A 72,089-nucleotide genomic window follows, 5' to 3' on the forward strand; every position below is an offset into this window, starting at 1 on the left:
CCCAATAATAAGCTATAGTATCGGGTGTAGTGATAGTTTTCAAACTGCTCAATTGGCGAGTAGCCAGTTGCAAAATAAGAGGTCACAGTGTCGTATCCCGCAATGGGACATCATGATTTTAAAGATACCAAAATTAGCATAATATAAACATATTCTGAGATGTCCTGAATGAACCCAAGATTTCGTGTCATAGAATACTCTTGCATCAGATTAATGAGCGTATAAATTAATATAACATCATTGTAACATGCATAACGCCTTTTTCCATAGACAGGTTATGCAAGAATTTCTTCATACCCCCTTTACATTTATTGTACCGGCCACAGTACCAGACTTCAGGTTCTTACTGAACAGAAAGACCCAACAAAACCACATAATGCAAATAAATTTTATTTTTCGCTTTAATTTATAAGCAAATTGAATTGTTAAATGCGCGCGAGAATGCCGTCACTGTCATCGGCTACGTAAATCCGTTTAGTTTCGACAACACATTCCAGGCTAGAAAATGGTATTTTTAAAGCGAACTATTCGAATCAGTTACATGGAAAAATTGTTACTGCTTTCAGCTATGTCGAATTTTGGAATTCGTATAAAGCATTTAAAGAAAGGATGTCCATAAATATAGGTGTGCGTTTCTATTAGTTACAGTATTTACAATTTACTGTCCGTTTGCCGTTCTTAGCAGCTTCCCTTTTAGGTTTATCAAATTTGTCTTAGTTTTTGTTTTCAGTTAATTTGGTCACGCCTCATTATTTTTTGAAAACTAATTTAGAAAACATGGGGCGTATGTTTTACTAAAATCTAGTTTCCAGAAGGCGGTTGATCATAAAGAAATTTCAGTTAACCTGAAAAACGGTTGCCACTTCACAAAGGTTTGCCGAGACAATAGTACCACTCTAGTGGGGCCGGGCCATTCTGTTGTAGACAAAAACTGACCTACGATATATAGATTTAATTAATAGAAATTAATATGGGGAGACGAAGGTCCGCAGTTTCAAAATTCAAGGCACACACCTCTACCTTTTGTTTTCTCTCTACCTTTTTTTGTGAAGAAACCTTCACGCCTGAGAAATCTTTAGAAAAATTTCTTAGGTATGTGAAGTTTGCTAACCCACACTAGGCCCGCATGGTGGACTAAGGTCTAAACCCTTTTAGCAATAGATGAGACGAACTCAGCAGTAAGCAGCATATTTTTTACATAACCCAATAATACTTATTAGCCACATTGAGACACTAACAGTCTTACTTATAAACTTATAGCGTTAAGAATAGCTTAAATAGCTGTTAAAAACATCACGGGTTCCTACTTTAAACCTTATTAGGAGGCAATAGGGCGGGTTTTGACTTACAGCTGATCGAGTAAATTTGTGTTTTAACTAAGCATAGCTTTGCGAAATTTTTATAACACCGTAAATTTTTAATCTCATAATGCCGTTACTTCGCTGGGTGCGAACCTTAGACCTTAACAGCGCATGCGCACTACTCTAACAGGGTAAGGGACTATCACACCTGCCCAGACGGACTCTGACAAAGACCTACTAAATATGACCTAGTTTTAGATTACACATTTATATATTGTTTACTCAGTTAATTGGGACGTTAGTTTCGTATCGATCAAACAATATAATTAGGGATTACCTTTGGGACCTGATCTGTTAGCTAGACATGTAACACGTAGTAACTGTAGGTTTACTGTAGTTCGTCTGTGGATTTAATGTCTAGAGGGCGTAACGAAGATGCCTTTCTACAATAATTAACGCTAACGTTATGTATGAGAATGACATCGCGATAGACTTATCGCATTGACGTATATGAGTCTTTTGACTGATATTCAAGAAACGTTTATTGCTAGCAATAATTGCTAGTAAGTGAGGCTTAAATCATGAACGGTTATAGTCTTACATTATCATAATGTTATCCATACTTATAAATGCCAATGTAACTGTGTCCGTCTATCTGTTAAATATTCACGAAACCAGTGAAACAATTTCGATTAAATTTGAAATGGAGATAGTTTGAGACCCTGGGAAGGACATAAGGTACTTATCCCAACAAAATAAATAGCACGACTTCTTCCTGGAAAAAGTTTTTCATGCAGGCGAAACCGCCAGCAAAAGCTAGTGGACCTTAAAATCTACAAAATGCCATTTATTTTCTGAAAAACAAAAATTGCCAAACGCCATCTTTGTTTCAAATTCCGTTAGATTGTACCTTCTTGCTCTCCGGTCACCGAGTTGTGTAATTACTATAATTAAATTAATTGTATGCGTAATTAATTAATCATTATTAATTAATAAGCATTAGGAATTATGAGATAGCATTAAATGTTTTACTTTGTTCATATTTTATCAATAGCTTCTGCCCGCGTGGAGGGTTTTCCGGGATAAATTTATTCTCGGGATTGTGCCTTGTGGACGGATGATCTGGTGAGGGTCGCCGGAGGCCTATGTCCAGCAGTGGACGATTCCCGGCTGAAATGAATGAATGAATGAAATGTGCCTAGAGCACTCGGGAGTACCGTAGCTTCCTATTATTGAAAAAGAATTTTACAGTCGGTTTGGTAGTTCCTGAGATTAGCGCGATCAAGTAATTAAAAATGTTTTTAAATAAAACGGAGATAATATTATGTTTAGTATGCACTATGTATAAAGGTTAGCGCACATCGAGACTGGATGCGAAGCGAAATGAAACATTGTCGGATGCTATTTATTCATAATGATTTCTTATGTTTACGGGAATGTTAGATATAGAAAGAAAACTTAGTTATTTAAAATAAAAATAAAGTCTTCGAAACGTAAATAATAATGACAAAATCCGTAAATAGTTTTATTTCAGTGCTGTTTATTCATTAACAGTATTGGGTTTAATATTATTATAATACAAATCCATTTTTTTTTTTAATATTTTGTATATCGACACATATGTTGAAATAAATTTTAGATACTGCAAAATATCTCACCGCAAAACCACTTGCAAGATTTTTTATCCTGGAAAGGCACAATGTCAAAATTTTATTACTAAAACCAGTTCATACACAAAGTATAGTACTTTAGTTTCTGGAAGTATTGTAAATATCAAAATATAGATATGTGCCTACTACTAGCGACATCTCCTGCTAAACTTATGAACGGAATGCTGCCTATGTATTTTATTTTCTTTTGCCTATGGTTTTAATAACTTTGTCTCTTCTTGCTCTCAGCCGAACTACGTTTTTTTTTTTATATACACCAGGAGCCACACAGTGAATACTCGTTTGGTAGGCGATATCGGTGTGCGATAAGTATCACCGGCCACAGAAAAGATATCCGGTTGTTGTAATTTAGAAAGAACGCAACAATGTGCTTTGCAGTTCCTTTGTGCTTTAAAGTCGTTACTTCCTTTTGTAATGGTAGACAATTGAGCAAATCGTAAAACTATTTCAAACTACTATTTTCTTAAAAGTTATTATTATAAAAACCGGTTACATCGACATGAAGGGATCATCTAATATAGACGTTATATCCGATAGTTATTATAAAATACTGTCTATTTTTGATACTTGCATTTGTCGAGACCTTGTCATTTATTCGTAATAATGATGCTTGCTAATAACCGATGTCGATAAACAGTTTTTTGACTTAATCTGCCGGTATGATTTGGTTAGAAGTGCTGTTGCGTGCCGTCTTAGAGTTCAAGACGGATTACGCTACGAAGACTTCAATTTTCCCCCAAAGATGTAATTCATACGCAATTTCTAAAAGGACAAATCTTATACATATAAAATATCTAGAAATGTGTATATATTATCAAATAACACCAAAACTTCTGTCATTTTTTATTGCTAATTGAACCCAAAAATAAATTTTATAAAATTTATACTACTTTAGAAAATAATAAGCTTTTCTATTTCCTAAACTTTTTACATTTTTAGACAAGTGCTCTTTTCGAAATTGCATATACAATTTGAAATCATCTTAACGTTTATAGTTAATATCGAAATAACATAAAAAAACTTTAATCATGAATACCACTACAATTTATATGCAAATATGATGGTAATTATGAAGTATAACGCGTTCGCCCGTACCTTCAAAGGGGCAGGCAGGTGGCTAATTAGTGTCCCGATTCGCAGAGTTAACTTCCGCCCCTACACACATCAAGGGATGAAAATTATCTAGCACAGTACAGGGCGAACTAAACTAGGTCTAGTATAGGGTAATAAGTACTCGATACAACAATTATTAACAAACTAGTTGACCCGACAGACGTTGTCCCGTCTTAACTATGAATTTGCAGCGCGCATTCTGTCAATCGCTGACAGTTATTTCAAACAATTGACACTTATATAAAATTAATATTTTCGCTAAACCTTCTTAATCCTCTAATTTTCTGCGCATTATTTTTTTTTTTCTTTCATAAGAACCTTCTCCTGACAATAACAAACACAACAACAACAAAAAATAGTGAAATCGGTCCAGACGTTCACCCGTGATAACGTAACCAAGGGAAATAGGGATTCATTTATATATATATATAGATAAATAAATGATTATGATTATTACATTTTTTTAAAGCTCAGCCAATAATATTTAAAAAATACACCCCTACAAAGTAAACAAAAAAAGTGTTTAATACGCGCACACACACATAAACATTGACGTGTCCGCCACAAACACATTGATGATATTGATACGTCATGTAAAAGAGATGACGTATTTCAACTAGCACGAACGAAAATACTAATATTTTGAAAGTAGAAAATGAAATAATCCCACACGGAACAATATTACATCCTAGAACTTGGATATATCTATGTGCAACCTGAGGGAATTCACAGAAATGACCCTTAGGTGTAATGAAACCAATTGTTAAGATAAATAATTAATTTCTTTATCTATAGAACATTGCATTAGTATTTTATCTGTTATGGTGTGTGTGTGTTGTATATGTATAAATAAAAAATAAATATCGAGACTGCAGATGGCGCGTTATGGCAAATCTGTCGCTTTATTAGTATACTTTGAGTTTCAATGTGGCCATTATAGTTTGTAACTGAGCTAGGGTTTTATTAAAAAAATATTTTGAAAACGTGAATAGTGAGTGAACACCGGTGAAAGAGGCCTTACTGAGTGACATAGCATGAAGTTACGACCAAGTTCCTTCAATAAAGATAAAAAAATATATAAAACTTTATTTACCGCACTAGATACCATCGTACACTGTAAAAACACCAGTCATACGGCTCATTTGAACAAGTGTTCAACAGTTAGTGTACGGTGAATAAGAACGGCATAATTCTACTGACCGTCAAAGATCTAAACATTTTGATCGTATCTATACTTATAAAGTTTATTTGAACGCGCTGATCTCAGCAACTACTAAACAGATTTTGAAAATTTTCACTTATACGAAGCATGGCGAATGGTGAAATATTCCAAAGAGGAATCCGACAACATATATGTTCTAACATACATGAATGATATATAAACATACTTTTCATTGTCAAACCTGCATATGAAACATCAGATTATACTGGCAATGTTCCTATCACAAACATTTGTAAAAGAAAATTCATGTAACAATGACACGCTAAAATTAAAAAAAATAAGTGGTGGGGTGGCGACGTGGACCGCCCAATGCCTATCCGTGGGGGGCATGAGATTACTGAAGGGTACTCAGCCCCGCTTGTATTGCGAACTGTACTCATTAGGGACTCATTCGCAGCCCTATCATTTAAATTGCTGACCGCGGAGTAAATCGTGAATATGTCTGGAGATTTTGCTGAAATATGTTCTTGACTACTCATTATAATAATAGCTCTTGCTCGCGACTTTGCCCGCGTGAAGGAGTTTTCCGGGATAAAAGTCCCATAATTAATTTCCCGGGTTAGAAAGAAGCCTTCCCAGGGTCTTAAACTATCTCCATACTAAATTTTATAAAGATCCTTTTAGTGGATTTTGAGAAAATCGATAACACACAGACAGACAGAAAAGGAAACTTTGCTTTATAATATGTTATGTATATGAGTAGATAGATAGATATATTTTTATAAAAATAGGGGCCCGAGATAAGTATTTCTATTCTTTAACAATGTCAAATGTATTTAAAGTCTACGTGCATTAGAATTTAAATTAGCGTGACGGGTGCAACACCTAACCCCTAGAAGAAGCCCGTGTCCAGCAGTGGGACAATCAGATTATGTACTAGGTATGAAAGTACGTAGTGTGTTTACTGTTAACGCGAGTTTTGTGGAAAGTTGCCAACCTTGCGCGACACAAACCTGAATCTCATGTGATGCCGGAACACATCAAGATTCAGCTGAGTATGCACAGTAACTGAGTAATTGGGGATACAAATTATCCATAAGCGTAAGTGAGGACTGTTTACTCTTTCTTATTGTTTTGAATGACGAAACGAGCTTACCGTTCGCCTGATGGTAAGCGATACGACGGCCCAAAAACAGTAAAAACACCACCCAACACCTTGGATAACAAAGTACTGTTTGGTATTCCACTGCGCTCGCCATTCTGAGACATGAGGCGTTAAGTCTTATTATGTCGAGTAGTTACACTGGCTACAATGTCCTTTAAACCGAAACACAACAGTGACTAAACACTGCTGATTGGCGGCAGAAATTGACATTTCGGTGGTACCTACCCAGGCGGATTCTCACATATGAGAGACCTACCAACAGTGAACTCTATATCTTCCTCACTGGTATTCGTCTGACTGACGACAGACCGCCACGGTGGCATAGTTGTATTGCGCGCGTGGTACGATCATCGCTCTGAGACTCAGAGTTCGAATCCCAGGTTGGACTGAGTGATATTTTTTACTCAGTACCAGTCCGTAGTCTGGAATATTCCCAATTTTGGCGATAGGCTCGCCCCCTATCACATCATGGCCCAGAATATACATGGTGAAAAGTGACTAACCCTAGGGGATCCTGAACTAATATAAGTTTAATTAATATTTATTTTTTGTATTTGTTTGTAATGGATAAACTCAAAAAATACTAAACCGATATTGATTTAAATTAAATAAAATAGCTTGAGATGACTAGTGGCACGAATGTATGGATGTCTTCAAAATAATTTCCGTATGATTGGTGGTTATATTTGTTGGTTACTAGACTAGCCTAATAAATAGTGTCGCGAGTACAAATTTCAAACGCATTGGCAATACAAGAGGAACAGCACAAATATTTCCGGTTTGATCAATATTTGGCTCCGTGGCAGTTGAACTCGTGGCCTTTAAATTCTTGGTCTTCAACTAAGTAGCCATTGAGATTTTATTAATTTCAAATTTTCAACCATAAGACCTAACAACAGTAAAATCTTGGTTATTTGCACGACAAAATATTTAAACAAGAAATAAAACACGCAAGAGCTGCCCGAAATGCTAAAATGTTTTCTTAACAGTGATAAATAATTAAAAATCTTAGGTTATCCTAACAAAAAAAAAATACCAACTGCTAACTGTCTGGCGCGAGGCAGTCTGTCTGGATAGTTTCCATAGCAACGTCTACACGCCATAAAGTAGTATGAGAACCGTTTGAAGGACATTGCAGCCAGTGTAATTAGTAAGTTTGTTTGGCCCATATTCACAACTTACGTAGCTAAGTACGGAGCATTGCTGATTTCTGTATCTCGGTGCTTTCCGCATAACAGCCTTTGCAATGCATAGACTTATGAGTGCGGTGATGGGTTAATATTGAGATGCTGAGAAGTGTTGAAAATGCTGTTAGATTACCAAAGCTAAACAAAACTAAAGAAAGTTTAAAATTGCCGACGCCTTTCGTCCGGGCGCACTCGCCTCATAACATTGTAAATACAATTTAACATTGGGATGTTACTGTAATCTCGGAGTGGTAAACGCAATGCATTGTCACGCAAAACTTTGTAATTTCATGTTTTAGGCATATATAGTGTTTCTGGATATATAGTGACGCTTTCTCAGCACGTACATCTAAAAAAAAACGCGATCTTAAGTATGTGTACCCATACAAGAGCGACGATAAGCCAGTCGCAATCATATTTGATAGTAGTAGTGATCGAAGCGCGCCACCGGAACAGACTTACGTGTCTTCCCTATAAACACGATGTTTTCCCCCATCTACTATCTATTTTTAGACACGAATTAACATGACGTCGGATAAACTGTCTGGATAATTATGTATTTGTGTCGCGAGGATTAAATGTTTTACGATGAGGTGGTTACTTGGTTGGAGCTGCGCGAAAATTTAAAACTTGCATTTTTGCGACAGTCAACCTTACGCTTTAGAAGTTAAGGACGATCCTTACAGATGGGCTGTTGCATAGAATCCTAAAATTACAGTAGGAAGTGCCATTTGGATCAGGCCATAGAATCTCGTTGGCATTCCAAAATCCTTTGCAGATGTCTGTCTACGTACCACTATTTTTGATTTTAACCGGTCAAGCAGTAGTAATAAATCAGTCAACTCAGAAATATGTAATGCCTACTATCCCGCGCTATCTTAAATTTTAATACCATGAAGTTAGTCACAACTTGGACAGATTATCTAGTCAATATAGACCCTATACATATACAGGGTGGATACTTTTGTAGGTGGTAGGAGCTAAGGGTTCATACTACCATATTCCTGTCGGCTTCCCTTGATGTAGATTTTGTAGAATCGAATCGCAGACCGCATTCACGTTAGTATATTAGTACTTATATGTTGTGTCGGATTTCCTTTTGGAAAATTTCACCTTCCGCCACTAGTAGGTGGGTCATAAAGTCCGGTGTTATGGACAAATTGTCCGAAGCGCGTTACGCTCGTCGATTGTGTTAAGCTAACCCGGGAGCAGTGATTCATTGCACGGAAGTGTTGAAACTGCTACAAATAGACGAGTTGGGGCGAATTTTCGCTAAATCGTCGCAGTACGCTTGCTGCTCCATATTTTGAATTTTTCATTACATATAAATATCAAAGACTTTATAGTTGTGACTTAAAGTTTCTGCCGCGTAAAAGACCTTTGGCAGTATGATAGTGCTACAGCATACTTTTAGAAAGATAAAATGTAGCCTATACTTTACTCTACTTTTTGCTGGTGGTAGGATATATTTTATATCCGCTCTGACAGCGAACGCCGTAAACAAGGTCTTAAAATCCGCCATAACAGCCCCCGTTAGTGTCATTCCGGGATGAGCCTGTGTATATCCGGTTCTAACAGGCCGGCATAATTTTGTCGACTGCCGAGGGTTAATCATCTCTCGTCAGTCGTTAGTCTATTGGACCCTATTACAATGACCATCAAGTGCAATGGAGTCACATTGACGTGCACGTATTTAAAAAAACTAGAATACGATCCGTGTGCCAAATTACATACAACTGTGTCCAGTGCTTACATCGTTTACTTCTACAAATACAAATTATTCACCCCTATAAAAAACATGCCAACCACAGTAAAAAAGCCTATCTGAAACAGAAGTGCAACACCGTCTACATCCATACTCGGCTATTGCTAGGCCATTACTAGGTCACTGGTATAATTTAGTGTCTGGCCTTGCGCCTGAGCTCAAGGCCGTGGCCGATACAAACCTCTATACAGATTTCATAACTTTTTAATAGGAAATCTACCGTCAAATTACTAACTGCTCCAGATATTTTATGTCTAGATAGGAAGTTATTTATCCTGGTTAAAAAATGTTAAAAATATTATATGCAACTCATACTTTTTGGCACTATCAGTTCACTGTCTAATTTACGCTTGAGGCACTCTTAATAAAATAATGACCCATTTCAAAATTGTTAATTTGTGGCAGTCGTCGGAAAACGAATTTTTGTTTGCTCCCTTTTTTTGAAGTTGCTATAACATTGAGCTTATTAAAGACAGGTAAAAAATTAAACATATAGCATGAAAAAAATGTGAAAAACTAAAAGGTCGCAAACAGAAATTGGTTGTTTGACGATTGCCACAAATTGTCAATTTTGTAATGGGTCATTATTTTATTAAGAGTTCGTTGACAATCAGCATAAAATCGATAATGAAATACGTCTTCTTTAAAGATTGTCAGAATAATGTCCTTCACTCTCAGCGCTACACTATTTAACTGGTAGATTCCGGAACGAGCTACTACGCTGAGATATTCACTACTTATACGGGAACTGTCCATCGAGTACCCTCTCAACAAAAGGGGAATTAAAATCATCTATGTCTTCAGTTGAATTCGCAGGCCTTTAGAATTGTAATAACGTAGTGCAAAAAATAGCAAATCATTTATGTGTGGTAAAACACACACACACACATCCTTTTATCTCCAAAGGGGTAGACGGAAGTTCAACCAGGACATCCACTTTTGGCAATATGTGTTACGTCCCATGATGTGATAGGGGGTGAGCCAGTGAGGTCACATCGGCTACAAATTCAACGACTTTAGACTAATACTGAGCAGAAAAGTCATTTCACCCGATCCGAGCTTCGAACCCGGGATCTCAAAGCAGTGTCGTACCGTACATCTTCGCCACAGTCCGTTAAGTATATACCAAACATGAAAAAACGTTAAATGTTTTTCTCGAAATAATTGTATACGCGTAATTTGCTAAGGGTAGGATATATTATTTTGTTATTGTCAAGTTTTGTTATTCCCGGTATTTCCTGATGATTCACGAAGGCGGCCACGCTCCAGTGACCCTGATGTCCCAAGCGACCGTACTGCCTCTCCCAATACTCCGGAATCGTTTACCCATTAATGTCACGAAATGTTAATAAAAAAAGCTTATTTGACGAATAACAAATTTGCTACATGACTTAGGACTTATACAGGTGGTAAAGTTTATAAAAATCCGACGTTAATTCGACGTAAATACGCAAAAAGGATCCGGCCCACAAAATGACGAGATGAGAATGAAATAGTGAACATTGAAGTTTAAATCGTATTTTTGCTCGTTGATATTCTATTTTATATTTTGTTTATAGAAGAAAGGAAGAAAAGAAAGAAAAAAAATATTCACACAATATACTGGGACGTCTATATATCTACGTCCAATTAAGCTGTAGGTTGGCTACTGCGTATCATATAGAAAATAACATTAAGTTACCATCTAGAAAGGATGCGCCATGCCAGGCGCGTCTTCCCGCGAACAAAAATCTATCTTCTTTCTTCTTTCCTGTCAGCCCGTGCTGACTTCTTTATTTACTATATTTTTCATTTATTTTATTTTCAATATAAATTGTCTTTGTCTATATACGCTAATTTAATTAAGTAATGATTAAATATTCTCATGTACCTTGACTTATCATAAGTGCAACTATGTTCGCCTACGTGATGAATAAAATATTATATTTTTTTTCACGTTCAATGTTACTGCTAAACGTAGAAAGTGCAGAAAACATACTATATACCCTTTTTGTGTCCATATGAACACACACATAAATATTAAACACTTCTCTATTCTACGCGCAATACAACAGCTTCGATGTGTGCATGAACAGTTGCTCCAATATTTTGGCAGAAAGGAGATTGTACAAGCCGCGTCATAATATACTGTCTAAGCCGAAAGTATGTATAAACCGGCTATGAGATATTGGTAAAAAACAGCTTAAAATTTACATTTTCAGCAAGCATGTTTTCCTAGAAGAGTTATCTCTAATTTGGCTATCTCTTCCGTCCATACTTGAGTTCCAGATGACGTCACAACACATCCCTTTCTGTTCTTTGGCACTTACCCCTTCCACTAGATTTCAAACGCTTTCAAAAGATTTCAAACTTTGGTATTTGAACGGATATTGACGATTCACTTTTATTTGAATTTAAATGACTTACATATTTTTGATAAAACTATTCAAAAATTAACTAAATAATTATCCTCGTTACGTTTTCCTCCAGTAAGAGCATGAGTGGATACGAATTCGACATAATTCAGTTTATCAACAATTTGAAATTTAAAACACATGGAATGTTTACAACGCACGTACCACGCCAATACTGGCATATAATTAAAAAAAAATATCAAGTATTGTAAGTAAATAGGAGCCGTACGTGGGCATTTTGAGATAGGGTTAAAGAATGTAAATCCTTAGCATCTTATAAGAGATTCCTTGTCTCGTAATCTTGAAGAAACGCGGTTAGTCATAGAGAATTTGAGCCGAGGGCGGTTATCATGTCGTTAAAAATAATTATGTTGACTTGGTACTGTTTGTGCTATTACATTCATTGTAATATTGGTTACAAAAAGTGGCTTTAAAATGATGATCTTGTCCTATAAGATATCGTATTCAGTTATATTAAAAATAAAACCCGTTGAAATAAAGTGAATAAAGTTTTGTCTTAATCGACAAAAAGAAAAATATTCGCAATGTAATTTAGGGAAAAAATATTTGACATTTAAAAATAACTTGCCTACAATTTTATAGCTAAATCGGTTATAAATGTTTGTGTACAATGTTTTATCACTACCTAATGCCCACACAAACACCAGCTATCAGTCGAATGTTGCCAATTTATACGCAAAAATAACTACCAATTTTGTAAATGATTGCAGGCTAAAAAGAAATCCAAGGTCGCGCAACCAACCTTAAAAAGTATGCGGGAAAATGAATAAACATCAATCTTCAATAACACGGCAAAAAGTACGGACGCCATTTTAAAAACCGCAGCTTGTAAATTGGATTTGATCGGATAACTTGGCAGATAATTCTGGAAATCGGTCACTGTACATATTCTATTGCGGAAGATGCAACGTACTTCGCGCACAAATACCGATTTACTACGTTTTCTGTACAAATACTAACACAATTCGCTAAGAATCAATCCACTTCGCTATTACTCAATGTTGTCAGTAGGAAAAACTACCATATCGTGATAAAAAATGCAAATTTTACATAAATTAGCAATACGCTATACAATCGCGCTTGTATATCCCCGAGTGCGAAAGATAATTGGCTGTTGGTAACAAGTAAACAAACACATATAAAGCACAGTACTTATAGGTAAAAATATTGGTATGTAACGTGACGTATCATTCAAACATTCATCACGAAAACGATACATAAAAACAAGCATCTCGTCGAACTAATTACATTCAGCTAGCTACCTACATATTTATTGAGAACGTGCCGTGTGTGCACTGCGCCCACTGCACTCGCGGATGCAGATTATGATTAAACTGTACTTATTGTTATTGATGCCACGCATAGTTTCATCCATTTTCATATAGACACTTTCGATGATCAAAAGAATACTTTCTTTTCTACACTCGAGAGTGTTCCAATTTTAGTGAAGTGCGCGCACCTAGCGTCTGTTGCCATGCGAGTGCCGGGGGCCGTCGCGGTGCCTCCGTGGCCCTCATCACCGATGGAACAGAAAGTCCGTCTGTTTCATCAACAACTGACCACCATACGCGAACTCGCCATACAGATTTTTGCTGCATAATATTTTCAAGGGCATTCGCAAGCGCTCGCGTATGGCGTTCGCTAACGCGACACAAACTTCCCAATCAAATCATGAATGAAACATGTGCCGATGCCATATGGAAAACCACTCATCACCAGCGTTAATAACGTTAAATTAACACAGAAATAAAAGAAAATACTTACAAACTCGTCAGCCGCGATACGTGTTTCATACACATGACGTCACTTGACGCAACACAAGCCCGAAATATTGAGCAAAATGTATAATAAACGAACTGTTAACAACACCGACATGTAAAATACACGATAGTCCATTAAATACAATATCAACGTTATGTCATTAACAACGATTTAGGACATTTTACAATATTTATTTGTTGTCACCGACTCAGAGTTTTGACAAGATGGTCGCGCACCGACTGTTTTGCTTTGGTTGTCAGCTGATACGAATACTGCTGTAATTCAAGCGAAAGCGACTATCCCGCCATCTCATTCTAATGCACCATAATTAGTGCCGCGAGAGTGAGACGGCTTAGGCGTCTCTCGCATTTATGGAGAACTTGAAACACAACAAACGTCATTTTCTTGTTGCATTATTATTGCGAAGGAAAAGTCACAAATAAATCTATTTATTTGTAGTGATGAATTGAAAAGTTACTGTTTGTGAGCGAGAAGATGTTTCTATTTCACGATAACACGTAATCATCCATCAATATACTATATTGGGGTGTGACACATCTTGATATTTGTGAAACTTGTGACTCCATCTCTGAGCGAATAGTAGAGTTATTTCGTGATCTAATTCAAGGTCATATTTGCAAATTCGTATTGTGTGATATTTTTTCATTGTTTGGTAATTGAAGCATCGCTTGTGTAAATATAATACCAATTTTCTCTCTATTGCTTCCAACAATTTGTTCATTTTTAATAAAAAGTACTCCTCTATTGTCAGTTCTAGTACGTAAAATTTGGCATAGATGGCAGCACAAGAATGAAAATTGTCTAAAGAAACTTGTGTTATGTCTTTGTGAGTGTGTATTATTATGTTAATTTTATTTTTATACAAAACAATGATAATTATCAATTATTGTAATTATTACTTTGCGTTGAATCATAACCTTTATATAATATTATGATTCAGTTTAGAATACGATCTAAAATTGTTAAATTTATATACTCTGTACTTATGATATTTTGTAGTTTTGGTAGAACAATAGTACCTATCTATTTGCAGAAGACACAGACATAATAAAGTTATTCTGACAACAGTTTGAACGTCCTTCGCAACTGAACACACCGCATCTGAAACAGACGGCGCAGTGTTTGTGCAATGAGAATGCGAAGTACGAACCTATGTATTATTGTTAGGCATCTTTAAGAAAATAATAATCCAATTCAAGAATCTAATTGGGAAGACTATAATTCATTATATTTAGAAAATTATTCTTTAGTAGAAACTATTCAATGCGTCACATAAACGTATGTAAACATCGTTAAGTAATTCAATTTCATCACGATGCATTCCTGACTTCAAAGCCGGGAACTCAGGTACTTTTAGCTCTAAAGTCTTACACACAGGTGATTGTTGGTTGAGTTGGGAATCATCTTACCTCTCGCTTCACAGAAGTCCGCGTCCAATATATCAATGAGTTAAGCAATGAGGATATACTAATATCTAGTATTCTGTTTATTATTATGTCATCATCTTTAATAAGGAGATGTTAGCACAACGTGTTTAAACATGTTGCCTTTGAAGTATGATGATTCATTACCCCGATTACATTATACGACATACTAATATAGCTAGCAGCTTCCTAATAACTTGGAGGAGTAATCTGCCAACTTCCAAGACATGGGTGTTTCCAGGACATGCACCTCCGGCCAAATGCTGCGTATTGTTGGTAACTATCTTTATTATTTACGGATTATTGCTTGACCCATGGCGAATAAAGCTGAAATAAAACGGTTTTTCGGATTTTATTGCGGTTTTTTATATTATAATTTTCTCTCGACGTTTCAAAAACTGTGTAGGAAAAAAATAATTTTATTTCAATTTCTAACATTTGCGTAATATAAGAAATCATTATGTGAATAAAGATATAAGAAAAGCAGAATTGTTGAAGGCATGTGACATTAAGTAACTGAACGCTTCAGAGCCAAGCTCTCTCGTTAGTATAAGAAAACCATCTTCAGCTCTGGTATCATAATATAAGAAATCCTTGGAAGTCACCGGTGATAAGTACAAAATATTTGATATGTATTTTACGTGGGGCTCTAATTTAATGCACACTACCGACCCGCACCGTTCCGTGTACAAGTCATCAGTAGTGAAGCGTCTATACAATCCCATTACCGGCTTCCCTTTTAGGCTTATTTACGTTTGTGTTAATTTTTGTTTTCTGTTAAATTAGCCGCGACATATCAGATGCTGTACCTTATTGTTTTATCGCATTGAATGTTAATATATTATAATACTAGTGGTGTACCTTATTGTAAGAAATAAATCTGCATTGTATTACTCAAGTTATGAATTAATCCATATTGTTAACATAATTAATCTATCTATATCTTCTTCTATCTATACTTATAATAAATCTGTAGAGAGGTCAATTCTGTACATGAAATATATTTCAAAAATAACTATCAGGGGGTGATTAGGGATCGATACTGATGCCAAAAATGCAATTAGTAAAATTTTTGTCTGTCTGTCTGTCTGTCTGTCTGTATAACCGTTATAGAAACAAAAACTACTCGACGGATTTTAACGAAACTTGGTACAATTATTTGTCATACTCCTGTGCTGGTTATAGTATACTTTTCATCACGCTACAATTAATAGGAGCAGAGCAGTGAAGGAAAATGTTGGGAAAACGGGAGAAGTTATTCCATTTTTTAAGTTTCCGCAGCGTGTGCAACCTTAATGGTTATAGCTACACAGAAATCATGTATGACGGAAATCTTCCCCTTAAAATTATGTAAAAAATATCCCACGACAGCATATGTCTATCTTTTATGGTTGACTCACAATAACACGTGTAACTCCCGATAGCTTAGCAGTTCGAAGCTTTCTCATTATATTTGTCTACTCTTACGTTTATAGCACTCTCAGTCATCCCTAATTAAAAAGTTAACATTATTAATTAAATATTTCATAAAAAAGAATCATAGAAATCGGTATAGAAACACCAATGTTATACATGAAATACGCTAATAATAAGCCATCATGCGTGAATACTGAATCATGCTATAAGGATTATTTTTGTATATATATAAGGTCACAAACGCACACGCAGGCGGCTTGCTTGGCACCTAGAGGCTAGCGAATCACCTAGCGAGTAGCTTTGTAGAACGAACATTCTCGAACGTTCGCGACCGGCCTAGCAGCTAGGCGCCAATAATATTAGAGGAGTTCCTTCGATTTCACCAGGATCCCATCATCAGACCCTGACCGGACAATCGGACTACCTGCATACCACCATACATTAAAAAAACATCCCGACAAATTGAGCACCTCCTCCATTTTTGAAGTCCGAAACCCACGCGTGCGAAGCTGCGGGCGGAAGCTAGTTAACAATAAACATCGTTTTCATAGGTATAAATAAAGAAAAAAAATTGAACTCTAAAACAGTAACAACTATTTTTATAGAACATAACATCAAACGTATACGAGATTTATCACAAAACTTCTTGAATTAACAGGTTTGTGTGAGAGCCTTCAATACTACTTGAAGCCGACATTTACTCCTGTTTCTGTGTAGATGCGTACAGGTTCAGATTTGGAAATTTTGAGGGTCCTTATTTCCACGGCATAGTGTTTAAATTGTATTATGGTTTTGGGTTGTCAATCGACCGCCGGATTAAAATATATATGGCTTGGTGGTCACTGCGCGGCTTAAAATATATGCAGCGGCTGCGGTTAATTGATATAATAGTATTTGACTTTGCTGTTATAAATCAATATCATTGAAAATAGGCACTCATGTGTTGAAAATTTAAGTAAAAACGACGAGGGAATCCAATCATTATACGTCCATATTAATATTTATTTATTTACCACATGTACAATCTCTCTACAAGCATAAACCTAGTACAATTTTGTCCCTATAACTATTCAAGAACACACTACTCAATACTACAATATTTAAACACAAAAAAACATGTTTATACGATTAACACTTCTGTGAAATATTTAACAAAATATGTTGCTAATAAATCACAAAAGAACTTTAGCGATATAATAGAATATATTATTGATAAACAGGTAAATTTCACTACTCAGCACAGCAACAACACACCCAGCCACATTACAATGGTGAAGTTTTGGTCCTGTATCATATTATCTATAAGCACTATCATGGGTGCCGCAAGATTATTTTTAGAGAGGTGCATCTGCATCTGTAAACTATAGTAGGTACTACATAACATCATTTTTTTTTTCAAATGAAAATCGCGTCCGTATTTCGCACTCTTAATAAAATAATGACCTTTTTCAAAATTAAATTTATGTTAGCTATATTTTTTTTGAATTTGCTATAAAATTGAGTTTATTAAAGATAAGTAAAAAATTAAACCTATAGTATGAAAAAAAAGGGAAAAGAAGTAAAAGGTCGCAAACAGAAATTGCTTGTTTGACGATTCCCACAAATTAGCAATTTTGAAATGGATCAATATTTTATTAAGAGTGCGATTTTTATATTTTACTTTACCATTATAAAAACTCTATGGTCGATAGTTTCCATTGTCATTCAGTTATTTTTACTGTGAATTGTTCAAGAGAGGGGGATGCAAGTGCAACCCCTTGCACCCCACTGCCGGCGCCCATGAGCACTGTTATAATCTTTTTCGAAGCTGAAACCGACAATACTTATTATTGAAACCTTAATAGTATAATTTTATACTATTACGAAAAAAATATGAAACGTATCAAAGTATATCAGTCAAACAAACGGTGAACATATCGGTTTGTTTACGATAATGTTGAAAGTTTGGCAGTTACGAGTATCAACTAGAAATAAACAGAAAACTTTTGATTTACAATGTTTGTGGATAGTTTTAGACGTGTTATGTCGTTGTCTTAAGTTTTATCGGTTTTATAGACAGCTTCTAAGTTATGAGAGATTTTGAGATAGGTACCAACTATTTGATCGAGCCAACTTGTAATTAGTTATTCTGAGTTGTAAGATAGGTACCAACAATAATAATATTCGAATCAGCTTCTTGTAGTTAGTTATAATATTTTGAATAGGCTAGGTTAGAAACTAAATTTATGTAAAAATTTGCAACTTCAACCCTCTTTATTACTATTTTATGTTTTCTGAAGTTTCATTTAACATAATAGTCATTGTTTTAATGCTTTCTTCAATTGCTACGTCCCTTGTAGAGTACCTACTTTAGTCTCCGCACTATCCAAAGGATGAATGATAAAGAACGCCTCCAGCCCGGCCTTTTTTAAAGTATATAAAATTTATTAAATAAAATTAATAAATAATAATGATACAAACAATAACTATTTTTTTTTTCTCAAAAATGTTTGTTTCAAAATTGGGTCCCACGCCCTTCTTGCAGTCCGTCACTGCCTTTCAGGGTGCAGTTACACAATACGTGCGAGAAAATTGGTCCAATCAACGCCCGCTCCAATCTGTCAGTTCAATAAAAATTAACAACATCTGTTTAACGTGGAGCTCTTGCTTTTTGTTCCGCCGTTGAACTCACTTCATACGCAGGAGCTCTATCACAACTGGTTGATAGGTTTTTAATTTTAGAATTCATTGTTTGAAAAAGGAAATTCGGGAATGCATTTTGTTGTTGGATTTGGGACTGGTTCATTAATATTGGGCTGCTTGTAAGGGACCAATTATAAGGTAGGTATGGTGTAATCATTTTGCCGTGCCGCATCAAAGGAGATAGATACCAATTAGGAAGGGATATGGCTTTCGCAGGATAGTTATCATTTGGATCTAAAGTAATAGTTGACTAGTACATTATGGGATTGAGTGCTATATCTACTTTTGAGGAAATAGACTTGGTAATGTTCCCAGGTTAGATGTTACTGAACTTGAATACCAAGAACCTACGTTGTACATTGTCCGCCCACTCAAAGCAGACATAACCAGAACAATACATACATTTACACATGAATAATCGCAACCTGAATCTATTTTCGGTATTAATTTAGATTCCTGATGGAATTTCCTTTACACACCCACACATACTCATGCCTTTTGTCTCCGAACGGGTAGGCTGAGGCATAACTGGTACACCCTAATTTTCGCCGTATGTATTATGTTCCATAGGGTGATAGGGGGTGAAGACGGAGTGTTCCTTTTAAACACATTCTCATATAATTAGATCGTATTACTTAGGTTTCTCGTATGCCGGACTCCGGCTGGGTAGGTACAGTGAAATATTTATTTTGAAGTCAAGCATCATTTTGCATTTAGTTGTGTTCTGGCTTGAAGAAGATTTTAGTCAGTGTTATAAGTATTATCAGACTTCACTTATGTCTTAAGGCGACGAGAGCAGTGGAGAGCCATGCACTGCCTACGAATTTAGTTCTGTATAACATTGTTACTATTATGGGAGGTCATATCACTTACCATCAGACGAGCGGCATGCTTGTCTTGTCATTTAATTGCACTAATAAAAGTAAACTTACAATGAAGTGCTTTGTAATTCCAGGTATGGTGTTACTTCTGTCTTACGCTTACCTTCAGGCGAGGTAATTTTAAAGATTCCATGTTTCACAGCCTGGAGGTATCTATCCACCGAATTACCCTCGAACGAAGTTATTCCATCAATCCGATGTACGTGTGTACCCGAATGTGGTAGTTGGAAACTAATTTCTAGTTAGTTTACTCTAGGTAAACATGAGATGTCCTGAAATGTTTGCTTTGCTGTATGGGTGTTATTCATATTTCTATTTAGTCGCAGTTTTTACATATCAGTTTGGTTATATAAGTATTTATATGTACACTGTACCGATTGATTTGTATGTAATGCTAGATGTGGCGTTCCGTACACTCATTGTGATCGACTCAACTGTACTGCAATCCGTACACCTGACAATATATTTTATAACCGCCTGGATAGCGCCCACCGTACACAAGGTGTTAAAACCCGTCATAGTGATCGACGTAAGTGTGTTGCGTTCCGAGATCAGCCTGTATCTATCAGGTTGCAACAGGCTTGCTGTCGAGGGGTAACTATATCGTGTCGTTCGAAATCCTATTGGACCCCACTCCAATTACCATCAGGTGCAGTGGGATCAATTTGTCGTGTCTGTATTAAAATAAAACCGCTCCAACAGCTCTATATTTTTCAAGTTAAAATTTAAGAAAATAAATACAATTGTCACATTGTTTACCATTTATTTCAACATCAAGTTTTATGCATTCTCTAACATTTACACATATTATTTACAAAAATTTACAATTAACGCTATATTTGGCATTAATATAAGACAGTTAGGCACGCGCAGACGCTGTTAACTTGTCGGAAAACTCAAACTAGATAATAATATATTTTTCTAACTTTCTTTCTAATGACAGTTAAAGTTGCTGAAGGCGATGAACTGTCACTATCAGTTTTCATACCAATGTAATGTTTCTTGAGGATAGTTATAGCGTCTGCGTGTTGCCTTAAGTATACAAAAAGGTATTAAAGTAGTGGACAGTTTTGCAATCATTATATTATAACATTGAAAACACTCGCTTGCTTATTGTAAAAGCAGTGAAATAAGATTTGTGTGATTCGAAAGGCAAAGCATGTACTGTATTAATGATGTGCAAAAGGAAAAATAGGTGAATGCTGTAAATTAAACAAAAAAAAAAAAGATCTATTTGTGATGCAAAATTTAACGATATTCTATATTTGAAATTTTTATGTAAAAATATTTAAATAAAATGGCGCCATTTTGATGGCTTTTGTTGCTATATGACTTATGATGCCTTTGCCTTAATGCAAATTAATTAGTTACATTTCGTAACGCTCATGGCTGCGTGACGTAACATTCCTTTGCCTTATTTAGGCGGGAAAATAATCGAATTTCAGGCATAGGTGAGAGTGACATGGAAGGAACACCCGTCATAGCAAGCAAAACTCAAATTCCGGGCAACCTTCAGCTTCTTGCTTATAACAGAACGCTACCATATACCGATGCTTATTTGATTAACTAACTTAGTCTAGTTTGAAGATATAGATCACAACCACAAGGAAAGTTTGAAGCAAGGACTTTACACTGCGAGTATTGACTAATGATATTGCTGAGTTGCTAAGACTGCTGAGATATTTCTTATTACCCGATTGTGCACAAAAGAAGGTAATGTTCGAGCGTTTGTATACAATAGACATGGATAGAAGAAATATTTACAGATTATATAACAGAAATTGACTTTTATAATGAGAATTAATATTTACAGACGATTTCTAACAAACAGTCCAGAATAAACACTTAAAAATAATATTGACAATGTATCTATTTGAAAAAATATTTTGCATTGCATTTAAATCAATTCTATATTTCTGTGAAATACTTACGAAACTCTTAAATAAATTTACATGACTTTCAATTCGATTTAGTAAGTGAAAGTATTTTTTTATTGAAATAACATTTCGTAGAGGCTCTTAACATAATATATTATTAAAATTCGGGATCAAATCTAGATAAACTGTCTTTGTTGGAAAATTCAGTGGAATTTCAAGCCAGTTTGTTAAAACCCATAAATGATTTATCACAAGAATACTTATATTAATACAAGAGTATTTTGCCTTTGGGAGCATTTTCACAAGAACTAATTTGTTTTTTATTTTTATCTTAATTTTATTGTATCAGCGCTAAATCATATTGGTGTGATATTCATAACAAAAGACGTTATTTTTAATATTTATTTAAAGCTTTATTATACACTAAAAACAAGAATACTGTATTTGAGATAATCAATAAAGATTTAGAGGTAAAAGGAGGTACAATTAGTAGTCTTATTGAAATTAACGAAAAAGGGCAGCCTATACTTACATACATAAATAAATACATGAATAATTATAACACGAATATTAACACCTATATGTATTTGAAATAAAAAAAATTAAAGGCCCTTTCAGTTATTTTATATTTTAAGTAGTATTCATATTTTATACGTATTTAATTTAAACACATTCACTAAAATTCCCCCATTTTAGGGGAATCATAGGGGATTACTCTGTTGGGATACAAGTCCATGCAAAATGCCAACAGCCCGGCATTGTACCTTGATGTGTGTTAGTTCTGACAGTACAAATTCAAAGTACACTTAAATACAAACATTATACTTTATATTGTAAATGTACAGAAATAACTACAAAGATTACTATTATTTTAATTCGTAGCCTCTATGACATCCACTTAACAGTTACAGTAATTATTTGAGTCTTTATCAAACTATTTTGTCTTTCACTTCAATACGTAAAGTTCACAAGTTCATTAGTCATTACTGTCCACTTCACATTTCACAGTTCTTGATCAAATTGTTAGTGCAGATCTTCAATAATCACAAACAGATTAAATACATTCCCTATAACCTTGAATCACTCACTGCACTTTTGATTGCAGTTCATTCGTACACAACGTAGAAGTCCCCGGGCTAGGTGCCGCAATGGAGTATCTTCCTGAACGCCTTCCTGAACTCAGGGTTGAAAATGGTGTAGATGACAGGGTTGAGGAATGAGTTGATGTAGCCAAGCCACGTGGTGAGGATGAACACCGTCACCCCTGGGGAGTACGGCAGCCCTAGTTTGGAGCAAAGGGCGTCCAGGACTGAACAGGTGAAGAACGGCGCCCAGCAAAAGAGGAAGACTCCTGGAATGAGGTAAGACATTAGATTTATTTTACCAACAGTATAGATCGCTTTAATAAAACAATCACTGATAAAGCTGTCCAAAAACAAGTAAATGCGAACTGCGAAACAGTTAAATCATGAATTTTTTTTTGGCTACCCATGATTCATATCCGGGACCTTTTCGACTGTGGAAGTACTGTCTACTAACTATATGGTGACACTAAATACCATATATTATAATACAGGGTGTTATAAAGCTTGTGCTGATACAAAGACACAACTCTATTTCTAGTCTAGCAGCTAAACGGAGTTTAAATACATATAGGGTCTATCTAGATAATTGTGATGTACAATTTTAATACTTGTAGATGCAAATATTATGCTAATCCTAGTGTTAATGGATTCCTTTTGACTAACTGTTAGAAGATCGTTTCATCCTTAGGATTTAGGAATTATACAGTACAGATTTCAGATTATGGACCTATAACTACGTCCACTTAAATCACTGAGATGTTTGTAAGCAATGCTTTGAATTACAAAGCACTGTAAGGTACTCCACTACGCTGTCCTGCAGCTTAACTTTTACATTTAAAATCATGTATTTAGCAGTATATTAAATATATCTTACACTCCTAATTATATTTGCTATTCTTATCATTTAATAGAAAGTAGACTTCAAATTCATTACCTAATACAATAGCGAGGGTCTGAGTGGCCTTCTTCTCTTTCTTGGCGAAGGACTTAGCTCTGAGCTTCCCTGCGCGGTTGGCCCTGAAGATGGTGAACCTCGCAGCGGACGCTGCACTCCTAAACCGTCTCCTGGGCGTGGTGATTATTGAACTGCTGCCCAGACGGCTAAGTTTCTTCCTGCAGACGATCATGTTCATTTTAATTATATTTTTAACAGCAGTGTCTTCATTAGCGTTGATGGATAAATATTACAAATAATCATGTCGATCGGGTAAAGTTGCGTAATGTTTGACATAATTATGCAGGGCTTACTGGGTGTTACAGACTATTTAGTCATGTTTAGGACAGCTATCGAACAGCTTAAAATATAATTGTTTTGTTCCCAACTGTAAATGTATTGCCTCATAATTTGTTAAAACCATTTCACAGATACTAGCAGTCCATAAATTGTGTAATAATTAGTGGAGTGTATTCATTGTTCGGGCCGAATTAAATTCCGAGGGTTCTATTTGCATTTATATTTGATATAAATTGACGTTAGCATAACAATGAGCTTCTGAATTTGTATTTTGGCGAACACCTAAGCTGCCGTGGTAAATTAATCAAATACAATTTATTACCTTTATCCGAAGATATTAATACACTGTATTTTTGGTCTAGTGACAATAATTTGTGGATTGATGTTCTGGATTTGTTTCTAATACTAATTAATTAAATGGTTTTTCAATTATAAAGCCAGAGCTATATTTCACAGGACTTTTAAGTGTTACTAGTATATTATTATATCTTCGGCACCAAATCTACTTCGGCAGTTCATGAAGACAAAACTGTCTACTGCGGATCTATTTCTTTCTTCTACTTCAAATAGAGTCTCTTAAAATACAAGATACTTTAAATTATTGATATTAATATCCTACTTCAGTTCTGGTTTCTTGGGCGGCTCAGTCTTCTCTTCTTGGCTCTTCTTTTCTTCTTTCGGCGTGGGCGAGGCTGGAGGTGTGTGTTCCTTGGTCTCCCCGTCAATGTTGGAGGGCGCGTACCCAGAGTCATTGTTGGTGTTTGGGTCCATCATGGGTATGGGTGAGGCTAAATTAGCCATGATCCTGCGAATGTAACGTTTGTATTATAAAAAGATCCGTTAAAAACTTATATCAGGATTTGCCCGTAGCTTGCAAATATTTCTTTAAAAAAAATATAAAAACAGAACAGAACACGCCTTTGTCCCGAAAGGGTTAGGTAGAGGTGCAACCAGGGTACTAATTTTTTGTCAAGTTTGTTCCGTTCCATGATGGGATGATACTGTGCGCCAAATGCAGACTCCAGGCTGATAGTGAGCAAGAAAATCCAAATAGCCCGATCCGGGTTTCGAATTCAGGATCTCAGAGCATTGGTCGTACTGCACACGCAATACAAGCCACTGAGGTGAAAAATTATAATCAAAATATAATAAAATAGCTTATTATTCGCAAGGACAATGTAATTAAAAAAAATATGTATCCGTTAAGTATTTTCAGATATTAGACAGAATTTTAATGCCACGGCTTAGAAAAAAAGTAGGTCATATGAACACAAAATCTCGACTCCAAAGATCATAGCAAAATTTCAAAATAATTCTTCCACACTGCTATCTGAAATAGACATTACGAGAGTACTCGTGACTGTCACTTACAGTTATCCCAACTGAATCAATGATCATCAATTCTGATTATACTGAGCACTCTAAGAGTCGGCAGTATTACGAATATTCCCACATCCAGTGTATTTACCGCGGGCGGATCGGTATAACGGATGAGCCAAAATTGTCTGCGAAATGGGAACAAATTGCTCTGGATCCATATTCAGGTGATTTTTGGAAGACAAAGCGTTTATTTTGTATGCCTGGGTTTAGTTCTATAGTTATATTTAGTAGAGTTTCTATGGCAGAAATGATTCGACCGGTTAACATACATATAAGAGTACCTACAGTAGATACAAAAAACCGAGGTGTGCGATATTTTTGCTTTTGCTTTTCGAACATTCTTATGACTGTCGAAGTCCTGATAACTATCCTTTTCCTACCAATTATTTTGCGATAAAAAAGATCTGTAAAGTACCAATCTCTTTCTGTTTTCAAGCGATGATAATCATTTACTATGAGATAAGCGGTTTGCTTGTATTTCAATGGAATATCCTCAGTTAGGTCCAATTCTACATCTAAGTCGATCCAATGAAAAAAAATCATAACATTATTTCTTATTTCCACATGAACGCTAACCTGTATGCCTTTCACGGTACATTTGCTGTTTGATAGAGCCGCCTAAACGATCCCGTAGCCAGGTAGAGTCCTTTGATGTGCGTCGAATTTAATAGAATTTGTTCTTGGTATATTTAGAAGTTTAGGGGAGTTCAAAGTTCGGGTAAATTATCTGATTTCTTTAAGAACTATTGAACAGTGAAAAATCTATATCAATAACTATATAACATAAAAATAATTGTTTTGTTTTTAGGATTTCGATAAATTAGGTTCTTATTTCATATATTTAAGCAAATTAATAAGTAGCCTATAACACATTGAGGCCGAAGAAGGCTTCTCCCAATTTTGCAGACTACTAAATGAAAAGCTATAACAAAGATTACACAGTATGTTTTTATAATTTATAGCCACGAAAAAGGCGGATTCATAATAGGACAGAGCAGCTCTCTGCCCTAATGCTTAACTAATCTTAAATTGAGTTCAGGTATTGCATCCATCCAAATTTAAAAATATTTTTTTTAAGCTACTGCTCTAAATCTGAAAATTCTTCACCATTTGAGTTTATTCCACACACATTTGATATTGGAAATCACTTTTGATACGAGTGCAGAAGCGAGAAATACTAGTCTTGGAATGCGAGAGACGTTCTCATTTCTCAGAATTAATAAGGATCGTCTTATTAGCTGTAGCATAATTTCCCAATGTTCAAGTAAAACGGAGCAACAATTAACACGGACTTGGATCAAATACAAGAAACGTTTTCAGCATTTGTTAAAATTGTCGCGTCATTACTTTGGGAACGTGAAAGTAAATTTTAATCATCAGCTTGAACCAGAAATGTAACATTGTACATATCTGCCAACATTTTGATTATCTTTAAGACCTGTTAAATACTTGAAAGTGTTACAATGTACGGCATATTATACGCAGTTAAGTTTGCTGGAATTAAACCATGGAATCGAAGGAGGAAATGTTTAGACTTATGCGAAATCATGGTCATTCGGCTCTAATCACACTAATGTAGAGGACAGTGTACCTTATCAATGCGTGCTATAGAATTCAGTTTCACGTCTTCTTCTTTGACGAACTCCCTGAGGAGGACCAATTCCGAGCTAATCGTTTTAGAAAAGCCCCCTTGAATTTAGACAATCCAGGCCAATCTATGGTTCTTAATAGAAGGATGAGGTAACCATACATACACATTCACGCTTTTTAGTCCTGAAGAGGTAGATAGAGGTGCAACTAGTACGCCCCCATTTCATTATGTGAATTATTGAGGACAAAATTTTTGACTTCGGGCTGATAATAAACAGAAAAACCTAATATAACTGCCCGAACCGGAACTCGCATCCAACCACTCATAGCGGTACTGCCCAATACTAATACGCAACGGAGGCAGTCGAGAATGAGGTACTAATAATTTTACTAACACCAAACCAGATATAGGCATCTTAGGGCTTAACTTTAATCAATAACTGATTAGTAGGTAAATATTGAAATTTCTAGTACACCATGAACAGCTCACTCAGACAATCTGTAACCAGGTGTACACGTGAAGCAATTCGCTCGTTAGTTTCGGCTGTTTGCTCAACTAACGAGTGGTTCCGTCAGATTAATAATACCGCTTGCCATTGAACCGTATTTGTTCTAAATCCAGGCTATCAGCTGAGCTAAGTTATGTGCTGCGGTAAGCTAATAAGTGTGGGCTCTAACTGGATTTATCAGCAAAAATAAGTCCTGTTTTACTGGAAAATATTTTAGCTGGTGCGTTTTGTGTTTTTGTAGAATTGGCTGGGTAACGAATAAGTGTGCAGTCCCATCGCGTATATCAATAGACCGGTTTGGTCATTGCAACATTTATTAGCATTGTAAAATGTCACCTGATGCTTAATAACCTCGATTTATAAATCCTCATTATATCAGAAGACTCATGGTACATTATCGGCTTGAGAAAGGATTACAAAGGAAAGGTATTGACTGCACATCTAAAAATCTCACTTTTGTTTTTTTGTGCACTACTAAGACTACCCTGGACGAGTATTTTAATTATGCTGTAGACAAATATCTGGAGAAATATTTAGATTATAAAAATGATGTTGTATTCTAAATTGGTATAATTTAATTTTTTAACGACATTTCTCCACGCTTTATCAACACTAGCAAAACATGATTGTGTTGTCCTTATATCTGTCCTTTATGGAATACACGCGTAATGTTGTTAAGTCGTAAATCTCTTACTCGACATGCTAAGACTCAAACCTTTCTTATCGGCACGATTTCGGCAAAACGTACAATAAGCCAATTTATATGATACGACGCTTCCTACCAACAAATGTTAGCCAATTAATAGTATGATCTTTGATTTATTACGTCAGATTACTAAAATCAATTAATTTGAGATTGAAAACTCAAAATAAACTTATAATTCAAGAATTTTGTTGTCCATAGAATAATTTCACAAATAACTGAAGGGATCAGATAAATCAGATTTATCAATAAAATAATTAGTTGACCCGACAGACGTTGTCCCGTCTTAACTATGAATTTGCAGCGCGCATTATGTGAATCGCTGACAGTTATTTTAAACAATTGATAGTTATATAAAATAATATCGTTGAGTTTTCTTAAATTTTCTAATTTGTTTGAGTTTTCTTAAATTTCTAATAAGAACCTTCTCCTAACAATAACATACACAACAACAACAAAAAATAGTGACATCGGTCCAGTCGTTCACGCGTGATAGCGTCACCAAGGGAAATAGGGATTCATTTTTATATATATAGATAATATTTTTGTCAACATTTCAGCTTCTGTTTATCCAGTGTCATTTTCGTCGTTTGAACATATTTTGATAGAACTCTCATTGACAGGTTGGAAAACTTTCCAATGAATAATATAAGCTAATCATACTTCAGGGAAGATTTTGAATTCACAAGGTACCGCGATCACAACCTGGTTGCGTAATGAGCTTGATTTGTATGAAATTGTGTTACGGGATTAACGTGCCTAGACTACTAAATTGACTTCAGTATGTTTTGATAACTTAATTATCGCATTATAACGTATTAAGCTGAACGTCTAGACAGAATATTAATATACTATTGAGAATGTTTAGTTTAGGAATGATAACATATTTTGTTGGTTCTTATTTCGTGTATTTAGTGTTTATAGTTGCAGCAGCAAATTACTTAATACTTACAGTCCAGTCTCTTCTACCACCGCTGCCAGCATGAACCGCGCTGATCTGGTATTCGCCAGCTCTTCCGCATATGCTCCCATCTCTGTCCTTCCGAAGCTGGAGATGAATAAATTGTGTCCCGAAAAATTGAGCCTTACTTATAAAAGAATAGTATAGCCTAGTTCTTCTACTGAGCAGGAATTCAAAACAGATGTTGTAGGCGAATATGAATGTTTGGTTTTGGATAAATAGACATACTTATCATCATCGTCATCGACTTCATCATTACTGCCCGAAGCAGTATTGGTTGGTTTGTCTTCTTGCAGCGCTTCTGTGAGGCGCTGGGTTTGAGCCATATTCTCTATCACCACCGCTGCAGCCCCGCTTGATACTGCTGATCCTAATGCTGATGAAGTTTTCTTCGCTACCCGCTGTTTTTTCGCTCTTTGACGTATAGCCTGTGTGGTGGATAAAGATTTTTTTAAGGAATAAGTAGTTTTGCAAGGGAACTAGGGCCGATTAAAATCATTCTAACTTTCAAAATATATATTTGATATTCAACATAATCAGACTGCATTACTAAAACACAAGCAACAACGGAAACGATTATGTTTGGTCTTTCGTGTCTTCTAACTTAAAAAACTCCAATAGTTTTCGATATCGGTTACTAGTTAAGTATATTTTTAATCACGAGGAGAAAATATTCTCCTCGTGATTTAATAACAAATAATATTGGAAGTAGAATGATGATACCGAGAGGAAGACAGTTTCAAACGAACGTACCTTAAATATATTATAATACAGGAACATCATAATGATGCAGGGTATATAGAAAGATCCCAGCGAGGAATAGATGACGTAGTCAGTGTTGTTGAAGAGGCACTGGTTGGGGCTTCGATCTGGGGTGTTGTTGAGCCCCAGCACGATGGGAGAGCCAATAGCACCAGACACCAGCCAGGCAACACCGATCATTGTCCATACACGAGCATTGCTTTTGTGCTTCGCGTATTTGATTGGCTGAGTTACGGCTATGTACCTGTGGAAGATTCTTACTGTTAGGAATTATACAGGGTCATTTTGAAATTGCGTTACTAAATGAAACCACATACTCGTCACCTTTGTGGACATTGTGCCAAAAATCATCCATTAATAACGAATATTTTCACCGAAAATCCTGGTTTTAGTTTTATGATTTTTGATAATTTTGTAATTTAATGAGAATATGGGCTGTGCATGAGTTTATTTCTGAATAAAAGTATGATTTTGCTGTTGCAATGAATTCTTTTAAAGTAGTAGTAGTGGAATTAGGACGAGTAAAATTAAAATGACTTATTATGAATATTTATTTTGTTCGAAACTTACACTTTTTTATTTTACTTCTACGGCTCAAAAAAACTTTTGTTAAGTGTTTTTTACAATTAGATAAGTATGTGGTTTCATTCAGTAACACAATAGATATAGATTTTTATGAAATTACCAACTGAATTAGGGAAAAAGGCAAAAGAGAAAGAGGGTAAGTACTAGTTGGAGTTACAGCTGGTGTATTATATATGCCTCTCTGACGAATTGCATCCTCCGGCTTGTTAGGGCTTTGTAAGTCGTAGATCATTCGTGACTGGCGAGGTCAAGCTTAAGCTCATCTTGACATGTTATTCTGTTAAATGTTATACAAACGTGGCTTAGTTTCTACTTGAATTTGACGAGAATATTTTATGAGACATGATAATTTGGGATCAGTTTTTATAGCACACAGTCGTTTCTATTTTAAAATAAACATTATGCCCGGTGTAATTGCTAACAATAATTAAAATTATTAATGCAATTTCTGGTTAGTTTGTCCTTTGTAATAATGAAGAAATAGATACACATAATGTTCTGTATCGTATAGAATGTTTATGGTTCACAGAGCGTCTAGTTTGTAGGTATACATTTATTGTTTTTAATACAATTAAATGAAAAGATAAGCAAATATGAAAGTCCTCATACGTATCGAAAAAGCACCTATTATCTAATTATTGGAATTTACTTAACCTTATTTTAATATTTTAAAATTGCATCAATTTGCGTGTATTAAGTAATTATGTATATTATCACTCTCAGTAGTAGAGGAGGCCCGGACCCAACAGTGGGACAGTATATAATACAGGGCTGATATTATATTATTATTATAAGTAATTATAGTAATTATTGGAATTTACTTAATTTAATTGAACTCGTAAAACTGCACGGTTTATATGATATACTTTGATTTCAGCATATAATTATTAGGAATATATTAATATCAGATTAAAGTGAACTGTCATCCCTCCATCTATAGCATTTCCGTAATCCCAGTGACTTCACGGCATGAATAGTCTATAGTAAGGCGATTAAGATATTTGATTTGATCGCTTCGGTAGTTCCTAACTGAAATACAGCTGTGTAACGCGCATACACCCAGCAGTAAAAGGGCAGTAAATGTAATACATCTAATATAACAAATAGGTTGTTTTTGGTTTGGAAAAAGGAGTTAATTTCCCCATTCAGTAAATCTATTTTCATAAATCTTATAAGACAGTGAAATGGTCCGAAATCGAAACTAATATTTTAAAGATAAAAGATTTCCTTTTTGAATGTTTTTTTGTAATGGATAAGCTCAAAAAAAAAAAATTAACCCATATTTAAAAATTCTTTTATTAATAGGAAGCTTCATTACCATTGAAAACTAAAGGCTATTTTTATCCTAGAAATGGACGTTAATGTAGGCAGCGTTGTGTGAGATATCATGGTATATACAATTTAAGTTTGAGAGAATGGTTATAGGAGATAATTTAATTAATGATAGATAAGAATAACTAATGAGAAACTGAAGGTAAGAAGCTTAATCCTTATTAGATAACGTGTAAAATCTCATGGCCGCCTTCTACTCGGCGTTTAGTGATACTTTGGAAACGAAACTATTTCCATAAGTGGCCCAACGGGCGAACGAACTACCTAATTAAGAGTGCATTGATCATTGACTTTAAACATACACATTATTTCTAATAATGGACGTGACAAAACAAAAGGCAATCGCCAGAAAAAAAAATTACTCATAACCAAAATAGTTTCAAATTACCGAAATTGTTTCTTAACCCGTCAACACGCGTCACGCTAATTGATGACTGGAGTAATAGAGATAAACGTGGCAACCCTCCACGGAAGGGACGTAGCATTATCGTGGGCTGTATTGTTTGGGACTACTTTATATTTGGAAGGGATGCTTGTTTCGGATTGAAGTCGCTTAGAGTTATTTTTTGAAAGTGAATCAATAGAGATTGTACGTTAACGTACCTTAAGAAGGATGCTATGCCAAAGCGTTGCTATCAAGTATATCTGAGATGTATAAATATACATTAGCATAGCTATTTGTTTAAATACTACTACAACTGACTCCGCTTAGATTTACGGCCAGCCACTTCCCTAACATCAATCAGCTCTGCAGGGTCTAGACCAGAGCCAATTGTCTTATCTTCTTAGGAATATAACAGACCTCCCACTTCACAGCCTTTACTTCTACTAAAGAAAGCAAGCGGTACGAGTTACCTACTGTTTGTTACTATATCCACAAAGTTTTTGCTTGTATTTGGTCAATCAGCCCGTATTTAGTATTGGTATTTACTGTACAACTTGCTTGGACAACTTATATGTTACTAGTTGAACCCATTTCTAGTTTTGATGTTAGTTCGTTGATAGTTTCTGGGAAACTCATCCTAGTTGGATATTTATTAGAACATGTATAAGTTGAAGCTTTGACCCTGAGAGGGTTGGACACGACACAAATGATTCATGGTTCGATAAACTTCTTTAAGTAAAAGAGTTAAATATATAAGTAGCTGTAATAGTTGTTAAATTTGAAATTAAAACCAAGAACCTTACAGATTTTAATTCAAGTGCATTGCTAAACAATCCACGATCATTACATTAACTCTCGCTATACAATGAAAAAAATCTTGTATAAAACATATAAAGACCTATTTTATGTTTTCCCAATCAAAAAGTATATATTTTACTTAATTACCATAAAAACACCCTCGTCAAAACATCCGACTTCTATTATATTCCAATAGTGATATATTAAAACTCGCCGAGACAAATCGTAGTAGCTTATTCTCGAGTACGTGACCTGTCCGCCAGCGCTGTTCTGACAATAACTCCAGATAATTTCGAACGAAGGTCTTTGAAGGAATTGGACGTGAAATGTTGGTAGTATTGTTCGAGAATGGAAAATGTTAGAAAGAATTCGTGACCACCGTACATACGGTCGAATAATAATAATGTTTGGTTCCAACAAACATCTATCGCGGTCAGTTGATTGTACTTGTAGAAGAAAGGTATTATTTTATGGGTCGGTGAGGGATGCCGCGTCTCTCTATGGTCATCAATAACGATAAAAATATCATCAGACGCAATTTACTGTAGCAGGATTTTTAATGGCCATTGCTGTCTCTCATTGCTTGTACCTCAATTATTGTAACTCACAACAACCATCCTGCTTCCACGACTCGAAGCAGTTCAACTACTTTTTAAACGACTTCAAAAAAAGGAGGAGGTTATCAATTCGATGTGATTTTTTTTTATAGAGCTGCCTTTTACTTACTATCTAATTAACTTTACTGTTTTAAAGTTTCATTATAGGCAGCTAATTTACTGCATCAGACTCAACCCAAATTTGAGAGGTCGGCACAGTTGTATCCACCACAGAGAGATCATCTTTGGTCACGATTATTCTCTCTACTTTTATTGCCATCAGATGCAGTGGAGTCACGACCCATGTAATAAAGCCCAAATCCCAAACCTGTCGACAGAGATGGCGACCAGGTTGAATATGCTGGAAGTGGAGCAGGTGACGTCCATCGCGATGTAGCAGTCACACACCACCGCAGGCAGACCCCATACGCCATTGAACTGCAACAAACAATTAGTCAAAAGTCAGAACATCAGTCTTAGAGAATTAAAAAAAAGTTATGAACATAAAAGCTATTGGCGTCGAAATGCAACTCCTTTATATGATATTTAGGGGAGCAATTTCTTAAAACATTCGCTTCTGTCGCTTCGCTGATTGTCGTTCTTTGTATATAAAAGGAAACCTGTGCGTTAAAATAAAGAAAAACTTCAAGTTAATAATGTTAGTGTAGATTTAGTTTCCCAATGGGTGTTTTATAGATGTAGCGCTTATTTAGGCAAGCAACTTTTTCATCTTCGTTTAGTTGTACAAAAATACCTCACCAATTGCCACGAGGCCCGCTCTTCCGTATTTTTGCCAAAACAAAAGCTACAATTTCCCCTGCCCTTCCGAACAATTATCCCCAAGGGTTGCAGCCTATCTACTGCTGCCATAGAGTAACATTAAGATACTGATGTTCTAGAATGTACATGACGGAAAATTAACACGGCTTGTGTATTGACGCATCGAAGATAATATATAATTGCTTAATGATTAATAATGATAAAATTAAATATGATAAATAATAATTGCTTAATTTCCTCGTTATTTTTATTCTGTGGATATTATTGATCTTATTTGTTAGTGCACGTTTTTAAAGTCAGACTTTTCTTATATTTTATTCTGCCATCATATTTTTTTAAAGTAATTCGAAATCAAATTATATTATCTGTTACTAAAAATCCTACCAAACTCTGCCCATTTGTTGCAAAATATAAATAGTTATTTGGGTTAAGTACCTACAAATAGTAGCATATTATTTTAGAAAATTGAACTGTTTGAACTCATTTACTTTATTGAAGGCTGGCACAAATGAAGGAAATAATTTCGCGATGTTTATTCTAGAATAGTCTATAATGATTTGATTCTAGAAGGTTGGTTATGTAAAGCATCTACCTCTATTTATTCTTTGATTGTTTAACGCTAATTAAAGGAGTAGTAAAGGAACGGTCATTATTAGTAATTAGTTTTGGATTATTGTTTCGTCAACTTGGTCAAGAAATAAATATGCGGAGCGCTAAGTCTTGCGTTTGATTCTCAAGTCAGTTAAGTTTTGATTCTTCTAACACGATTCGGGGATGAATGCCTGAAAGTGAATTAAGGTCAGATGATCGGTTATTAAAAAAAACTAAGCTCACCCCTTTGTGAAACATGGTTAAAAATCTTGTATCCATCCCATTTAGAAAAGAGATAAGGTTAAGTAGAAATAAAACCAGTATTGTGTTCTCTCTCACTTTTCTTCTCTCATCTCATCAGTGGATGTCTTAATCAGTTTAGTAAAAAAAAAATATAAACAAGGTTACATTTATCAATATCGTATTTTTTTAAGCATAATTAGTCTTGTTAGTGGATGAGTTGATGATATTCGCCACAACTCAAAACTGCCTAAAATACCAGAGACCTATAAAAATAATTGCAAGACTATAATTGCGTTGTCATCTATATAAAAAAAAAATACGGTTAATTGTTGAGCCTCCGAAAATGTCAACGGCTAGAAAGTCGAAATGTAACAAACCCTATCAACTACAGTTTTTGTAAGACATTTGTACCAGTGCAGTCGAGTGGCTCAAATTATACTGCAAACAAAGCAGAGTATAAAACATCTACCGCCAAAAATACAATAATTCAAACCTAATTCATACTTCAGACAAATAGCACAATGTAGAACATAACCATAAAATCTAATATTTCCGCAATAAAGGCAAAGGAAATGTTATGATCAGCCAAACTGTTACAGTAATTATTTTATGTAAATGAACACCTTTGATATGCTAATGTAGAAAATGTAAACACAAAGTGTTTGTGTTTCAAAATGACGAATCTACGACTTTGTTGCTACTGACAAATTGCGCGTTAACAAAATAGACGAACTGCTTTTGAAGTTTACTATAATTTTTGAAGATTCGTTTTACTGTTCTTTTTTATAAAAGGTTTTGAAAGGAGAAAGTTATTAATTTTGCAACAAATACAAGTTATACATACATATTATAAACAAATAATGCAGACAAAAAGCACTTAAAATTATGTTTGTTACAAAAAAGGCTCCAATTCAGCAATATGCTGACATTGAATCCAGCGCTGATCTTCCGTTAGGCCGTTTGTTTGTTGTAATGAAGGATAAAAAAAATCTTAGCAAAGAATTTAGAAAAATATTTTATTCATTTAAAAAGGACATATAAATAAATAAAACCGCGCGTAAATATTTCCAATTTCTTTTGTTATATAACAGTGGCTAGTTAACTCTAGCAACACCTTGAACCCTACCTGTCAAATTGACGTCTCACAAAAAAGTATTTTGCTTATGCCTTTGCTTGCGTGACAGCTTGTTCCCGAGATGTAAAGTACCTACCCTTTAAAAGACAATCAGATGTAACGTACATAGCTTCACCTTAGTGACAGACAAAAGATAACTTTGACAATTTAATCCTTGAATTTACTACCAAACTTTGACATGTAAGAGATCGCCGAACCATAAATGCTGTCTACCCAATCAGAAATACAGACGTGAACATGCGTTACTATTCACTTTGACCGCAGTCCTGTGAGTTAGCTGTATGGAGACAATTATTTAGAGCATATTGTAATTCGGCTACACAAAGGCTTGTAACATGTCTGACAGCTTTGTGAATTCCTTTGTATGTACCAGAGCATTTACATCGATAATTACTGAACCAAACATCAAATACACTGGGTAATTAATATGATAATTATACAAGTATAGGAATTGTCTTCATCGTCTGTTTGTATGCTACTCTAATTTGGGACCGTTACATATTTTTTTTTATTTATATTGCAGATATTTACAAGACCATGAATAGTGATGAATACTGTTTGTTATTGTGAAGATGTTATCCTCTCTGTAGGTTTATGGGTAATATAGAGCTCCTGATAGCTTGATAGACATTGACGGTGTGTTTTTTTTATACGGGTTCGACAAAGTAACTCCACTGCATCTGATAGTAAGTGGAGTAGGGTCCAATAGAATGTCGACTGACGAGAGATGATTACCCTCGACAGTCGACACAATAGGGGACCGGACAAATTTTCAGAACGTGTTTTAAATTGATCATTGTGGATATAAATAGCCAAGAAAAATAGTATTTTGCACAAATAAAGCTTAAAAAGTACATAAAACCATGCCTAAATGTTAAATAGCAATAATTCCCGCGCAAACGCTACATTATGTCATTTCGTCTCGTGTGACGTCATACGTGGATAAAGCAACTTGACAAGTCTTGTCATTTGAACAGTGATTCAATAATGCCAGATTAGGGTTATTTACCCTAGATTTAGGGTAAAACAGAATCAGCAGGGTATTTTTTATGGTAATTTTTGGGGTAATTCTACGAGTTAAGGTATTAAAGCTATTGTTTCACGGTATTGTAATAAATATTGAGCTTAGAGAAAGATGTTTCCTACAAAAATTGTAGGCCATGAAACAATTATAATTGTTTATTCAATACAATTTTCGTGTACAGCTAGTTGTTCCTAATAAAATGAGATAATTAAATTAATAATTATTGAAGTGGAAGTGAAGAAAGAAATGGCGTCTGCACAGATAAGGATATAGAAAAAAAAAGTACCGAATTATTTATGATTGGTTTAAGGGTAAAATTTTAAATTCCAAATAATCCTGGGGTAAAGAGAAATTATGATCTGGCAACACTGCATAGACCGTGTTAATCTCAGGTTACTGTGTAACAACCAGAATTCTATATAAATAATTATTCTATTCCATATCATGTGGCAGCTAAAACATAAATAAATACATCTCATAGCCATAACCTCCTGGGTGTACAAATGATTTAATTAATTGAAATATTCATCGATTTATTTTAAAATAACACAACGCGGTATGACATCCAGATGACGTCTGTTTGTTTACATTTTACCCACGTGTGACGTCATGCGCCGTGATTGGTGTTTCATTTGCCGTAAAGAATAGACTAAAAATATTATAATTATTGTATTTTATTTATTGATTTAAAAATACAAATCACAACTCTTTTACAAAAACAAATATGAGATAATATTTTTAATATTAGAAACTTTACTTTAAACTGAATTTCAGATTTTTTGGTAATACCTGTCCGGTCCCCTATTGTGCCGGCCTGTTGGAATCGGATATCCTATATAATGTCCTGATAGAGTCTTATTATTTTTACTTTATTCGAAGACAGATGGCTTAAAGGCTCTCCTGATAGTAAGCAGTCATCAAAGCCGCATCCAAGCCGCTGCCTACCGTTAAAAAACTATTTTAAACTCCGTTTGAAGTAAAATATGTCATAAATCCAGGAAACATAGGGGAAGGGATTTCATTCCAAAGTACACGTATTCCTTTGTTCCTTGCACTTATATTACCTCAATACAATAATACTTATTAACCCATTTCGGCACACAACACATTAGGTATAAAAAGGTCATTTTTGCATAAAAACAAAAACATCAGCAACAGCTGTAAATCGAGGTTGATAAAGTTCATAATCATTTGGGGAAGTAGGTCAGTGTGTCCGAATATAGGGGCACCTGCGAATCGAAACGGATTTTACGGAGGGAAAGAGGATTGGAAACGCGTTCTATTTGTATTATGTTATTTTAATAAAATTACTTTTTGCCGTCGTAAAGAAATAATCATAACCTAAAAATTCTCAGTACGAAGGTTGAAGCCTATTATAGTGGCCCACGTAAGTCTATCGCATTCCGGGATTAGCCTGTGTATATCCGGTTCCAACAGGCCGGGATAATTATGTCATGATATTGTGACATTCTACTGGACCCCTCTGCACTGACCCTCAGGTGCAGTGGGACAAATTTCCCGTGTCCATATAAAAAAAAAAAATTATAACGTAGGAATTATTAATATCTTGATAGTAGTTTCACACATTCCCTACCGTTTAATAATATCAGCCCTGTATTATATACTTCCTCACTGCTGAGCATGGGCCTCCTCTACTACTGAGAGAGATTAGGGCTTAGTCCACCACGCTGGCCTAGTGCGGATTGGTAGACTTCACACACCTTCGAAATTCCTATAGAGAACTTCTCAGATGTGCAGGTTTCCTCACGATGTTTTCCTTCACCGTTAAAGCGAACGATAAATTCACAAAAAGTGCACACACGATTTTAAAAAAGTCAGAGGTGAGTACCCTTTGGATCTGAACCTGCGGACATTCGTCTTGGCAGTCCGTTCCACACCCAACTAGGCTGTCGTCTACCGTTTACCTATAAACAAATATCTCCTTATAAATTTTGCATACATTCATTAAAATCTATTTAAGTTAAATTGAAGTCAAAAGTGTTCAACAAAATTTTCAATTAACGCCTTAACCCTACCAGATAGAGATCAAAACGAGTTGTCACGTGGCGGCTATTGGAAAACACTTTGCAACCAATCGTGCAAGGTGTCGGGTTAATGCGAGCGCTGGGCGCATTGTGCCGCGCGTGGGTCGGGTTGATTACAGAATTTGCGACTGATTTTAGAACTGCTCTTCTGCATAATCAGATAATTTTTCTCAACACCCACAACGCTGGTGACTAAGCATTGCTGGTGTGGACTGTAGAGGTATATAAATACAGGGTCAATAAAACCACGTATTCGTCTTTATTTCTATTAACATTATGCTAAATATCTTCTATGCAAAACGATTATTTTCAACAGAAATCTCGGTTTTACTTCTAATTTTTTTAACATTGTAGTTTAGGGCGCATGAAGCGTGAGTGTATATTTGACTGAAAAAGTGATGTTGCCAAGGTAACTATTCTCTTATAGTAGTAGGTGGCATTAAGGCGTGATAAATTAATATGAATATTTATTGGAATTTATTTTGTTTAAAACGTACACTTTTCTTTTCTATGGTTAGAGTTTGTATGGCTGGAGTTCGTTTGTTTCATAGTTCCCAAATTTTTCTTTTACGGAATACGATTTCTCCGAGCGTTAATAGGGATCTATTATTAAACTATTTTCATAGCAATAGGCACACCATGAAATTAAACCAATCAAAATAAGTCATATGTGAACGTAACGACCAAACTTTTTGTAATTGGTCCATTCCTGCAATCGTTCGGTAATTAAGGATTATGACGGCTAACTGGTCGCGGTAATTCAAACTATCAAGCCAGATTTACCTAGCCACGAACAATAACTTTATATGATTTTTTATGATAGTTGATCAGCAATTATTTAGATTAAGATTTTCTGAAAACTGTACCTTTTTAGTATTTGTATAGAGCCGAAAAGTGACAGCTCGTTCGAGACATTTTGTACCATTTTTTATATTACAACTTGACAGCGATATAGGAGTTATTCAGATAGCGAATTCCATATCAGTGGTTGTCCAATAGCCAACCGTCGAAATAATATATTTGTAACATATATTATCTTAATTTTATTTTTCTGTTTTTCACTATATGAACTTTTTTGGTGGTGGTAGGATATATTTAATATCCGCTGGGATAGCGCCAAGAAGACCTAAGACCGCGCTAGTTGGCGAAATATGGAAGAGGCCTTTACTCAGCATTGGGTAGATGAAGGCTGAAGAAGAAGAAGAAGGGATAGCCACCACCGTATAAAAAGATATCAGTCTGTGTATATTCGGTGCCAACAGGCCTGCATAATTGTGTCGACTGCTAAGGGGTAATCATGTCTTGCCAGTCGATACTCTATTGGACCCTACTCCACTTACCGTCAGGTGCAGAGCGGTCACTTTGTCGTGACCTTATTAAAAAAAGGGACTATAGTCATTAAATCTCACACTTCTCCATACGCGCAACATGCTTAAAAAGAGGTATAAAGTTTTTTCTTCACATTTTAATATAGACAAATGGGTTCTTGATTCGTGTTGTCTGCGCGTTTCAATATGTATTTGAACGCGTAAAAGTCCAATTTTCGACTACATAGTGTTTATTATTAGTTCAGTTGCACTTAAATTGTACCTTGGCACTTCAAAGGAACGTTACGTGCTTAGGCTCTTAGATATTTCTTATACTTTTAACATTTCAGTTTAAGAATTCCTAAAACCTAGAATTATTTAAACCACCTTTCAATACAGGATGGCATCGGAAAGCACTTGGCACCCAATCGGCCGAATGCCATATTCCAATTTACGTCCCATCCCGACGGTAAGTGGCTCCTTTCAAACGGGACTTGTTTATTCCCCCCAGTTCGTTCACCCGGCATTAGAGTGCTAATGGATACGTCAACCGTGAATGATTTTGTAATTATTGCGAAATCCTTGTTATCTTTTTGAATGGTGTATGGTAATCTGATTCGTGTGTAGTTAATATGTTGTATTGGTTTAGGAATCGACATTTAAAAATAGCAGTTCTTGTTCAGACATCCTGCGGCTGATGATGGTGATTTAAAATAGGCCAAATCGGAATTGGATAAGAACATTACTATAATAATACTAATATCTTTATTATTATTTCAACACATCACGCCTTTATCCTAGAAGGGGTAGGCAGAGGTGCAACCTAAGCACCCACTTTTGCCAAGTGTATTCCGTACCATATGTGATAGGGAAAGAGCCTATCGCCATATCGAGTACAAATGCCAGACTCCAGCTTGATAGTGAAAAACCCAATATCACTTTTCCTGACCCGGGATTTCAACCCACGACCTCAGAGCGTTATTGTATCGCGCAACACGACTATGCCACCGAGGCAGTCTTCAGCATTATTATTTAGCATGTAAAACGTGTCGATCAGTGTCGAACTTTTGCACGAACTAATCGCAAGCAAATCCTATTACAAAACCCTTACTGAATCTGGAAATCTACGCTAACATTTCCCAATAGATTACTAGACTAGAATCAACGACAGGTTACTATTACCAAATAAAACGTCTCCCAAACTTGATGGCTTGATAAATCGCATGGTTTTCGTTGACGTTCGAGCTTTACGGTCCATCGGCGGAGTCCCTTGTCTTAGGGTCCGACAGGGACGTATGCTATACATTTAATAACACGACCCTTTCCGAATTGATAGGACCTTTTATGGTGATGAGATTTATATATCTTCTGGAATGGATATACTTTGCATTGAGGTCGTTTCCTGTTATGACTGAATTATCGCTTGACCGATGCTTTCTGAATTAAACCGTGAGATCTAATCTTATTTTCCGCTAATGTTCTACAAAATTATACACGTCAAAGGTGACGTATATACGACGTATATATAGATTCATCTATTTTCGATGTTTATGTGTTTGTTAGAAGCCCAAATTCAAGAAAATTTACACTTTGGTGTCATTTTACATTAGCCCTTTAATAGGTTAATTAGCTGTTAAATGTAACTAAACAAAGTGAAGAAGTTCGTGTTAAGTCTTACTTGGCACCTTCAATAAGTTTAAAGTGTTTTAGACGGGAAAAGTTCTTTATACACATATTAGGGTAGACTTACACACACATCACGCATTTATCTCCGAAGAGGTATGCAGAGACGCAACTAAGACACCTACTTTTCGTCAAGTATGTTCCGTCCCATGATGTGATAGAGGGCAAGCCTATCGCCACATCAGGCACAAATTCCAGACTCCGGGCAGATATGAGTAGAAAAACCTAAATATCTCTTTGCCTGACCAGAGATTTGAACCCACCGTACCGTAGATATGCAATATGGTACCTACCCAAACTGCCTCATTCCTAATACGTATAAGTCTCATAGCGTATACCACTTTTACATTTCAGTATATAGAGCGTCATTAAGCCTGATGGGCCAAGCGATTAGGCCCGCGCGAGTGTTCAGCCTTCAGCCGAAATTAATTGAGGTCATTGCACGATCCTGCTTATTTTTAAGATCAGATGTGTCATAATACGGGTTTATATCTGGGAAATCTAGTTTAGGGTTGGAGGACATTGTAGCCAGTGTAATTACTGGACATAGAGACTTAACATCTCATGTCTCGGGATGGCGAGCGCAGTAGATACCAACAATACTTTGTAATTGAAGGTGTTGGATGGTGTTTCTACTGTTTATAGGCGTTCGTATCGCTTACCATCGTGCGAACGGCAAGCTCGTCTCGTCATTCAAAGCATTAAAAATCCTTGTGTCCTGGCTTATGAACAAAGATACTGGGAAGTCTAATTAAACCCCGTTCATAGTTCAAAGAAACCTTTGTCAACTTGCAAAAATTAACCAAAAGTTTATTTTTATGATCCGTTCCCGGCTCTTAATTTTTTATAATAAAGTCAGAAGAATACATTGCTTTCTTGATGGTACGCGCCATGAATGCTGGTAACAACATCGACCAAACCGCACCGCATTTGTCGACCAGTGGATTGTGGTATTGAATAAACTTGCTAAATTTACATCTTAGCTTCTTCCGTGTGAAGTTCTTTTTTCGGTGTAAAAATAAACCCAGAACTTGGTCTATCTGCTTTCAAAATTTTATTTAAATGCGTTTACTAAATGTTTACAAAACGTCACATTTATAATATTAGCAGTACAGGATTAAAAAAAAAAACAAACAAATACGCATCCCGGCTGTATCTCCAAAGAAGGCAGAGGCGAACCACCACCCACTTTTGCCATATATGTCTCTTGATAGATACGGAGCGAGTTAATCATTATATAAGCAACAAGTTCCAGACACCGGGCAGAAAAACCTAATATAATTTTTCCGAACCAGAATTCCAACCAACCTTAGAGCGATGATTGAATCTTTGTCTAATTATGCTAAAAAGGACTTCTGAGTCCTTCACAGGACTCTCGATACAGGCTTACCTACTGTGGAGACCGTTGTCAATACATTTATTAATTTCGTACATGACTAAAATTCATTCTTTGTATATTTGTTATATAGCAAGGTCCTTTGTGTTAATTTTTTTCATGATCGTACCGCAGCCGCAGTACAACGCCATGGAGGTCTTAGTCCAGTCTTAGTAGCCACTTCATTTCATAATACCCGACATGACAACCTGATCTCCAAATAACTTAATCTAAGAAGCGAAACTATTATCCGACGTAACCTGAATCGAAACTTTAAGTGTAAATTACAAATGTTGCCGCGGCCGTCCAAAAACCCGACCCTTTTCACTTCCAGCATGTTTATTAACTACGGTAAAGGCTTAAACTGTGGATCCCTTTATCGTATATCTTCAGGGTCTCCGGAACTTGGCGACCTCCTAAGGTCATTATTGACTTAAGAGTTGTATGAATATTGTGAGTGATCTTTTGCATCAAGAAGTAGTTATAAGCTTATGGTTGTGCACCTGAAGAATTGACAAGGGTATCAGATATATTATGTTTCGCTGCTTGGTAGAAGAAGTAAACATTACAGTAGTAGATTTTAGTCTTGGGTATAAGTAAAGAACTACAACTGAATCTCCAGGAATATGACTAAAACAAAGATCTAACATTCTACTTCCTAAATACGCAGTTACTGAACTAAAAAATCGACTATAATGTATTAACAATATTGCAAATGGAAACAGTATTTCTAAAACATTGGAAAAAAGAGCTAAACTGATTTGAAATGGGTCAGCAGTGGGCTAACAAAGTCTACAGAGTTTGTTTGTTAAACAAAATCGCTTCGAATGGATGGAAATGAACAGACAACAAAGTACCACATATACATACGGGGATGATATTTAGAAGGGATTTCAGAATTTATTTTTGTTGCAGTATTTTATTAATGGAATCGAGATGGCATTGAGTAGCTTTGATCACTCATTGATCTAATGATGTCTTTATATTAATGAAGAACCTATCAATTTATTTATCTAAGCGGCACAACTGCTCATTCTAAGTAGCATCATCACCAAAATTTTGAATTACAAAGTAACGCCACGCAGTTGCATTGCGTTATACATATCTATATGATATCATATATCGTCTAAATTCTCATTTAAAGTTTCAATTTCTAGTGTTTTAGATGCGATATGACAGCATTACGTGGACTCAACCGTCTCGGCCTATATTTCAAACTTTATATTTTAGTTGACTTTTACGATGACCATAAAATATAACGGTTCTAGTAGATAAGAATTTAGACGCTTATAAAAATATCAGTTTTGACATAGAGGTTCTGGGATGTAAAAGGTTCCGTAGGAATTCGATTATTACCTTTTTATTTACAATAAGCATTTTTTTTATTATTGCTTTGAATTATGAAACGCGCTTCCCGTTCGCCTGATGGTAAGCGATACGACCGCCCATAAACAGTAGAAATACCATCAACACCTTGAATTACAAAGTATTGTTTGGTATTCCACTGCGCTCGCCATCCTGAGATATGAGATATTACTTAAGTCTTATTATGTCCAGTAATTACACGGCTACAATGTTCTGCAAACTACTGCTTGGCGGCAGAAATAGATATTGAGGTACCGACCTACCCAGGTGGACTCTCACCTATGAGAGACCTACCACTAGTAAATTAGTGAGTGACGCATTAGATTCTCAATCACAAACATCAAAATCAAACGACATCGACTTACGAGTCGCGTTTTTTGGGACGTTCTAAGAAGCATTACGTTTATCTGTTTATCGAACTTAGTTAAGATTTTTCGGTAAGTAATATTTAAATCAATAACCCTTTCACTTAATGTCATGTTTCATTTTAAAAGAAAGAGAATAATCTGGACATTATACGAGAGTATAGACAAATAAAATAAATTGATGAAAACAAAGACTTTAATATAAATATAAGTATAACAATGGTTTATTTCTGTCACGAATATCGTGCATTAGTCGAGACGCAGACGCCATTGAGGCTCGTGTACTGTGAACAGCTGAGCGGCGACGATACCCCGCACAATGGCATATTGTCACGGGTATTATGCACCTAATTGTACATCTCTACGTGCATGTATGGTATAGGTATGGTAGATAATGTAGAACTATAATATCTTATTTATGATATTTATTTTCAGCCTATAAATTTTCTTTAAGTTATGGTAATACTCAAATATGCAAAAAAAAGGAAAAGAAATATGTACAGTCCACACCTTAAAACTTATTCCGATAACTCTAAAACATTGTTGTCTGTTCGAGGAGATAGTTTGACTCTTTTCCTTCCCTACTCAACCTTTTTGAAATAGGATATACAAAAGCTGATCTCAAAAACACTTACATGGGCAACTTATGACTGGTATAAAAATAAATGATATTAATGTGGTATAAACTTACCAAATAATAGACTCCAAACGGCATCACAACGACCGCCACCAACAGATCAGCGACCGCCAAACTCACTATGAAATAGTTCGTCGCAGTCTGCAGACTCCGCTCCCGCGCCACACTCAATATCACCAACACGTTACCGAATAACGTTAGCAACGGGAACACCAACAATGATAACGCCCACAAATTATATTCACTCACTTCACAAGTGCTGTTGAAACTACAGTTCGATAATCCGTAAAAATCAAAGTCTTCGAACAAGCTAGAGTTACTTTTAAAGCTTTCGTTTATTTTGATAACTAAATCGGAGTTGTTTATAGCTCTTTCCGCGAAGGATCTGTTGTAAACGTCGGGGTCTGGTGGTCTTAAACGAAAATCCGTTATTTTTGTAGCACTCTCGCACTGGTCGGAACAACCGTTACTTTTCTGAATATCCATTTTGAAACGATTCATTATATGAATCTAGATCCTTGGCGCGTCGGTCTTGGCTTCATTTTTCTGTTCTGAAACAAAAGTTCCAAGTTATTTTTATATTTAAGATGCAAGGGTTATGGGATTGGAATAGACTGTTGAGATGAAAGGTCTAAGGTACGAATTCAGAGCGTAAGGATTTTCAGATACTAATACTACAGCCGGCTTTATGTGCATCTTATAAAGAACAAGGTTTATTAGTAGTCATTTTGCAGCGCTTAAGTCTCCTACAATTATTAGTATAGCTTCGCCTTCGTAAAATATCGACCAGCGAAAGAATGATCTGATGGGAATAACATTTCGCTTTACGAATACTTTGGAAGAAAGAAATGTTTAATGGTGTGGCAAAGGTAACTATTTACCCACCTATTTGAAGAGAGAGGTGTGAACTTCGTATATTAAAAAGACATTATTGAAGGCGGTAATCGTCATATAGGTGTAATAAAGAAAAGCAAAACAAAGGCTTCTACCCATCTCTTTGAACGTAAAGATAATTTAGCGTAGTCAATCTTAATATAGAGTCGAGAACATCGCTTCTCATTACGACTCAAGCCTATTTGCTTACATACACTCATTATCAGAGGTAGATCCATTTGGGATCGTGAATACACTTCGTATAATGGATATTTCTCGTTTAATTAATGATCATGATTATGAACTTACATACGATGTACTTAAGGATTAGAATCGATACATTACACATTTTTACTATGGAAAAAGACATATTTGGTCAATTAAGGTGAAATTTCCTTGCCTTCTCCCCTCCTCCCATCCTAAGAAGGTTCCTTTTCCTTTCCTCACACTTCCTTTCCCCAGATATCCCTTTTTTTCTGGGCCATGCAGTCGCTAAGCTGGGGGATTCCAATATCCCATTCACAAGTTTCTCCCTGTGTTGACTGCGGGATACTATTATATCATTTTATTCATTATAAAAAAACCGTGTAACCTATCGACCTATAATTCCAATAGCACGCAAACGTGTAATACTCCTTTTTTCGTAAGCAGTTAGACGCCCCATCAATCCTATGGCGTACATAAAAATCGCCGGCGACACGAACTCTCGTCAAACAGTCGTTTGAGCGAGTGCGGGAAACGCCGCGGGAAATGGTTTATGTGTCGAAAACATCGCTCCTGATGTAAGAGATTGTTTACGACACACTTTTATGTTCTGAATTGTTGATATTAGTTTGGATATCTTCGACTATTTCATTTTGAGTATTATCCACCATTTTTGCTAGTGGGACCGGTCGTATTCAAGCCAATTTTGCTGATAAATATCCTACCGCGCTCAGGGATAATTTACTTTTGTACTAGTGAAATTATTATAACTAAAATTTATCTTTGTTTTATAGTGTTCAGTTTTGGAGTTCTACTTTATTTCTAAAAAATATATGTTTTTTACTAGCTACTTTTAAGCTAAAAAATAACTTTTTTTTATATGGGTTCGGCAAAGATATCCCACTGCATCTGATGGTAAGTGAAGTAGGGTCCAATAGAATGTCGACTGACGAGAGATGATTATCCTCCGATAGTCGACACAATTATGCTGGCTTGATGGAATGAGTAAACGAAAGAAAATCAAATTAATACAAGAGAGCGAATATTTTTGAACTACTATAAATACCCCGATTCTCGGCCCCTAGAGATTGTCTCGAGAAATAGCAATGCTTACAAAAACACGGCAATTTTGGCTCCATGGCACCTGATGGTAAGTAGGATGGCAATCAGATAGAGCACAGACTGACGGGAGAAGTTATACTTTACCAGTCAACATAATTATGTCTTTTAGCCGGTAAAAATCAACGGAAATTTTTCAAAAGGTAACTCAAAGAACACATAAATAAAGCTAAAAGGGAAGCCGGTAGGAATCAGGATGTAATTGTATGGACGCTTCGCCACTGATACCTTGCTTACCACTAGTAGGTTTGAATCCATGAGAATTTTCTACATGAAAAACAAAGACCCGCGCGGCTTTACACCATGTTTATGGACGTCGTTATACAAAATATACGAACCTTACCAGCATCATTCATTTTCCAAGTAAACCAAATTAAAACGAAAGAGCGAGTATGACTGTACGGTTATTAATATCTCGGCTCTTGCTCGTCTCGAGTAATTGCTCGTGTTGTTGATCGTGTACGGGCGGCTAATTTGTCTCCGCTTTGAGTTATGTACGGGAATGAGATTTTGTAAACGGCTTATGGACGGCAATGCGAGGAAAATTTCGATTAAAAATGGCAAATATTGTACAACGGTGAATATTATAAAATGTAAATTAATAATAAATAGACAGTAAGTATTACACATCACATAGTGTTATATACTTTCTACGCTTTATATACTTAATAATATTCTTTTAAATATACTTCTAGGACCTTGCTAAATTTTTTCACAACAGACCAATATTTTATGAATTTAAATTTTACCGTAATATATAACTTTAAGAACTGCAAAGGTAAATGTTTTATTGCATTCAAGTTTAGAAAATACATTTTATTTAAAATCATATTATTACATGAATATGTTTAAAAACATTATAGTCGCAACTGGATTTACTGACTACTCTGTATAAAGACTTCTACATCATAATCAAAGCATTCATCACCATAAAATATAGACGAAGTCGCGAACTCCAGCACAACAGGATGTCCCAAGACCCCAGACCAATAAAATCGAATCTCGGATCATAAAGTTTAACACTTCACTTCATACGTTATCCATTGTCAACAACGAAATAAATCCGAACAGGGCCGCATTCGGTACTAAACCAGAGGTGCAGTATTAAAATAGGATGGGATGACAGGTGAAATTGGGCCCCAGTTTCAGGACGCTCAAAAATATTGTAAAATATACTAAGCTCTTTATATATAGGCACCTAAAAATCATATAGATGCAGCCTTTTCATGTAAGGATAGGCCCCATTTGTTCAATTTATCAAGGGTCCTTTACGGTGTAGATACAGTGCTATGAGGTGTCGACCCTCAAGTGAAAATGGCTTTTATACATGTCCCTCGTGAAAGAGCAGATTTGGTTGTAATATGGTAAGTTTAATGTTCAGAATTATCACGGCTTTGAAGTTTCTTAAGGGTTTGTTTTGTTTAGTGACAAGCAAATTATGTCGTAGACGCTGTACATATAATTCTTGTACCACAACAAAAACTTTGGGAGTGAGCTGTTAAAACTATGACTACGATGAACCAGACAGACGCTGCAAGTTATAGTGATTAATTACCTGAACTTGACTTAGCCTTTTATAATTTAAATTAATTTTTATTTGACAGTTGCATTAAACAGCTAATGTAGATAGTACATATGTTATTACTATTTATTTGGGAGCATAGATTAAAGTGTGACTTTTGTATGTGGTCGGCTTATACATTTATGATACTAGTAGTATTAATCAGAAGTTGTTGCTATTAATACCTTGTGTCTGATATAAAAAAAAAAACAAATTTGCTGCTGATTCTGCCCACTTCTATAATGAGTAAAAATGTTAAATTTCACTTAATATTATATATACAATCAGTTTTAGTATTACAAATATATTTAAATTGAACATCTGCGGTTCCTATATTCTAAACTGAGTAACAGAACTTGTCAAGCTGTTAATACCTACCTTCGTCACAAAAATAACCGGACGCAAAAAGTGAACTTATGTTTTGGCAATAAAGGTGATATTTGCGAAGCGGCGAAATAGTGAAAAGTAGACCTAAACTCTAATATTCCTTACTCCGTTCCAGTGGCGAAGGGTCATTTTCCGAAAAAGAGCCTGACATATTGGTACTACTAATATGCATAAATGCGCTTTGCAAATCGTTCCAATGAAAATTATATTTTAGATAAGTTATGAAAGGGAAGCCGGCAGGAAGCAATAATATGATATGCCGGCAGGAATATGGACCCTTCACTACTGCTCCGTTCTTATTTTCGCACTGTCTAATTGAATTCCTCTGGCCCCCTTTATTGCTCAAAAGGCCTTCACCAACAATAAGATAAATAAGCTTAAACACACATTAGTACGTTATTGATACATCAATTTATTACAATAAACAAGATTACGGCAATTTGGGGGGTCATAAACTCCTACATCCGGCCCCTATATCGATAAATCTGAACAGGGCCGAAACGAGCAGAATAAACACATAAGGAATTGGTATTTATTTATGATTGAATCGACTCGTAAATGTTTACGTCCTCTGTAACTGATTATTTAGCTTCGTGCCGTGTTTCAGGGTTCCATATCCGTTTCCGTTTTGTTATCAATCAATTTGTATGAAAGTAATGAGATGTTTTATAATAGCTCCAAAAATTAAATCATTGTAAGCAATATTAAATTATCCCTATTGCTGTAAATCTAGATTCGTTTTATAGCTGTTCTTTCATGAGTCTTGGGTCTTACGTGGTCCTAATTAGCAATGACGAATGATCATGCGATGATTATGTCTTAGATCAACATATTGGCTACTTTTTGTTCCCGTGGGAATTATATGGGTTTCTAATTTGATTTTTTAAATAGATGGCAGTCAGTGGCAAAGGGTCCGTATAAACTGATTCTTGTCGGCTTCCTTTTCGTAATTCATGTTAAATCTAATTATCATTAGAACTATTTGAGGACCGCATTTATGCATGTGTACTTATATGTACATACTATGTTGTGTCGGATTACCTTTCGTAAAAGTTATACCCTACGTCACTTATGTCGGTAGTAGTTTCGCAGCGGGAAGGCCTGTCCGCGGGCGTAGTCAGGAGCAACACCTAGTATACAGGGTCATTTTGACATTGCGTTACTAAATGAAACCATATACTTGTCTTCACCTTTGCTGCCATTGTGCCAAAAATCATCCATTCATAAGGAATATTTTCATCAAAAATTCTGGTTTTAGCTGTCGTTACAACGAATTCTATCAGAGTAGTAGTAGTGGCATTAGGGCGCGTAAAATAAGAATAACTTTTTATTAACATTTATTTTGTTCGAAACTTACACTTTTTTATTTTAGATCTACGGCTCAAGTAACTTATTGTAAAGCGTTATTTCCAAGTAGATAAGTATGTGGTTTCATTTAGTAACGCAATGTCAAAATGACCCTGTATAATATTTCATATACCAAACACTCATAGTAAAAAAGTACTCGCACTTGACTATATTTGTAATACGCCGCTCGGAGATACGAGCTACGGCGTAGAGACGTAGCGGCGTAGTCAATACGCATTGTACGCAAGGCTCTCTGTTATTGTATGATTTATATTCTTTTGTATTGTTTATTTTTACGTTTTTTGCTTTTAGTATAAAGTGTTATTGCTTTGTTGTAGATTGTGATTTTTTGTATACTGTAACATTATTATAATTTAACCGTTACACAATCTATACGATACGATTATGTTGATGATAAAATTGTATATTTATTGCATGAAACTACCAAATATTCCCACACGAAATGTATGTATATATCACATCGCTCCATTTCTGCCAAATTTGTTCAAAACCGTCGCTTCTGAGAGTAATAATAAAAACTAATTTGTGAAATCATTAAAAAAATTATATAAGAGAATCAATTACTTTAATATTGGTCGTGTTTAAAATTATCAAACAAAATAAATTGTCAGAAATAGTCTCCGCTCTTAATATGAAAACTAGTACTAAAAGATCATACATCTTTCTATTAATAAGTAAAAGATTAGTGCGTCTACATAGTTTAACTTTAGGTTATACTATATAACTTAAGGCTTTAGAATATATTGTATACTAATATATAATAACGAAAATACATTTTTTATATTTATCGTAGTAATAAAAATGCTTTAACTCCGATTCTTGTAATTTTATCAGAAAACATTACAGTGACAAATTAAAGCGTCTAGAATTGTAAAATAAGGTGAATAACAAGGGCAAAACAGATCGGAACTTAGATAGCAATTATTACGCTGATATTATCTGAAATGGTTAAATTTATTTTTGATAAAATCTGTGGAAACATTTGTTTTTTTATCAGACTTCAACGGGAGACGATTATTTAATTCGTCGTATTTTTTATGTTTGTTCAACAAACTGCCAGCTAACTTGAGAAAATACACGCATATATACAAATATAATATAAGGTATATAAATATACGTATGTAAAGTTAAAAAATGCGGCGATAACCTAGCTGGGTGAAGAACGGACTGCCGACACGAATGTCCGGAGGTTCAAACCCAAGGGCACACACCTAAACTTTGCTAAAGTTATGTGTGTATTCTTTGTGAATTATCGCTTGCTTTAACGGTGAAAGGAAACATCGAGAGGAAACTTGGATTCTTGATATATTCTCCAAGAAATTTGAGGGTATGTGAAGTCTACGAATTTGCACTGGGCCAGTGTGGTGGACTAAGGCCTAATTCTTCTCAGTGGTAGAGGAAGCCCGTGCCCAATAGTGGGTCAGTATATAATACAGGGCTGATATTATAAAGTAGAATTACTTTTTGGCTTGCAGTCGGTTTCATTATTTAAATCATTTTTTTTATTAGAATTATTTTCGACTTGCGTCGCAAAATTGCACTTGACATAAATAACAGGCTAAGTATGAGAAGTGGGGTGAGATTTGTAATGTAAAAAATCTTTTTATACACGAAATTTGTATTTCAACATAATTTTCGTACGTTCAAGGCACAAAGACAAAAGTTTTTGCGTCATAAACATACTTTCCAATTTTCTGCGCCGCCGTTATCTCGTCAGATAATTGCTTTCCTTCAAAGGATATTGTCTGAGAGCTACTAAATTTTCAAAGTAATTTAATTTACGTTAGATCATGCCTATATCGGTAGGATAGGCAGGCGTGTAACTATACGTATTCTGAAATTATTTCTATCACGTAGCAGCGGCGAAAGGTGTAATTTTCCAAAAGGGAACACGACGGTATACTAATATGCAAGTCGGTCTGCAAATCGTTCTACTGATAGATTTTATATAAATTATGAAAGGGAAGCCGGCAGGAATCGGGATATATGAAGCCTTTGCCGCTGGTACATAGTTCATAATAACTGCGTTTTCATCAATAATATGAAGCAGTGTCTTTTTTTATAGGTGCGCTGCAAAGTGAATCAACTGCACTGGTATGTTAAGTGGCAAACAGAGTTATTGATTACTAAATGTCGCTTGCGGCTTTGAAAAAGCTCTCTTGTTACAAAAGTCCCTAAAACATGGGAGCGCTTTACAGCGCCACCTGAATCACCATCTATACAATATATAAAATCTGAAAAAAATGAACCATTTTTTCTCATGCGAGCAAATTCTCCTGATAAAAAGTAGCCAGTGTTTACCAAGGACATTATCTATCCGTATGTCAAATTTCATACAAATCCGTTCGGCTATTTTTGCGTTTATTTTTAACAAACATCCAATCATTTTCACAAACTATCGCATGTATAATATTAGTAAGAATGTTCGCCATCCGATACAATTATATCGATCTGTTTAAAATAATTATACACAAGTGATACATTTATTAGGCCAATATGGACTGGACTAACACTGGACTGATATCCAGTGGTCGCTATACAGGCGTATACAAACATCCAATCATCAGTATAGTGTCACATTGGGCAAATACAAAATGTTAATTCACCCGAGGCTATAGTGAAAGAGACGTCATCCTCATGTTCTCTGTCATATTACATTGTGTCGAAACCCTCGTTTAGGACCCTTGAACTTGTTGGAGTGTTAACTAACTTTAGAATAATACGGTTAAAGCGAATCTTATAGTTAAGCACGTTTTATCAAATATAATATAATATTATATTTCTCGATCAAGAAATAAATCTAGTCTAATTTTCATTTTCGTCGCTACCATTAAACGTTTTGCAACGTCTTTTATAAACGCAAATATTTTAATTACCGACATGGGAATCGAATCCAAAACCACTCAAACATATCAAAGCATATTTTTTTGATTGCCTCCGAAAGCAGGCAAGCTGGCCCACCTGATGGTAAGTGGTTATCATGGCCCACGAACCTCGGCAATACCAGGGGCACACAGTAGCCGTTGCCTACCGTAAAAATAAATTAAACCTCATTTGACACATATCATAGCGCCATATTAGCTCGTAAAGAGGGTACTCACCAAAATAACCACAACTACAAATCTAGTTCATTGACCCAAAAATCTAACAAACGAGGACATTGAAGCTCCTCAATAGGAAATAGTACGAAATGACAATTGAGCTCAATTGAAGCCTTGGCAGTGACCGCAACCATTTGGGGCTATACTGAGGTCGTTGAACTTACAGTTAGATGATGTAATAGGTGCAATATAGGGAGTCTGTCATCTAGAATATTTTTTAAAAGTTTTATACACATGCCTTTTACTCCGAAGGAGTACGTGGAGGCACAATTAGTGCTCCTATTTTCCGCCGTGCGTATTCCGTCCCATGATGTGATAGGGGGTGAGCCTATCGTGATATCGGACACAAATTCCAGACTCCGGGCTGGTACAGAAAAACCCGACATCACTATGTCAGACCAGGGAATCGAACCCGAGACCTCAGCACTTCAGTCGTACCGTAATACAACTACGCCACTGATGCAGTCTGTTAAAGTTTCATAATATCGATAAATAGGATAATTCCTACTGTATCGTCAGTATACAAAAATGCAGAGAAAATACGTACTTAGACTGTCGAAAACGAGACCCGCTACATAATAATAAAGAATTTTGTATTCATAACCAATGGTCCACATTATTGTGGAATCTGATACCCGATTTGCACTGTACATCCGCCCATATACTCTAAGTCAAAAGACTAAGGCGTAAACACCTTAGAGCCTCATGTCTGATAGTTAAACAGTATATAAAGTATACAAGCCTGATATATGTATATTATTACTCTTATAATCTCCACTACACTTGTATTTTTAAATTAATGTTCCACTTCACAACACAAACAATCCACAGCACTATATACGGATATATTGTACAATGGTCAGCGTAGTGTACAACCAAATTGAGTTAGGTATCCGCGCTGGAAGGTGTAGGAATTGGTACAGTTGGCGACGGAAGTGTTGAGATTATATTTATGAAATAAATGAACTGTTTGGCAATATTTAGTTATATTGTCTTGGAATATCTAATAATTACGTTTATTAGTAGTAGGATGTATTTTATGTCAGCCCGGATAGCGACTACCGTACACAACTTGTTATAACCCGTCATAGTGGCCCAGTAAGTGTGTAGCGTTCTGCAATCAACCTGCGTTTATCTGGTTCAAACCCGGGATAATTGTGTCGACTGCCGATGTGTAATTATCTCTCGTTAGTCGAAATTCTATTAGATCCCATTCCATTTACCATCAATTGCAATGTCACTTAGTTGTACACGTATAAATAAAATCAAACTATGTAACATAGCTTCTTCATTGTTGTTTGCCCGCAAACCAACCGAAGCTCATGTGTTTGTTTTTTTTTTTTATTAAGTACACTACAGACTAAACAAACATTTGATATATGTGTAATGAAACGGTAATTAAATTCGAAGCCCAATTACAAGTATATACAGTAAATAAATGTTTTAAAAGGTAATTGAACGGTAATAGTGGTATACTAATTTACTTTTTAATACAAAATAAAAAATTTAACTAGTTTTCAGTAAAAAGTGGTTGCCTTCATTAAATTTGATTAACTTATACCCTCTTCTCTAAAGAAAAATGTTATTAAAACTAATTGATGTACCTTAACACTTCCTTTAGCAATTACGAAGACCCGTAATTAAAGCCTTTAACATTAATTAAAGTTAGAAAGGCTAAATAAAAAGTAATTTAGATATAACACAGTACCTGTTATATTATGATTTATTAACTTCATTAATTACAAGATAAAAGAGCAGTTTACATGAGCGCAAGCAATTATAATATCTAACACCTGGATTTAAGGGCTGTACCTTAGATCGAGAGTAAATTATTGAGTATTTGTATAGCCAGTTTTAAATTTTAAAATCGAATCAAGTGTATTTTATATAACAATTTTGAACAGATGAACAGTTTGTAAGTGTGATGGTAAGTATCAAGAATGTTTATAAACAGTAGAAATAGCTCTTGGTACATTGATTTACGTAGTACTACGTTCGTGACCCTGAGACTTTGGGTATTATGCTTTATATTTTTTTGCATTGCTTACCTTCTATCACATCATAGGTCTGATGTTCTGAGACTCATTAATTATTTGCGTCTACATCTTTATTGGAAAAATAAGTGATCTTTGTTACGTTTTATCTGATACAATAATAATGTATACAACCGAAAAAAATTAGAAAATTGGTCATCATCATTATATACGTAAAAAAAATAAATAGAAAGAAATCTTTTACTTTTGGCTAATTAAATTACATATTTAACGAATTAAATTAAACAAAAAAAAATAATTATATTAACTAAATTTTGATAAAATAGATTACAAATCAATATTAACTAAGAGCTTTTAAAAAAAGAATTCTAGTATAAGAGCTTGAAATCAATCTTCATGTCAATGCGAATGGAATTTTAAATCTTATTACTTAGATTGGTCGCGCCTGTACCTACAATTGCAAATGGAGACGGCCATCAATTACCCACCTATCTATCGTTGGTTTTATAAGATGAGATAACAATAAAGTATAGGTACAAAGGTGACTACTTGATGCAAGGTGGAGAGATCATACACTCACGCCTTTTTATCTAGAAAGGGTAGGTAGAGACGGAAATATTTCATCTACTTTTCACCGTGTGCATTCTATCCAAGAATTATCAATTTAAGTAGTTTTATTAAGTATCAATTGTGTCTCTCTCTATAAGGTGGTCAGGCCTGGTGAAGGGCGCAGGAACTCGCTAGGTTGTCTGAAAATCTTTAAGGCAGGCCTGTGTGAACACTTCCATAGGCTTACCAATACAGGCATTTTTACTGGTGGTTGGTCTGCTTGGGTAGGTATCATCGCAATGTCTATTTTAGCCGCTAAGCAGCAGCCTCAGGATGGCGAGCGCAGTGGAATACCAAACAATACTTTGTAATTCAAGGTGTTGAGTGGTGTTTCTACTGTTTATGAGCGATCGTATCGCTTACCATCAAGCGAACGGCAAGCTCGTCTCGTCATTCAGAACAATAAAAAAAGGCATGGCATTATTATGATATCAATGTATTTTCATCACTCTGATCAAGCGGTTATGTAGAATTTTCGTAAAGTTTGTCATATAAAAAATTGACTAAAACAGCCCTATGCGAGTAAAATTTAACAGCTCACGGTTCGTGTGGCAATTACGTCATGTTTTGTGCAAACATAATCGAATATTGGTCTAGATTTGGAACAATAACGTGAAAATTGTTTGTTGTAAAATACTGCTGATTTTGCTATTTAGATTTTATCTACCGGTTTTTGGTAGTATTATATTTAAAATAGATTTGTTAGCGGTTTATGCGAATAATTGAAAATGCACTGTTATGTAAAGCTGAAAAGATTGTTTTTGGTTTGTACCCGCTAATCTCCGAAACTACTGATTCGATTTTTAAACAAAAATCACTGAAGAGAAGCTACAATATTATCCCCGTGAATAGCCGCATAAACCTCAATTCCCCAGGAATAAAGTATTATGCGGAGTTGCAAGCGAAAGCATTACATTAAGACGGAACGCAAAAGTCAGTAGGACGCAGTCAAAAATTCAAATCCACGATAAATTATAATTTGACAATTAGTTCTTGTCGAAAATTCTTTCTTTAACTAACTATTATTATGTTATGCAATTCTGTTGTACGAGTTGTTCCTGTTTATTATCAGTAATGGCACTTACCATCATGCAAGCAACTAGTCAGCGTAGATATTAACTTTTTTAAAACTAGTTTTGTTTGCAATTCCTCGCACTCAATTTCATTCCTAGGATAAAACTAACCACTACATTATATTATACTAGGGGATAAATGAGTTTCGTATTAAAGAAAGGTTTTTCAGAATCGTAGCAGTAAAAATTAACAAAGACGTAGGCAAAGAAACACAAAAACTATTTCTCTTTTCTATATATTACAACCAATACTGGAATCGTCGGGATCTAGATAAAAATCAAACCAATTTTCAAGAATAGAATGGCTTAATTGAAATTCCATTCGAACTCTCCATGCTCATATTTTTCTCTTATTCCTGAGTGCAAGAAGCCATGAGTTACTGTCGCCTGTCACCATCCTATTAATTCAATGGCGTACTGGTTTATGTGACGTCATCCATATGCAAGGAAAGTTGCGGGGTGAATTACTCACGTGACTCCATTAGGCTAATGTAATGGAGATATTTGTCTATTTACATGTGTATTTGAGAACGTTGGTGAGTAATTATTAGGTATTGTAAGATTAAACATCTTTTATGTTTTTTTGTGTATAAAACCCCGCAGTCAACACCAGAGGAAATCTGAGAATGGAATACTGGATTCCCCGGCTAGAAAACTGCAGGGCCCTCGAGCAAAGTTGGAAAAGGATTTCCATCCAGAGCAGGGAATTGTTAGGGAAGGAACCATTTTAGTATGGACGGAGGGCAGAAGTTTTTTTTAATGTTCTTGAGTCCTCATAGGCCTGAATGTCTAATTACAACTATGGTATATTGAAGCCGTTTACTCTGGATACTTATTTATGACTGGTTGACGTTAGCTGTGTATCGGCATCACAGTGAAAAGTTTTTGAATAGTCTGCTGAGACTGTGAGTGTCGTACATATCATATACACACTTAATTGTGTGCCTAGGGCCGCGATAAATGTTCTCCTGTGCATGGGCGTGCATTCGGTGTGAAGAGCGTACAAGAATTGCCTCGGAGGGCATCATTTTTGGTTACGCAATGCTTTGTAATTTAAAGTTCGATTGTGGTTGCTAGTTGCTTCTGTTTATAGGCAGATATGACCATCAGGCGAGAAGCTTATTTATATTACTTCTTTGTTTAAAATAAACAGTCCATTCTACTTTTTGATATTAAAATTTAACGTATTCAAAACGTGGGGAAAAAATATAATAAATCCCGTCGTTTCAATATTACTACTGAACGGTAACTAAAGCTAATACTGTGGGAAACAATTGTGGCACATAAAAATATAGCATTTAACATTGTATTATCCATATTGAGAGATATTGTCGAGTTAGAAATCTAAATAAAACGGCATTATCCCATGCTCCGCTATTACTATATAAAAAAACAACGATAAAATCCTAAAAATAGTATTACTTCGATGTATAAAATGCGTAAACATCATCATTATGTACTTTATAAACCTCGGTTCATAGTTTTAAAGATACCGTATTAAACCATCGTTCATCAGGTCAAACTCTGAATTACTTTAAAGAAAGGAACTATTAATTAAATCTAGTTATAAGGTATAGTACAGTGCACGGTAATTATCCTTTGCAGTTACTTTTTCTTTCCAGACTTCTTTGCAGCGGACAGCTTATTAATTTAAAAGTTATAAGCATTTTCCTTGCAACAATTAAGTTTAACTTTTTAAAACAGTGTTTAGCTCTGGTATGATATATACTTTATATATAAATGTATTAATTTTATATTTGTGTTCCTACTATTCCTTCTAAAATTTTGTTAAATTCATTGGATGCCGATTATTCGGTTGAATTTAATATTAACTTATTGAAGTATATTTTTTAATAAGCTGTCATATAATGATTTTTGGGTCGCCTATCATATTATGGGACGGATAAAACAAGGCGCAAATTTGATAACCCCTGTTGCAGTTCTGCCTACTCATTCGGGGATACATGCGTGATGTGTGTTTTTGTTTTTATACGTACTTGCTGTATTATTCAATGAATATGAGATCTTAAGTTTATAGCAGTCCTAAGTTATAAAACACTAGCTTTTGCCTGTGGCTCCGCCCGCATGAACGATTTTTTTCCATATAAAAGTCCCGCTTTATGTTTTCCCGATATAAAAAATAACCAAGAGCACTCAGGAGTAATGTAGCTTCCTATAAGTGAAATTTTCAAAATCGGTCAACTAGTTCCTGAGATGAGCGCATTCAAAAAAACTCTGCAGCTTTTTTATATTAGTACACATTAGTATCGGCTCGAACCCAGGACTTTATGATGCCAAGTATACAATTTTACTCGTGGTAAGTCTCTCATATGTGAGAGTCTGCATGGTTAGGTATCAGTTATATAGGTCATACAAAGCTATAAAAAAAATCTAAGTCAGTATAAACTACACCAAGGGTACAACTATAATAACGCTTCACAATTTACTTTTAACGAGAGAATTCGATACGATTGTTTACAACGCTATTTTAACCGACTTAAAAAAAGGAGGTACTTAATTCAACTGTTTTTTTATGTTTCTTATAATTAATAAACGTTTAACTGATATTTAAATCGTGTCGGCCGTCGATTACACCTGAAATGCACGCGACGTCCTACTTACAAAGTCAAATATGGGTTAATGATACAATCATTGGGCCAGTTATGGGTGATTAGCTTTTGTTATGGTTAATGATTTCTTATGTTTAAATGCGAATTTTCGACATTAAAATTAAACTATTTTTCAGAGTTTATCGTGGCTTTTATATTTTAATTTAAAGTGCTGGATGGCGGTGCATTTGTAATCTTGAAGTATTGTTATGCCCAGTGATTGCATTAGCTACAATATTTTCATTATAATAGTAATATCAGTTCTATATTACATGCTGTGTCACTGTTGGGCATGGGCTTCCTCTACTACTTTGGATTTGAGGCCTCAGTCCACCACACTAGCCTAGTCCGAGTTGGAAGTTTTAACATCTCCTCGAAATTTCTTATGAATAATTCTAAGTTTTTCTTACGATGTTCTCACAGTTAAAGTGATTTACAATTATATAATAATATAACTGTATAATTGTAATATGTAGGTAGATATTGTAACTTTGACTTTGCGGATGACCAACACCCCAGTCCTCGTAACCACGAAGGCTTTAAAGTCTTTCTTGAGTTTTTTTTTTTTTGTACCTGACTTATGTTTGTTAGTAATATACTTTTTTTTAACATACCCTACGTTTGTTAAGGGATGGCAACAATAGTCCCTTTATTTTAAAGGTATTTTTTACATTTTTACATATACATTAAAAAAAAAACATGCATATAAAAATATAAAAAAAATTATGACCCTCCGATGGCGAAGCTCAAGGCCCAGGCCACCGGCGGTTAGGGATTCAAAGTGAGGAATCTCCTCATAATGCGCGCCGTGTCCAGCAATACTGCCTTCCAGTATCTAGCCTCCGACCCAATGGCCAATTAAGAGCTTCCGAAGATGTTATGTTATATGTTAATATATCACATAACGCCATCGAGCGGTGAGCGCATCTTCGTCGTGACGTATTTTATATTAACTTTTATGGTACAACTGTTCAGCGTCGACGTCCCACTTCGTCCGTTGTTTGACCAAAGTTTTATAATTTAATTTAATTTCTTTGAAGTAGGTCCCATGAGCGGGAGCCCGGCTGAGAATGTTTCCTGGTGTAGGATCTGATGTGCAGTTTTCTGCAGTAAAATGAATAAATAAATAAAAAAGCCTTGTCATGTGATAAAATATGGAACTATTTTCTTGTACTGACGACGTCAATTTTAAAACGAAAAGCAAAAGCGGTGTCCCGAAATCAAGTTTTTTAATTTTTCTGGTCAGGCTATAATTATGTTTATTTGGAACATGATCTATTTATGTGCCATCTTATTAAAATTCATTGGGTTCGGCATACACCGTCCAAACATCCAAACGCCACAAACATTCCCATTTATAATATTAAGTTAAAACAAATTCAAATACAATTCCTGGAATGTCCCCTTATCTCCCAAAATGTCCATAACTTTAAAGGAATCTCAAAGTCCTTAATTAACTGCACCTGTTACGATGATAATTTTAACGCGAGGGTTCTTAGAAAATGTACAAAATGTTAAAATGTGTCCCGAGGGATTGTTACTGGTCTCGGCTGTCGGGTAACGGCAGTTATAAATTAAAAACAACAAAAGAACTGTTTATTTTTTATTCCATTTTTTAATTACACACCAATGTGACCACTGCACCGGATGGTAAGTGGAGTTGGGTCCAATAGATTGTTTGACGAGAAATGATTACGCGTCGCAGTCGACACAATTATATCGGCCTGTTGGAATCTGATATACACAGGCTGATCCTTGAACGCGACACACTTACGTGCGGCATTATGGCGGGTTTTAACACATTGTGTGCGGTGTTCGCTATCCGGGCAGATATAAAATATATCCTACCACCAGCAAAAGTCTATTCTCGGCTACTGCAGTTGAATGACGAGGCAGCATGCCACTCCTCCAACAGAAAGCGATAATACCGCCCATAAACAGTAGCAATACCATACATAACTTCGAATTATAAAATATTACATCGACTGCGATCATCACTGAGACATAAGATGTTAAATCTCATATATGTAACTCATTGAGACGAGTGGAAAACTCATCTTATCGTAAGTCACGGCAGTTTATATACAACAGTACGATTCTCAGAAACTGATCAATATAATACTGCACTGAGATGAAAACAAATAGAACATGTTCATACAAAACACATAAACATTGCACGAGTACTATAAGTTTATTATAACACGTTTGAGGAATTCGTTGCCCGTCTCAAGCATTTAATAAGGCGCACCACAACTTATTGCTTGAAGTCAATTGCTTCGGCAAACTTACCGACTCTAGAGCATCGGGGATATGATTATCCGTGAATATTTAAAACAAATGAAAAGCAAAAAATATTTTTCCATATCCAAATAGGCCGGCATAGTTCTGTAGATTGACAAGGTCTTATTATCTCTTGTCAATCGACTATCTTTATCGTTCAGCTTACCATAAGGTCACTTTATGGTGGCAATGAAAAAATATATTCAAATAACTTATACAAAATTTTGCGTCACAAGACGATTGCTAAAAATCCAACCAGCGAAACGTGCATCGTCTGTTCTTGAAATCAGACTTATATAAAACATACATTTCCTGATGATGCACGTTGGCCCCAAGCCGGAACAAATATTTGAAGATGAATCGGTTGTCACAGAGATGTGTTACCGCGACCGTCATATTTCAGCTCGCTAGCTATGCCCCTTTTCAGCACATTTTTCAGGTAAAGCAGTTTAAAATTATCTATACTACTGAAATTACAATTTCTTAATTACGCAGCGTATTTTCACTCAAATATTTTTTGTTACTGAAAATTGTATCAGCTCTTAATTGATCTAGAGCCCGTGGATTTGAAATATGAATTGTGAGACCCTGAGTTTGATTTGCAACATCACATTAAAATTATTTTTAATTGTATATATTGTATTGTATGGCTCGTAACTTATCACATTCTGGAATGCAATGTGTTCCGTGGAAAGTGGATGCACTATTGACGCCTCTTCTTTAAACCCCTAGGCGTGAGTGTTGAGTTAATGTATCCTCACTTAAAATTTAATATGTATATTGAAATTTAGAATTAGGTTTTAATACAATGCCTTAGGTTTTTACCATTTTACTTCTTATATTAATCTTACTTATATTATAAATACGAAAGTTTGTGAAAATGTATCGACGTTTGTCAGAAGTAAACGCGTAACAGCTAAATCGATTTAGATCAAATTTAACACATGGATAGACCACATCTTGGATTAACACATAGGCTCCTCTTTATCTAGGTAATATGTCCACAAGGAAATTAAGAGTTTTTTTATTTTGATTTTTCAAATAGATGGCGTTATACAACGCTGCAGTAACTTACAGTTTGGGACTAGAGGAAGTGCAAAGCCACGAGAGAAAACTAGTTAACTTATAAACTATATTTTAATAGAGAATATTAAAAACAAAGTTGCGGCTAAAAGCCAGTCCTTCATATAATTTTGCATGCAGTTTAAATGGATTTATCTTTCTATACAGTTAATAAGCTCTAAACAATGACGCTATCTAGTCAATAGAGCTGTAAATTAGGACATTAGTCGCGTGGCGCGGCATTGTGTAGGCTAAATGTATTAAAATACACGTGTTAGACCGTGCTTTTGTATTACTACGGGTTTGTTTCACAATATTTAAGTAAATATTACCCGCCAGATAATTTATTAGGCAGATAATGTAGAGTACTCATTCCATTATTATTTATTTGGGAATATAATTGACAGTGTGACATTTGTTTTGAGTTTTACATTATATAGGTTGATTTAGACATTGCGTTAATAAATGAAAGTTGAAACCACATACTCTTCGTTACTTCTGTTAACATAGTATTGAAACTCATGAATAAAAATTATGATGTTCACCAATATCCCAGTTTTACTTTTAGATTATTTTTTATTTTGTAGTTTACTGCGAATATGACGGTGCGCGTATTTTTGACTGAAAGTGTGATGTTGCCGCTGCGATGAATTCTCTTAGAGTAGCATTAGTAGAATTAGGCCTTGTAAACTTAAAATGACTTTTTATTGATATATATTTTGTTTGAAACTTACACATTTTTATTTTACATTTACGGTTCGAGGAATTTATTGTAAAGAAGTATTTTCAGGAAGATAAGTATGCGGTTTCATTAATGCAATGTGAAAAAGACTCTGAATTTGACGAGTAACATATATCCAAACACAGTACAACAGATCCTAAGTAGCAAGTTCATGTTAGTAAGGGATTGTGGTATAAAAACATGCTTTTAGAACCATCGAATAGATTTAAACTGACCCAGCATTGAGTTTTATCAGGTAATAACACAAGTTGTTGTAGTTTTATTTCACCATTATTATAACTTTTTTTTCTCTTCCCTACTTGCCAGCCGAGCTGGTTACTTCGGTTTGTACCTTGTCTTTTGTACAAACTTTATCCCTAATTTAAAATGTCCATAGTTATATAAGTAAGTAATTTTAATAGTTGTTTAGAAATAATAATTATTATTATTCTTTGTTTTGACGTATCATAAGTGCAACTTTGTTCGCCTACGTGATAAATAAAGTATTTTATTTTTATTTTGTGGAAATAAAACTAGGCAAAACTTTATCATGTACTGTGGTCTTTACCCTAAACTGATTGAAAAGAGCAACACCAGAGTTTCTTGCCCGTTCTTCTCTGGTGAAAACTGCTTTTCGAACTGGTGGTAGAGTTAATATTGACGGAATCTAAATAATGTATAACATTTTACAGATTCAAATAAATCATTTCATTTTATTTTATTTCATTTCATATCCTAAACATGTTTTAAGGCACTTGAAAACCTTGTAGCAGAAAGGATTTTGCTTAAAACCAACCGCAACTTTAAAACCATGTTGCAGTAGGATATTCCTTACTTTGTACGTTTATTCTTTTGAGGTCAACCTTAACTTTATTCTTTTTTAAAAATTAACCAGTCTAGTTCTATTGACCTGCTGGAACTAACAAAGTAAAGTGATATATTTGGCAAAGAAACGATACGGTGAGTAATAGTTGGAGCGGGTTAACGGGCAAAGTTGGGCGCTCGCGGCTCCCGGAACATTGTCGCTGTAGTAACGCTTTTATACACTATGTTGCTATATGTTAGGCAGAGGTTACATTACAAAATTTTATATTATAAAAGGACTGAAGAAAAACATACAATTTATATGTGTTTATAATTATTTTTCATGATTTACAGCTAACTTAAAATTTTAACATAAGTTAAAATTAGTTTTTATATTCCTTGCTCGGCAAAGTGCTTGCAGTGCACCTGATGGTAAGCTTGATGTCGTTCAGATAGAGTATCAAATGAAAACAGATGACTATCTCATGGCATTCGACGGAAATATGCTGGCCTACTAAGATGTTTCTTGAGGCTACGACGGAATAACCTAGGATTATAGGAAAAAAGTTATAAATTTTTATATTATAAATTTCTCCCGACGTTTCAGAGATTTTCAGTCTTCGCTGTCACGAGGTAGATATAAAATAAAAACCGTGATAAAATCCGCCAAATGTCTAATATTCGCGTAAACATAATAAATCATTAAAGAAACATATTTATTAATCCAAATTATAGGTATACACTATCTTTTATTTTACACAACAGAATACACTTTATTCTATTTTAGTGCCCAATGTGTTAACATGTTGCAATTTCAGAATAATATGACTCTTTAAATTTGCTGTACTTGGGTATAACTAGATCAATAAAGGTGGCGTGTAGTGGCGTGATGTAAGTGTGCTGTCAATTTTCAAGCGAACCTAACTCGATATAGCGAAACTAAACAACTCTAGTAAACTAGTTTAGCTTAAGGGTTGCCGCTCACTGATAGTATAGTTAGTAAGGTAGTTGGAGGTAAATAATTTTAAAACTTATCGTAATAACGTTAAGGCTTATTTACTGTCGCTATTATTTAATCTTGAGCGTGTTCGTATGTTTTAGGACTTTGTAATAGAATTTTGTCAAGATTTTTTTCACGTTAATTACGCGACGAGCCAGCTGCTTTCCAGACAATAAGCAGCATAGCTACCAACAAACAGAAGCAACATGACCGCACATTTAATTACAAAGTACTATGTTGCATTACTGGGCTATTCACTCTGAGGGCCCCTGAGGCATAAGACATTGTCTCATAATGCCCAGTAATTACACCAGCTACAATGTCCTTCAAACCTACACAACTCTCTCTCCGAGGCAATTCTTATGAGCTCGGTCTTCACACCAAATGCATGCCCATGCACGGGGGAACATTAGACCGTTACTCTAGGCACACAGTCCAGTATGTATACCTAATAGTTATAACTACATATTGAGGCCTATGAGAGCTCGTGAACATTTACCGATCTTCTCCCCTCCGCCCATCCTAAGAAGGTTCCTTTTCCTTCCCCCATACTTCTCTCCATCAGGTTACTCCTCCTAACTTTCCTCCAGGCTCCAGCAGTCGCTATCCCCGGAGGATTCCAGTATCCCATTCGAAGGTTTCTTCACGCACAACAACCTATACAACACACTATGCTGTTTAGCATATATACATTTAGCTGGCCTGATAGTGTACGCGGTGCCTTATTCGCGTCTTAATAAAAACATATCTTGAACGCCTAAGAATAAATTTGATGCTATTAAGAATCGGTTGAATGAAATCGTAGATATAGACGACAAAGAGTGGGCGCTGTAGCTGAGATTCGTTCTAATGGCCCTATTGCATTCTTTATTGAATATTCGCTTTTTCTCGTGGTTCTGCTCGTGTTGAACTTTTTCTAGAATATAATGTAAAAAGGGTTGAGAGAAACGGGGTTGCTACTATGATTAGCATTGGAGACAAATGTGTAGATTTAGGCCGGCATTATTGTACTGATCATCAAGCCTGCAGTGCCCCTTGTAAGTAAACATTGTCCTTAGGGTTCACTTCGTTTATTAGGTGTAGTGGTTTCGACTGAGAGTATAATGTGTATTGTGAGTAGAGGAAAAAGCATTTATTTCGAAATCACAGATGGACGTACCAATTTTATACGCTTGTGAAGATTGGAAATTCTTTACAACGTAATAACTGGCGAGGCTTGAGGTCTTGGTATATTTCAAACAGATTTATTGTTTTGTCAGATTTTATTAACTTTTATATTTTCTACCCTTATTTCTACAGGTCAGTGAGTCAATAGAAGCGGCTGTTTACATTAGAAGGAACGAGTATAATTACTTGCATGAGACTTGCGTAGGACCAAAATGCATAGGAGGGTTGGTTTAAGTAGGTATTAGGTACTTCCATATTGTCTGTTTCCACCATCGAGCAGCAATGTGCATGTACTCTAATTGTATTTGAAGACGTTTGATTGTATTCGCTTGACGCAACTTATTTCGGGTAGATCGTGTCAGCACAACCAATACACTGTTACTCGGCCCGGGATTCGAATCCAGGAAATCTCGTAAAACCCACAACATACGTTGCCACTCGATCGAAGAGATTTTATATTTTCAAAGTCAAATACTTCACAATCTATCGATTCTTTTTCTAGGTCACCTTAAAGAAAAGAAACATCTAGTTAGCACTTAGTAAAGGTCTTAGTACTTCGCTTGCCACGATAGCTGGCAGATAAGACGATCTTTGGAGCCAGTGAGGCGTGTAAAACGCTTTATTACTATCATTTTAAGGTTTAAATTGTATATTCTCGTGTTTTCACCTTGTATGAACGAACAATCATTATAAGGGCACGGATTTGGGATGCGAGTTGCATTGGATTTATTCCTTGAGCAACTATTTTTGGATTGGAAGATATATGTGATTTAATAGATGGTAAACATCCTCGTAACATATTGCTGTATAATTTAACCTTTATATATAAATATTTTATTCCCAAAGGAATAGGCACCTAGTGGAATCATAGTTTTAGAGTTGATACCCACCCCATAAAGTTACATGTAGGTGATGGGGTTAATTAGTAGCCATGTATGATATCAGTCATAATTCATTAATTCCAATCCAATTTACTCACACTGAAATATATGTCGAGGATAGATAGCTCATTAAAAGTTAGTTCGTATAAGAGACAACAGATGGCATCAAATCAGAATTAATAAGAAAAGACAAGCGAGAAGCTTGATTCAGGTCGCTACTGATTTAGTGAAACTAGTTTGGAAATTGAAATATTACCTGAAGCCTATACAATGCTTAGCTTCCGAGAACAAACAGAGAAATTATCTCCATAATCGTCGATGTCTCATTCCCTTCCAGTAATCATTCTGAGTCGAAGTTCGTAACCCGTTACTGGGTTGCCGTCAGCATAGCCGCTTAATTTTCAATAGTTGCGAGTGTCTAAAGCGCTCTCCCAAAAGTCCGTTGTGTTAGTATAAGCGAACCTTTGCCAGGCTAGCAAAGGCAATGCAATCTTAAAAATAGAGTAATAAGCACTGATTGAGTGGGAGCGCAAGAGCAGACGTGTGGCCTATTTCGTGTCAAACTCATTGCGTTATCCATTCTAAGTTATACGATTATCCGACTTATATCTAAAAATGTTACAAATGTTAATGCAAGTTTCCCGCCGTTTATTTATGTTTACACGACATCCTACTCTAACACTTTCATGTCCCAAAACATGTCTAGCATAACTACAACAATTTATTGTCCCCATAAATCTAGCTCGCACTTAAAACTGTTTGATAAAGTTTCCCGCAACCCTAATGGGGAATTTGTTCTCGTAATTTGCGATTCACTTGCTAAATATTTCTAAGTAGTGTACTTATTTCCCGAGCAAATTAATAAACATTATGCAGTAAAGTTATTTCCTCATAAGAATGACAGTGATAAAATAGTGCAGCAGGACGGGCGCAAAAAGCGAAGTTTAATGAGGAAACATTAAGGTTATGAAAGCCGTTTTGCTGGTGTTTAAAACGGCGGAATTATAATAATTATTTCAGCCAGTAAGTGGTAAGTAGGACATTTATATCTGCCCTGATTGTGATCACCTTACAAGGTGTAAAACCCGCCCTATGCACAAGTGAGTGTGCCGCGGGATACAGGGAGGAACAGATAGATCAGCATATGCATATACAGATATCAAAACCAGTTTTGATCAGGTTTAATTGTGAGGACTAGCGAGGTCTAATCAGGTCTCATAAGACGATACTGGTTGATTCCTTCCTAATCGAATTTCGGCTACGGAGGCCAGCCAAGTACGCAGGAGATATTATAGTGCACAAGTGTTCGCGCAATACAGGTCCACTGTCTGTTCCTTCACTCTCATAGTCCGGTGAGACAGCAATCCGTAATGGCCGGAGAGAGATCAGGCGCAGGACCAACGGCTTTACGTGCTTTACAAGCCACGGGGGTATCACACCGCCAACTTCCTGGCTTCGGGCTGCGACTGAGTATTTTTTTCGATACTTTATCTTCAGCCACTCTTATCATCAGGTACAATAAAATCACACTGCTCCAGTAGTATTTAAAAAAAAACTTCGTATTGTTTACTTATTAACTATTTCACGTTAATGAAGTTCGCACTTCGAAGTTAGAAGACAATAGAAAAGCTATCTGAGATAGTAACAGTAACTCGTTCCAGCGAGCAATGTTCCGGGGTCAGGCGGTGTTCAGTAATAAATAGCGGCGTTGAGCGACACAAGGTCTCTTTGCTCGATGTTATTTGTACACTATAGTTACCATGATATGCATTGTATCAGATGGTCAATATAGTAGTTATTCGTAATTTCATTTATGTTCTTCAAACCGGAACACAACAGTGACTACACTGCTGCTGAGCGGCTGAAATAAACATTGCGGTGTTACATACCCAGGCGAACTTCCACATATGTAAGACCTACCACCAATAATGTTTGTATGTATGTATAAGCTACACAAAATACTGTAATTTCACCGTACTTTATTGCAAGGCTATCCAAATAATTTAAGTCTACTGTTATTGTCTTGTTTTGTTAACGTGTATAACAATTTCCTGCAGTAGGACGGTCGCCGCGAAAATAAGTTGTTTACACGCGTCCAATATACACTTGATTAATATTTTATGAGACTGCCTGTGTCCATGAGCTAGTAACATTGGGTCTTTATATTACTAGATTTGCTGTTAGATCTGTCGGTATTTAAGACTTGTTCGTATTCTAAAATGCTTATGGACAAGATAATGCTATTTTGCTACGCACAAACTATCGCGTACTTTGGATTTTGTTATAGAATTGATAACAGCCCTTAATACCATGTTTAGGTATTGCTTAGTCTGCAGGCGAAGATTGTAAGAGCTGACGATAAACGTAACTGAAGAACGTAATAAACATTTTTCAATCAGGTTGTGTTTACTTTAATTTTTATTTTTCTTTACTTTTTAAGTGTATACTTTTGTTCATGGTAGGCGACGGCTTGACTATGTCTCTGGAAATGCATGTCCGTGGGCGGCGGATACTGATTACTATCAGGTAGACCACTAGCTCGTTTGCCTACTAAGGCAATTAAAAAAACATTTAGTATTTAGACAAACTAAAGACATGTATAATATAAAATGCGCGTGATAAAATGATTCAAAAACATTAGGTATAAAGAGCATTAATCGCTTCAACTTTACTACGAAATTCTGTATAAAATGCACTTTACCGCGATAGAAAAACGTACACATTGTAAATAAAGAATTTAAATCTATCTGACGAAGATTTTCAGTGTAATCGCGGGTATAGTAAATAGATGTAAATTGTGTTTACCGCCCGTGCTGTCCGGTGTTTGCGTAATTCGTTGATGAGATTGGGGGTTCGATTCCGCGCGATTTCGAGACAGTTTTGGTACAATGGCTTTTTCTACGTCCTGTTTATTGTTATGTATTTTGATTTAATTGTTAATAAGATTAAAGTTGGTGGTGGCGACTG

The 72,089-nt window shown here is 35.4% G+C and overlaps 2 protein-coding genes across 2 annotated transcripts in view; both read right to left on the minus strand.

Annotated features, from left to right (window-relative positions):
• Nucleotides 1-13,810, minus strand: part of LOC115451677 — a 39,795-nt gene extending 25,985 nt beyond the window's left edge. The window contains exon 1 of the mRNA XM_030180044.2: nucleotides 13,542-13,810. The gene's annotated coding sequence lies outside the window, so the exon portion shown is untranslated. The remainder of the gene's footprint in view (nucleotides 1-13,541) is intronic.
• Nucleotides 13,811-22,773: 8,963 nt separating this feature from the next.
• On the minus strand, nucleotides 22,774-46,810 carry LOC119189012 (dopamine D2-like receptor). The gene is made up of 8 exons (XM_037437547.1): nucleotides 46,364-46,810; nucleotides 34,088-34,197; nucleotides 30,055-30,307; nucleotides 29,530-29,729; nucleotides 29,293-29,388; nucleotides 24,778-24,963; nucleotides 23,859-24,037; nucleotides 22,774-23,190 (listed from the first exon to the last, which is right to left on the minus strand). Exons 1-8 carry the CDS (start codon nucleotides 46,808-46,810, stop codon nucleotides 22,976-22,978), a joined length of 1,686 nt encoding a protein of 561 aa, XP_037293444.1. The 3' UTR covers nucleotides 22,774-22,975.
• Nucleotides 46,811-72,089: the final 25,279 nt, after the last annotated feature.

The sequence above is a fragment of the Manduca sexta genome, chromosome 11 (assembly GCF_014839805.1).
Source record: "Manduca sexta isolate Smith_Timp_Sample1 chromosome 11, JHU_Msex_v1.0, whole genome shotgun sequence".
NCBI classification, from domain to species: Eukaryota; Metazoa; Arthropoda; class Insecta; order Lepidoptera; family Sphingidae; genus Manduca; species Manduca sexta.

What these genes read in the sequence shown, in the direction of transcription:
- LOC119189012 (XM_037437547.1), bottom strand. Translation starts at nt 46,810, where the DNA reads ATGAATCGTTTCAAAATGGATATTCAGAAAAGTAACGGTTGTTCCGAC. An exon ending in CGTTTGGAGTCTATTATTTG is followed by an intron (nt 34,198 to 46,363) that starts GTAAGTTTATAC and finishes TGTTTGTTGCAG; the next exon opens with TTCAATGGCGTATGGGGTCT. An exon ending in CCCAAGAAACCAGAACTGAA is followed by an intron (nt 24,038 to 24,777) that starts GTAGGATATTAA and finishes GATCGTCTGCAG; the next exon opens with GAAGAAACTTAGCCGTCTGG.